At 43.3% G+C, this 72,089-nt stretch overlaps 1 protein-coding gene and 1 pseudogene across 2 annotated transcripts; both read left to right on the top strand.

The window, feature by feature from the left end:
* The first annotated feature begins 42,957 nt into the window (after nt 1-42,957).
* LOC306661558 (cell division cycle-associated protein 7-like) lies at nt 42,958-45,351 on the top strand. Its single transcript, XM_079140581.1, is given in 2 exon segments — nt 42,958-43,471; nt 43,475-45,351. Coding segments are annotated over 2 exon segments (1,122 nt in total). The 5' UTR covers nt 42,958-43,018; the 3' UTR covers nt 44,144-45,351.
* An 8,644-nt stretch (nt 45,352-53,995) lies between these two features.
* On the top strand, nt 53,996-69,525 carry LOC306661045 (annotated as a pseudogene). The gene is made up of 6 exons: nt 53,996-54,098; nt 57,335-57,408; nt 57,955-58,008; nt 58,704-59,002; nt 59,436-59,747; nt 68,594-69,525. The product of its transcript is annotated as an uncharacterized misc_RNA (transcript).
* The last annotated feature ends 2,564 nt before the right edge of the window (nt 69,526-72,089 follow it).

Raw genomic sequence — 72,089 nt, 5'->3', positions numbered from 1 at the left:
TTGTTTCTCTAGGCCTTCCTCAATCCCAATAATTCTTAAATTTGGCCTTTTCATGATATCCCATAGTTCTTGTAGATTCTGTTCATGATTTCTTACCATCTTCTTTGTTTGTTCAACTTTGTTTTCAAGGTTAAATATTTTGTCTTCAATGTCTGAGGTTCTGTCTTCCAGGTGTTCTATCCTACTGGATATGCTTTCTATGGAGTTCTTAATTTGGTTTATTGTTTCCTTCATGTCAAGGATTTCTGTTTGGTTTTTTTTCAATATCTCTAACTCTTTATTGAAATGATCTTTTGCTTCCTGTATTTGCTCTTTTAATTGTCTATTGGTGCGATCATTCAATGCCTGCATTTGCTCTTTCATCTCATCATTCAGTGTGTGCATTTGCTCTTTCATCTCATCGTTTGCTTCTCTGATCATTTTAATTGTGAACATTCTGAACTCCTTTTCTGTCATTTCTTCTGCCATGCTGTCATTGGGTTTTATTGATGTAACATCTAGATTTGTTTGCAGCATTTTCTTTCCTTGTTTTCTCATATTGTTCAGGTATCAGTGGACCGCTGAGATATTGCATATTTCCTCTATTGACTTACAATGTCCCTGAAGATTTCTATATATATCCTCCCTTAGCCTTCAGTAGGCTGAAGTCTTGGAGGAAGTTGATAATGCGGTGCTCCACAAGGAAGCTGCCTCTCTAGGAGTGGTGGCCTTCAGGTGGGGTATAATCCCTGCTAGTGGGCAGAGGTGCCTCCACTTGTTGACCAATGGTCATCCAAAGGGGACCTAGGCTGCGGGCTGAGGCAAGGCCTGTTTGGGCCTGAGTCTCTGGTTTTACCGTCCTTGTGGGGAAACCTCACCTGGCAGGAAAGACTCACCCGGTGGGGAGGTGTCGCTGGTCAATTCCCTCCTAGAGGTTCCCCTCAATTTACAGCTACCGCCTGGGCTGGGCTGCCTTCCTTTGCAAAGTTCCCAGGGGCCTGGCCCTACTTCCTGGGCCTGGGAGCCTCACCCTTTGCAGATGAATCTCCTTAGGCTGCCCCTCCTCAGAGAATCTGCCCGCAGGCCTGGAACCTTCGCTCCGCCCCTAAGCCTGTCTCTGTGGGGCTCTTCCACCCAGAAGCCTCCTAGATCCTGGGACCCTGCTCTGCATCTAATCGCCTGGCTATGCGGCCCCTCCTCTGAGCAGCCACCTGGGGCCCTGTACAATCGCTCTGAGACCCAGAGACCCGCCACACGCCTCTTCCTCCAGACAGCTGCCCAGTATTCTGGTGCGGTCACTAGGAGTCCAAGAAACCCACTGTGTACCTCCTCCACCCACCAACCACCCGTAGCCCTGGGCAATCAATCACTCCGAGTCGAAGTGACCCTCCCCGTTCCTCCTCCTTCTCCAAATAACCCCCCGGGTGTTCAGGAGCGGTTTCTCTGAGTGGCTCTGAATCCACATGACCCACTGCACGGGTCCTCTGGGCAACCGCCCGGAGCTCTGGTGAGGCCACTCGAGACCAAGCGACCCACTGCACTTCCCCTCCAGGCAGCCCCCCTGTGTTCAGGCGCTGTCACTTTAAGTCCAAACAACTCACCACTCGCCTTCTCCTCTGAGCAGCCGCCTGGAGCTCCAATGCAGTCACTGTGAGTCCAAACGACCCGCCACGCTCCTCCTCCTCCTCCTCCTATTCCTCCGGGCAGGCCCCGGTGTTCAGAAGTGGTCTGAGTCCAAACAGCTCGCCACGCAGCCCCTCCTCTGGTAACTGCCTGTAGCTCTGGTGTAGTCACTCTGAATCCAAGCGGCCACGCTCCTCCTCCTCCTCCTCCTTGGGCAGGCCCCGGTGTTCTGAGTCCACACAGCTCTCCTCGCCACTCGTCCCCTGGGCAGCCGCCGGAGCCCCAGTGGTTGCTCCGAGTCCCAGCGCTGTGCCAAGCGGCCTCCTTTACAGCGCTCCCAGTTGTCCGAGTTCACTGCTCCAGCGGGGGGAGGGGTGTCTCGCCGGCAGCTCTACTTCACAAAGTTCCCTGCGTTCTGGGACCACCGTCCCATCCGGACGCCTTCCCAACGGGTGAGAGTCACCCGGCTGCTTTGAGTTGGTCCCAAGTGTCTCAATATCTCCTCTTTTGAATCCTGAGTCCTGGAGCAACATGAAATGCAGCCACCCTCTAGGCCGCCATCTTGAAACCCTCAATTTACTCTTTTACTCTCTGTTTGGGGCTATTTCCTGGAACAGCTTTAGGGGCTTTTTTCCCATTACTAGGAGGGTGACCTTAAGGAGTTAAGAAAATGGGAGGGAGACCTTAGGGAGTTGAGATAAAACAGCTTAAAAAATGTTCATTCTTTAAAACAGCTTAAAAAAATGTTCATTCTTTCAGTTAAACATTGTAAAACATGTTGTATGTTATCAGACAACTCAGACCCCCTTTGGAATTTCCTGGCAGCTTTGTTCCCCCATTTTTTTCTTTTTTTCCCCTTTTTCTCCCTTTCATGTGCGACCCTTCCCGATGTGTGGTTTTCTGCCTTTATAAACTTGTAAGATTTTCTGCTAGGGACTCGACCCTTGGACTCCTGGGTGAGTCACAAGTCGGGTCCCAGCGCGCTGGAATAAACACCTCTTGCGGTTTGCATCAAGTGACGCCTCCTGTGGTTGATTGGGGTGGCCGTCGATCCAAGGGATAGAGTTGGGGTCTCCTTTTTGGAGGTCCTTCAATATGATGACTTAAATTCTTTGGGAGAAATACCAAGGAGTGGTACAGCTGGGTCATATGGTGTTTCCATTCTTAGTCCTTTGAGGAGTCTCCATACTGATTGCCATAGTAGTTGTATTTGTAAGGAAATCCCATGAAACCACGCCAGACACGGGGAATCACATAAGGGAATTTATTAAGCAAACAGTGTCTCCCTGCAGGGTAAGAGAGAAAATGAGAGGAAAAGAGAAAGGAAAAGAAAGGGTGCACACTAGAGAGAGTGGAAAGCCAGGAGGATAGAGAAAAGTGAGTAGTGAAGCCAGAATTGGGAACAGGTAGTTAGTGTAGAAATAGGGGATCGGGTCAAATTGAGGAAATGGAGGCCATAAAATCATCTGCCTCTGGAAGTTGGAGACTGCCCCTGGAAGGATGGAATGTCAAGGATCTCCGGAGGCCATTGATTACCAAATTTACCTGCCTTTATCAAGGACTGAAAGCATGGAGCTGCTAATTAATGCCCCCTAGGCCCTTGCCTGCCTGAATCACCTTGGCCCTCCCCCTGCCCATGGCTTCTCACTTAATGCAAAACCAGGCCAAGTCACGTAGGCAGGAAGGAGAGATAAGGGGGGAGAGAACTGGAGAACAAAAGAGAATTTATTATGCACTGGAGAAAAGATAGCCTATAAAAATGGCATTGGAAAATCTGGTTATCCATGTGTAGAAGAATGAGACTAGACGCTCATCTAGTCCAGCACAAAAACCAACTCAAAATGAATCGAACCCCTTGGAATTAGACCAGAAACTATGCAACTACTAAAAGAAAATAAAAGGTAAACTCTCCAAAATATAACATTGGACAGCTTTGTTTTTTCATTGTGGTTGATGTTCCCAAATTCTACATTTCTGTTTTCCTCACATCTCCATGGAAAACAAGCTTACTCAAGTAAATCCTTGCCCTAAATCCAAATACCCAATCCCTTAAATTCATACTCTATTCACACACAAAAAAAAATTTCACAAAAATCCTAGAGATGAATATAAACTAGTTTAGAAAAATTCAGCGCCCCACACGTTATGATCTGTGGGAATGTTCTGAAGAAAGTGGGATGGATAAGTGCAGGCCATATAGCCCATCTCCTAGAGTGCCTGCCTCTCATGCAGGAGGCCCGGGTTTGAGTCCCCAGCACTCTGAGATTATGGAAATGAAAATGGGATGGATAATAGTAGTATTTATTTGAATACCTAATAGCAAGCCAGAGGAAATTCCTTTCTTAGAAGTAGAAGATAGAATAAGGTAACATGGTACTTGGGCCCTACAAGATTAGGTAAGACCAAGCTGGTCAGCATGAAAAAGGTTGGGTTCAACTGGTCTAAAGGTAACTACACAGTTAGCCCTACCATCATGATCTGGAATATATCAGCAAAGATGGGGAAAATTAAGATATCTTTTATGATAAGCACTGAAAAATGTCCACTGCCTAGAAATGAATCTTATAAAAATTGGCTGAGATCTCTACAAAGAAAACCATAAAATTTTATAGAGAGGCATTGAACATAAACCAGAGAGGTATTTCATGAATTGGAAAACTCAGCACTAGTAAGATGCCATTTCTCCTCACACTGGTCCATAAATTCAACACAAAATCAAACTGAACTAAAATTCTAAATTGACCTTTTACCCAAGGTGAGAAGTGAAAAAAGTTACCTGTTTTATAGATTAGATGGTAGGGAAGGCACTAGTATGAGACCTGGAGATTGAGAAGGCACCAGAAGAAGAGCATTTCAGACAGGGAAGAGCAAATGTCCTAGGGTAGGGACCACCTCTGCTTTGGGAACTGACAGTAATGAGTGAGAAGGGGGAGTGGGCAGAGGCCCTTCAACATCAAAGGAAGGGATGTGGATTGACTCTGACTGCCCTTGGAAGCTGCAGAGAACCAGGAATTAAGTGGGGGAATTATATAATCTGATTTCCATTTTGAACCAACATGTTGGCTGCTCAGTGAAGGATGCTTATGTTGTGGGATAAGAGGACAAGCTGTTAGGAACTTGCTTGAAAAACAGGTGAGCAGTAGAGATGAAGAGAGGTTGGCACTGTGGTGACATTATTTGATGGTGAATCAGATACAAGGATAGAGAAGGGGTATCGAAGACAGCTCAAAGGCTCTAGACTTGTCCCAGGGTAGATGAACTGGTGCTGAAATTTAGGAGACTAAGAAGAAACCAGCATAAAGAGAGAATTTGGGAGATATATTTGGTTATAAACTATCGTCTAGGTTGTTACATTCTGGAGTTCATACTGCATATATATTTTAGGAGTGAGTGCCATATATTTCCCCCGAAGTATAAACTCCAAGAATACTGTCCAAAAGCCTCCTTGTCCTGGGAGAGAAGCTGGAAATGGGCAGAATATGCAGGAAAGTGGAGAAGGGAAGAAAAAGGAAAGGAGTTTGGAGGTTGAGATCCAGGAAAGGTCAAAATGAGAAATGAAGAAGCAAACACTGTTTCTTAGGATGACAGTTTGGGAGTGAGCAAATCCCAGCTGTGGAGAAGAAACAGAGGAAGGACACAGAGAGGTCAAAATGCTACCGTGCCATCCAGGGAGGGAGGAAGGTTCTGAAATGTGTTTGATTTTTCCCTTATTTACATTTCATGAGCAGTACAGAGGATTGCATGGTTTTGTATTTCCTCAGTGACCTGGAAAATCCAACTTTCCAAAAATCCCTCAAGATTGGAAAGCAAGAATATTTTCTTTTAAAAATTATATGTTGGGAGGCTAAAGAAGGAGGATGGCAAGTTCAAGGCCAGCCTCAGTAACATAGTGAGGCCCTAAGCAACTGAGACCCTGTTCAAAATAGCACCTCTGGGTTCAATTCCTAGAATTAAAAACAAAAAATTAAAATTAAAATTACATGAAGGTTTAGACATTTCCCACAAAATTAGAAGATAATGGAAGAACAAAGATAAGAGATCTTATACTAAAAACTAAATGTTATGAGTGAGCTATGCCGTCAAAATAAACTGGACATGTTTGTGTCCTTCCACAATGTCAAAATTTATCAACTAATATTTCATCAGCTTTAATTCACCTGAGTATCCATGGTTCAGTTGGCAGCCATGAGCATGGCAATTACAAGTTCTCTTATTCCATTCCAACTTTAATCCATAATGTCTACATCACTCAAGTCACATCTCACAGTTTACACAATGATATAAGTTATAAAACAGCTCAGAAAAGGTTAACAGTGGCCACAGGGTTTAAAGAGGCAGAACTGAAAGCAAAAGGGGAGAGTTGTTACATATAAGGAAGAGGAAAGTCACAGCAGGTGGTCAGAGAAGATTTTAAGAACCCATAGAACATGTTTGAGGTGTGGAACTTGTTCAGGGCAAGGAGCCATTCCAGGTGAGGGTTCCAACAGCAGGCAGTTTCAAAGTGGGCCAGGTCAACCAGGAAGACCAAGGAGCCCTGAAGCCTGGGAAGTTAGTTAGGTGCCTCTCATTTTATGTGTTTCATGTGAGAGTTTTGCAACATTCATTGGCCTGATTTTCCTGATATGGGTTTGACATACCCATGCATCCATGTGCTTCTGATTTAATTCAATAAGTTCAGAGATGGTAGTTTTTATTAGTACTATTTATTTGTTTTTCCATTTGTACCTCATGATAGTGTTGTGCATGTTCTTTTTGATATGGTCTTTTTTTTTTTTAAATATACTTTTTAATTGTAGGTGGATACAACATCTTTATTTTATTTTTATGTGGTGCTGAGGATCGAACCCAGGGCCTCATACATACTGGGTGAACACTCTACCACTGAGCCACAATCCCAGCCCTTGATATAGTCTTAATGTTCAACATATCGTTGCTATTTGCCCAGACAAGTAGGTAAGTCATTCTCCTTAGCACTTGCACTTAAAATGGAATAGCTCAGAGAAAACTTTATCAAATAGAGCTACTCAGGGCTACCCACAGCCTGAAAGCTGCTATTCTGTACAACAAAGAGTAACTCAAAGCAGGGCACAGCCTGCTCTCCATGCTGAAGTTATAACTGGTGAGCCTTATTTGCCTTATAGCACCCTACATAAATATCTTTCAAAAGTCATATGGGACACACCACACTTCACGGGGCAGAGCTGTCCCACACATTGCAAGACATACAGCATCCTTGTCCCTGCCCACTAAACACTAAATACCAGTTTTTCCCTCCAGGAATCACTGCAGTACTTCTACTGAGTTCCAAGATGCCCCATGGAGGCCAGTGTTATCCCCACACTGGGAACCACTGCCTTAGGCTAAGGTGTAACTTCAGATTCAGCTTCCTACTGAATCTTAGTTAAAACATACTTATCTAAATTATTAGGAAACCACAATGTCTCTCAGAAACCCCTTAGGCCCAGAAACTCACCACACAAGTCACCTAAAAGGAGCAGAAAAGAGAAGGAAGGGAGGTGCTTGGGTGTGGAATGCAGCTCCTCTTTCCACCCCTCAGGGACTCCAACATCAGCACAGAACCAGGAGGCCTGTGCTGTGTGGGTGCAGCTCCTGCCATTTCTTAGGACTTGATCGGAGAGTTAGCATTGTCCTGATGATTATTTGTGGAGGGCCTGCAGGGTACAGGAAGCACATAGTGCAGAGCAGACAGGCACAAATGTGTATGTCAAGGACAGTCCTCCTCACTGCAGCTCCTACACCCAGAGATTTGCACACTGTTACAACATTGTAACAGATTTCTTTCCTGTCTGGTGCTTGAGCACTGTAGAATTACTATGAATGATAAAAGAATAATTATATGACTTGCATAAAGCCTTTGTGTGGGAAGGGTAGTATTAGTTATTACATTTAATTATTTAATATGGAAAGTTAGTCACTCTGTGTAAAAAAGCCTGGTGGAGAGTACACTGTGCTTCCCTGACTCTGTCCCTGCCACTGGGAAAGAAACTGGAACACAAGGGTCCAGTAGGGAAAAGAGGGATTCCCAAGTCTCCAGGATGCTATGACATTAACCCATTCAAACCACCTTTCCACTGCACAGGATCTGACTATTTTAGGGGCAGGAAGGGTCTTCTGTGATGTGAGGGGCTGCTAGGCAATGCAGAAAGACAGCCAGCAAAGCCAGGACCAAGTGTCTTCCTAGGGATGATTCAAACATCCACAGAAACAGCAACAGCAACAATGGCAGCAGACAGAAGGTACTGAGTACTTCCTCAGTGCCAGAACCTGCAGGTGCTTTTCACATACGAACTCACATGATCCTATTCCTGTTTTTCAGGTAAGGAAGCTGAAGCATAGAGAGGTTAAGTAACTTGCCTGTGCTACTAAAGGTTCATTCCTTGAAGTGAGAGCAGTTGATCATTTCATTCACATCTTATTCACAAAAGTAGTGTAAGTCACTGGCCCTAATGACTTCAGTTGGGTCACACTTGCCCCTTAGCAAAGGAGCAATTGGTGAGGTCAGAAAGGACATGGGATGGGGAACAAAGGAATGAAAAGGATGGGTAGTGGGAGCTGTTGAAACTGTCAAACAGGAAGGGACTTGTTTGATCTGGGTTTGGGATGCTCCCTCCAGGGTCTAAGTCGGCTCAACTGGACCATTTATAGGGATGCCACAGGTCTAAGTTCATTCCCATAATGAAGGAGTGAGCCTGTTCCACCCATTCCCAACTCTCCCTGTTCCCTGCTTTCCCTTTATCAAAGATTACATGGTGGGGGCTCAGACTGTGGTTCAGTGGCAGAATACTTGTCTAGCATGTGCGAGGCACTGGGTTCAATCCTTAGCACCACATAAAAATAAACAAAATAAAGGCATTCTCTCTACCTACAACTACAAAAAAAAAAAAAAAAAATTTAAAAAAAAAAAAAGATTACATGGTGATGTACATCTGAACTTGAAGTTGCCTGATAAGTTGCCTGATTCCATAGTAACATGTCTGCCCTGGTCCAGGGTTACAACCATTCAATATACTAGTCTTTTGCAGAAATTAGTTAATTTATTACAGCATGAGTAATGAAAAGCAGCCACTGAGATCCACCAATCTGCCCAGCTACATTGAAGAAGAGAAAGATCTTCCTGAGGCTCCCAAAGAGATCTTGGCCCATATCCCCCGTCCAGGTTTCATCTGCTCCAGTGGGCAGGCCTCCATGCTTCAGAGGCCTGAAGGTAGGGAATCCCAGTGTTGGTGAGATAAATAAATGAATGTGTGAATAAATAAGAGAAGTCTTTAAAAATTGTTCCAGAGCAGGAAAAAGCTTATTTCTGAAGAAAAGGGTGGACCAAATTTATCCAGTTAATTGTACAGGGTGGGGATGTAACTCAAAGGTATGACACTTACCTAGTATAGCCAAGGATCAATCACTTGGATTTCCAGCACCACCAAAAAAAAAAAAAAGTGCATTTGTCAAAGTCATGAGTGCAACCTACACTGCCACCTACCTGGGGCCTCCCCTGCCCAAATCCCCCGAACTGTCCCAAATCCCCCAAACTGACTCTCTTGCAGAATGTACTTCCAGATACGACTGGATTAATACAACACAGAATGGGACAGACTGAAATTAAGGGACCTGGGTTAGGTGGCCAGAAATATTATCTTTGCAAGCTAGTCAGATATTCTTTCTATATTTTAGTTGATGAAATAGCTCAGAAAAGTTAAATAATAAGCTTTGTGGTGATAAAGGACCTAAAGTAAGAAAGATCAAGAACCCAGGCAGGATTAGGAAGACACTAAACATTCCATAAATCTCATGTGACCTCTGCCTTGTGTCTCTGGTCCAGTGTTTGCTCTTCACAAAGGAAAGCCACAGCAGGGACAGTGCCCATCTATTCAAAATCAAGTGGAAGCCAGGCATTATGGCTCATACCTGTAATCCCAGTGACTGGGAAAGCTGGGGCAGGAGGATTCCAAGTTGAAGGCCAACCTGGGCAACATAGACCCTGTCTCAAAATAAAAAATAGAAAGGGCTGGGGTATGTCTCAGCAGTAGAGCACTCCTAAGTTCAATCCCCAGTATCACAAAAAATAATTGATTTTTTAAAAATTCTGGGTGGGTAAGTAAGGGGGTAGGACTTGAAGGCTGGGTCAGGAGGGAAAGTGGTTCTGGTCATTGGGGCCAGAGCTGCCTTGGTAGATGAAAAAGAAGAAGGCAAAGAGGATGTCCCCCTTTTCTCCTCTCTACCCACCTAAGCTAGAGCCCAATGTTCAAGTCCCTCAGGTCCAGTCTCCTTGACTCTACCTAATCGGGAGCTGGATTTTTATACTACAGATTTTATAACTTTTTTTGTATTTCAAGACTGTCAGAGTTTGAAGGGATCCTGGAGGTCACTAGTATTATCCCTCCCCTCCTTTACAGGTCAAATTCTGAAGCTCCCCAAAACTGAAATTATCACACAGTCAGGTAGAAGCAGGACAAGAACTAGAATAAAAATCTCAACCCCCAAATTCAGTGTTCTTTGCATTACAACACATTGCCTCCCAATCTCTGGTAAATTCTTAAATTTTCTTTCATCATTAGATCTATCGAGAGCTGGCATGTTTTGGGTACTGCAGGGCTGTCAAAGTCGCAGGAAACTTGTTCCTGAGCACTGTACTTCCTTGAAATGGGGTGCAGAGCTCTTGGAATGAGGGGCAGTTCTCTCCACTACAGGCCTCAGCCGGGAGGTACACACTACAGCTTCCTCATCAGACCTCAAGGTGGACCCACTGCCTTTAGCCCAAGGACTCCCCAGGACAAGTCTCGGTCTTTGTGTTCCTTGTTGTTGAGACCACTAGGAATTTGGGCATGGAATTTCCAGTGAGTTTGGCCTTCCAGAATTTTTCAGATAGTATAAAAATATTGAGAACAGAGATAATGGATGGCAACAGTCTGGGCACTGCCATTCTTTTATTCTCCTTTATGTATATGTTTTCAAACCTCAAATAAGTATCCTACCACTTTTTCTAAACTGCCTATTCAAAAATAGTCAGCAAATTGAGGCAATTGATTATAATCACTCAAGTCCACTGATAAAATTCAGGTCAGCCAGGGCAGAGAACAGGCTAGGAATGGTTCTCCCATCCCTTCGAAGGCAGGAAGAGGCCTTAGGACAGGAATGGATGTCTTCTCTAAGGCAGTCCCAAGGTCTCAAGGCTCCAAGTCTTCCAAAGTGTGGCTCCCAGATCTGCATCATCTTAGACATTTGCTAGAGATATAAATTTGAGAGCCCATTCTGGACTTGCTGGATATATCAGAAACTGGGGTTGGACCCATTTTGATAAGCCCTCCAGTGATCCTGATGCAGCTGGAGTACTGATGTCATGATCTGGGAAGTGCCAAGACAGCAATTCCTACTAAGACTGGAGAAATGGGTTCACGGAAATTGATACTGAGAAGTGGGGTCCTTGCCATGATTAACCTGACCATGTGGTTCAGAAGCCTTTGGAGATGGTTTGTGGGAGGAATTCAGAAAGGTTTAGAGGTGCAGGCTGGGAAAGCTTTAGCATGTTATAAGAGGAGCTTAGGGGACAATTTCAATGGAGTTCAGAAAACTAGAATGCTGATAGGAATGCAGACGATATTCGTGGTGTTTCCCTCATGGAGGGAATCAAGGACTCTATTGGGAATTGAACTACAGCCATTTGTTACTTTCTGGCAAGAGAAATTCAAGGCTGAACAGCATTTAGGAGGTAGTATAGATGTCGCTATCTTTTAGCAGGTTTACTGTAAGAATCAGGAGCAGAAAGTAGAGCTGAAGGATTGTAAAAACTTTGTCTAGAAAAGTACACGTAAAACTGGGGCCAAGAAAGTTGTGATTATAGCCACTAAAGAGATATTAAGTACTTTGCACAAAGATGAAAGGGAAAAAATGGCTTGAGGGCATCTCAGAAAATTTCAAGTTCACACCATTGAAAGCTCAAGGATGTAGAAGGGAAAATTCCTTTGAGAAAAGATTGTGGGGTATCTTGCTCATACAGGGGGTCTAGGAAGTTGTTTCACCATGCTCAGCTGCACAGGCCCCATGATTTCAGGGAGCTCAACTACTGTGAGTTGACGGCAGATATTAGAGTCATCCACATGGTTCTGGTTCTGCAAGAATGCAGGATGCTGAGGTTAAGGGGACATGAAGGCTTCCCAAGATTTCAGGCCAAGTGTACCAAGGTCAGAATTCCTGCAGGCTGCCCCTGAGGCCAAAGCTAGCAATGGAGACCCCAGGAATTAAGAGATGTCAGTAAGGTGGACTGTCTGCTGAGAGAGTCAGGTTAAAAGAGAGAACATGTGCACCACAACCAGCAAGGCCAAAGGGGTGGAATTGCCCATGCACTTTAGAGAGCATATCTCACCACCATGTGTCCTACATGCTGTATGTGGAGTTATAGCAACTGTTTGTCCATTTGGGTTTCTGTATTGTTTTGGTCCCATTCCTTCTTTTTATCATCTTATTCCTCCCTTTTGGAATGGGAATATTTACTTTATGCCATTGTATACTGGGCTTATGTAACTTGCTTTTGATTTTATAGAAGCTCAGAGCCAAGAATTTGCCTTGAGTCTCAGATGAGACTTTGGACTTGGATTGTGGGGTATTGCTGAAACTGTTAAGACTATGAAACTATTGGAGATGACCTAAGTACATTTTGCACTGTGAGATGGACATGAGTTTTTGGGGACCTGGGGTAGGATGTTATGGTTTGAATATGAGATATCTCTCCAAAAGTTCCTGCTACAATGCAGGAATGTTCAGAGGTGAAATGATTGGATTGTGACAGCTGTAACCCAATCAGTCCATCTTAGTTTGAATGGACTAACTGTAGGCATGTGGAGCATGACTGAAGGAGGTACGCTACTGGGGGCATGCCCTGGAAGGGTTCTGGCTGCCAAGAATGGAGCAGTACTACTCCACCACGTTCTTCCACCTACCATGTGTTGCCTCACATTAGACCCAAAGTCTAAACTGGCAATCTGTGGACTAAGACCTTGGAAGCCATGAGCCCCAGATAAACTTTTCCTCCTCTAAGTTGTTCTTCTCAGGTATTTTGGTTACAGTGATGAAAAGCTGACTAACATACCATGATACCTAGTGACATCATTCAAACATCTGTATGAGTATTTATGAGGTTATATGTCATTTAAAAAGTATTTTGGCCTAAGTTTTTTAAGAAGTATGTTGAATCAAATTTTTTTTTAAATCCAGGTTGAGTCACAGCAGCCTAAGTTTTGGGGAAGAGAAATTCACAGTTGAGAAGTTCTTCAAAGACCTGATTTGGGTATTAACTCAATTTCAGTGCTTTGTGCCTGCATGTGGTTTACAGGCTGCTTCATATTGCAAGTGGGGAAACTTCCAGACTTGTTTGAGGCTTAAACTGGGCCAATATACTCTGCTGCTGGCCCTCTCCATCCTCATCCTCTTTTTTTTTTTTTTTTTCAGTGCAGGTGGCCTCCTGCATGCTAGGCAAGTGGTGCTCTGCCACTAAACCATAGCCCCATGCCTTCATCATCTTTCTCCAAGCTCACCTCTTAAGGTGTTTATTTTCTTTCTTCTGAAAATGCACAGCTGTGCTCTACAGTATGGAAATTCTGCAATCTTGGAAACTCATATAAGTTTTTTGGTAAAACCTCCAAAGTGAAGTGATGATGGGGAGGAGTAGAAGAAAGCTTTGCTCAGTTATTACTAAACATAAACTGTATATAAAGAATAAAAATAACAGAATGACACACACACACACACACACATACACACACACACACAAATTCAAACTGATCACATCACATCTTAACCTCAGTAAGAGTTCTTCTTAATCAGTACAGAGGAAGTAACAGCCTATTGTACTAAGAGAACAATCACAAAACAGGGTCATAAAAAGCATAATTATATGCAAAACTCCAAAAAGCATTTATCCTAGCCATTTCTGTTCATAAATTAGGTATTAAAATATTATTTTTCTCTCTGCAAATCCTGACTAAATGCATCACTCCATTCTAGGAGATATGGTTGCCAGTCCTTCTTCCTTCTCTATGGGTTTTTAAACTAGTTCACACAGAGAGTTAGGCAGTTTGTTTCACCGTGATGTTGTGTTCAAGTGGTGAAAACCAACATGATCCCTATGGAAATCATACTACAGATTTGATATAACAGACATGCCACATCATGTAGTGACATGCTTTTCTCCTGGAATTGGTTTAAGTGCTCCAAAGCAGTGTTCAAAAAAGGAATTTAGAGGTGATTCATGCTGACATCTTGTATCAGAGAACACATCTGCACTGATTAGCAGAAAACAGTATCTTGGTTTTAAATGAAAAAAATGGACAGCTTAGACTTAACAATGTGAAAAACAGATTGAGAATAGCTAAAAACATTTTAAATATTGATGAACTTACTGTTCATTCAGTAGCTCTTTGGTTTTAGCACAAATATTTGAGTTGAATAATAATTACTTTCTAACAAATTTTAATCATAAAATTTAAGGCACTACATCATAATAAAAATATTAAGAAGAAAACACATAACATTCTTCTGAGTTTTTCTTCCTTTTTTGTAAACCACCATATAGGCTAAGTGGCTATTGATTTGAGGAGTCTCCTGGCTCTCACACAAAACAACTATATTGGCAAAGGGAAAATAAAGCACCACAATAGGAAGAAAATAGCTTTGATTTTATGAATAGTATAAAAATATTTTTACTTTCCTCCGAATGCTCAGCATTTCATTCATTTAGCATTTACCAAATACATAACACTAATAAACTCTATATTATCTCATCTATTAACTACCATTTGTTTTTGCTAACTCAAGTCCTTAGATGCATAGTGGCTAAAAAGCAAATATGCATATTTTATGAAAAGCATTCTCACTACAAAATCACTAAGTATTGGATGAATTATGACAAATGGCTTTTTCAAAAACATAGCTTTTCAAAAATTATTTCTAGGGGTTTGCAGGTGTGGTTCAGTGGTGTGGTTCAGGGTAGCATACATAAAGCCCTGGGTTACATCCTTAGCACTCCCCCAAAATCAAAAAGCCAAAACACAAAACATAAAGAAATAAAAAAATAAGAATAAATAAATAAATTAATTAATTTACAGCCTAAAAGAATGAGAAAACTCCACTTGTAGGGTAATTGTAGGGTAAGAATGGCAAAGAAGAGGATACAGCAATAAACAGGGAGATGAAACCAGGAGAGAAGCAAACTTTGCTGACTTGGCATTTCTCAATGAGGCTTCTCCTGATTAATATAAAAATGTCAAGCATGTAGATTTTCCTGTCTTTTTTTCAAAGTACATATAACTATCAAAACATACTACATATCATAATTGTTTGTCACTTCCATTAGAATTTAAATTCCTTTGAGTCAAGGATTTTCTTTATTCATAGCAATCTACTCTAGAATAGAGCATGGGTATAATAAGTACTAAATAAATTTTTGAATGATGAATAATTGCTTGGTACATAACCAGGTGGAATAAAAAGAAAATTTAGAGAAATGCTAGGATGGACAAAAAAAAAAATTTTTTTTTTCAGTACTGGAGAGTGAACTCAGGGCCTCATGCATGCTAGAAAAGCACTCTACTCCTGAGATACACCCCCAGCCCAGGAATCTTTGTTGCTAACAGAATTCAAGTTGTCCACCAATGAAAGCATCTTCAGTATTCACATCTATGAATATTACAAATGTATTTACCCTTTGATTCAGTAGTTCCAGTTCAGGGGACTCAATCCGTACAAAAACCTCTACATTTCACACATGGATAGTGTTATTCACCACGGCCTTCTTTAGAGCAAATATTAAAAACAACCCAATTTCCTCATGTAACTATGTGGTTAAATGAAAGATTCACATGATGAAAAGCAATGCAATTGAGGGAGAAGGATCTGTAGCAGGCTCTGATTGTTCACCAAGCTGAACCACTGCTGGTCTGTGAAGTCACATGACCAGTGCACTGTCAATGCCTGGATCATCATGGCTACTGAGGACTGGACCCAGGACCTCCACCCGGATCAGTCATTGTCCAGAAAGGGGGACTCTAGCTAATCTCTGGGGACACAACCCTGTTGCCTGGGTGAACTCAAACCCTGCTCTACAGGGCTACCTAGAGACAAACCACAGGGAGTTCTTTGTCTATTAGAGTCCACACCAACTTCATTAAGGAAACAAGGGAAAGATTTTCCCACAAGAACATTTCACAGATGGAAAACTGAGGACCAGTGAGGAGACAGTCAAGGGGGATCATGAGTTGCAGGGCCATTCAGAGCATGAATCCCATATCTGGTCCTCCACAGGCCACACCTGGGCTGGTCATAGGCTTCTGGACTTGAACTTCTGCATGACCTTTATCCAAGCACCTGCTCCCAGCTGTCAGACCACATGCCTGTGACCTGCATTCCCTCATTTAATCTTTTCTTAAGTCAACATATTATGAAGGGGGCCTGTGCGTGTTCAGTGCTGCATTTCCAAGCCTCTAGAACAGATCCTGGCACATGGAAAGCACTTATTGTTTATTGAATAAATCAGTGTGATCCTCCCCAAATTTCTACAAGTCAGGTGATCTTACATTACACATAAGAAAATGGAGACACAAGAATTATTGGTTTATCCACCCATGCATTCATTCCTTCCTCAAGCTCCTGTGTTCTCCCTGTTGCATGTTAGAATACAACCATGAACCCCTGACATGTTCCTTATCCTCAGAACTTACAACCCAACAGGTGTGACAGCATCTCACCCACAGGCCATGGTGGGGCTTTAAGATGGAGCCTTCCCTAGCTAAGATCCAGCACTGCCACAGAACCACAAGTACTTCCAGCTCCATAGTCAAAGATACCTCCATCCAGCTGTGTACTTTCTGACAACAAAGTATAGTGAGAATCTGCCCCAGAGAAGGAGTTAATTCTAGAACTTCCCCAACATTACTGGGTGAGATAGAACCAGTTCCAGCACTTTCTCAGACACCATCTTTTGTTCTAATTCCATAGCACCAGTGAACCTTTAGTACCGGCCTGAACTATCACGAGGGCCAGATCCAGCACCAGAGGCTTATGGCCTTCCCTTTGACAGCAGCCTTTTTGTTTTAATTTCCTTTTTCTCATTCATGTTCTTTATGGTTTATTATATTTTATGCTTAAAATTTAAACACAAATTTAGTCTTCAAGTCATTTTAAATCACTTCCAATTATACCATTAATGGGTATCGACTATATTCAAAAGCTTTGTGCTGTCATCAGCTTTATGTCTAGCATCAGTTCTGAAAAAATTTCAAAAGTCAGATCCAGTTGCAGAAGCAGTGACAGAACAAATAGCCATATTTCTGTCTAGAGACATTTCTGTCATTAGATTTGGTGCCAACTGTCAGCAGTCACAGAGCTGTCAGCAGTCACAGACAACAACCATGCCTAGCTGCAAATCAGGAGTGGAGCCAGCTCTGTAGCAGCTTCAGAAGATAGCTAGTGCCAGCACAGGATTATCTCTCTCCTATGGAGCTCAAGTCAGCTCTGCTCCCAGCATTCTCGCTAGAGGCAGCACCACCTATAAAGCTAGAACCAAGTCTAGCACCAGCCATGTCAGCAGCTGTGGAGCCCCAGCCAGCTCTGAACCAACTGCACAGGAGTGCCCCATGCCAGCAGAGTGTGCTTTGGGAAGGAACCCAATATCACGGGGATCCCTGTCTGTCCTTCCATATGGGACCCTTTCCTTTTCCACTTACTAGATCCATTGTGTTTGTGATATCACAAACACAAATACTCATGCACTCACACACACAACAGTGACTTGCTGAAGGAAGAGTTCAGAGGAGAAAAAGACACTGAGAAGGTGACAGGGGAATAAGGAAGATGTATTAGGCAGCTTTGCTATGGGGTAGGGGTGTACACTCTCATAGCAACAAGTCCAACAAGGGCACTGCATGAGAGAAGGGATATGCCAAGCTCATGGTGGGGAACACCAGTTTCCCAGGGTCTGATAGGGTTGGGGACAACCCCAGAGCAGCCTCAAGAGGATGGACTGGGGGGTTTGGTGCTTATCAATCTGGTAGAGAAGTAGGATGAGATACCCTTTGTGTGGAGAGGCCATCACCTCTCAGGAACCTCAATTTCCTGCTCTAAAAATCAGAGTGCTTGGATTGGGTAACCCAATGGCCCCAAAAGTTTCTAGCAGTTTCTGGTGTCCTGTTTTTTATTAATGATCCATGGCCCACCAATATCCTTGGAAGATGCTATGATCTCTGCACATCTTCTGAGCAGAGTGCAGTCTAGGCCTTAGGGCACTGAGAACCTGTGTCTTCAACAGCAGGAAGAATACTGGACCACTCCTCCAGGGTTCAGGTAAAACACTAACCTCTTTGGAACCTTGGGGTCCTCATTTGGAAATGGGCCTGCATCATTGCCCTGGCTGGGGTGAGTGACTTGGACACCCCAAGTCCAGCCAAGTGTGACAGGGGCACAAAGTGACTCTGCTGTCCCTCAATTACCCTGGAACTGGAAGATATGACTCCTTTGCTTCCTGGACACGGGCCCAGAGTATATCTGCACTTAGGTGAGGGTTTTGACGCTGTTTCCTGCCTGGGTTCAGCATTAACATTGGCCATTGGGGGCAGTAGTGCCCACCATGCTCAATGGAGCAAGCGGAACCAGGGAACAGACCCCAAGGTCATGCTGTGTGCCCTGCCTCCCACCCAGTGGAAGCTTATACTGCACACAGTACAAGTTGTTCAGGGATGTACTCAACTCTCAACTCTCCATTCAGCATCGTGCCCTAGCACTCACCTGGGCAGGGACCCTATTCAGACTGGGTATGGCTCTGGAATTGACCACCATAGGCACAAACCTCCAGGAGCTGCCGATCTGCAGGTGGAGATGCCCAAAAACTCAAATCAAATGTACATTAAAGAGTAAAGTACTATAGTGAAAATATAGCTTGTTGGTCAAGGTAGCCCTGGGGTCTCTACGTATGGATCTGAGAATCTCAGTGAGGTGGCACTTCTGTTGAAAGCACAACAACAAGAGGGAGCCAGTCTTGCTCAATTCTTGGAGCAATATTCCTGGAAAGGCTTAGCAGTGCTAAGACCAGCAGGCAAAGTGAGTTTGGCCAGTGAGAAGATAGGTGTGGCTGGAAAAGACCAGTGTGGCTGGAGAAAGCCTGGAAAGAGGGAGGAGGGAAAGGGCAGATGCTAAGGCCTAGACACCTCAGGAGCTATCCATTGCTGCAAGACAGCATTCACCTAACTCAATGCTGATATTCACAGACAGTAATGATGTCATAGTTTCTGTCACCTGATCCAGGCCAGCTCAGCTGATGCCTTTGCCTCCAGGTCTCTCAAAATTCTGCACTGGGACTCAGCTGAGGTGACTGGCCTCTGAGTTCATTCCTCTGCAAATGGTAGTGTTGAGAACAGGGTGATATCTGTGCAGCTAACTGTCTTAATTACCAGGATGCAGGCAGTTGCGACTGCACCCTCAAAAGCCAATACAGCGCAAACAGGACTGCTGGGCCCCCGTGCTTATCGAGGTTGTTAAGAAATATTTGTCTGAGAAATGTGCAGCTGCCTAGAAACCTTATCTATCAAGGACAGGGGGGCCTAACTCCAACTCATCTCCTGCACAGTTCACCCCTTCCCTCCTCCCTTCTTCCTCTAGGACCATTCAGTTCTGGTGGGACCCAATGAGAATCAAATAGATTGGCAGGACCCAACCAGAGGAGGATGAATGTTTAGCTGTTCAAATGTTAACCAATTAAAAAGAACACTGTAAAACTGTTTGCCTTTCATTAGAAAAGCCTGCTGAACAAAGGCTCAGGGCCTCTTAGCGTCACTGGTTACTGAGTGCACGGAGGACCAGGCTCGAGCTTGCTAATAAATGACTCTTTGTTGCTTGCATTGATTGTGGTCTCTGGTGGTCTTTGTGGGGTCTCGAGCCACTGGGCACAACAGTAGGATCCAGTTTGGTTGAGCCCCAGTGCTTTTGTCTGTGATCCAGGATACTATAGAATCTTTACCCCTAGCTTCATCCATAGGGCAGCTCAAAATACCTTAGCTTGATTCCCTACAGGGAGGATGAGAAAAAGAGAGAAAGAGAGAGAGAGAGAGAGAGAGAGAGAGAGAGAGAGAGAGAGAGAGAGAGAGAGAGAGAGAGAGAGGGCAGACTTCCCATGATTCAGTCTTGGAAATGATAGCCCATAACCTTTGCCAGTATCTGTTCCTTAGAAGCCAGACACCAAGTCTAATTCACCTAGTTGGGAGGAAACTAAAAGTTTTGGGTACCAAAAGGCTGTGGTCACTGGGAGCCCTTGTGGGGTGTACAATTTATGAGAGGAGACACATGTCCAGGGAAGCCATTAGAAGATCTATATCAGAAAGGAGCAATTTCTGAATCTCACTTACTTCAAACTTCCCATGGTGCAGAGTAGGAAATGTGGCCAAGAGGGAAAGTGACTTTCTTCAGACCTGTGTGGGAGCCAGATTTAATTGTGTTACAATGTCAATCTTTTCCCCTCCCCTTCTAGTGACTGTCCCTTCTCTAAATCTCTAAGTTTGTGCATTATAGATATGTGACTCCAGCCTTAGGGTTCCATGGGTAATACAGGTACTTATGGGCCACATACACTTGATGACATTCCTCAGAAGCAGATGCTAGAATGACCCCCCAGAGAGTAAGTGGGAAGCCTGAGGAGGACGTGAGAGGCACAATGACTTGTCCAAGGCCACAAAACTGGAAACAGAGGGCAAGGTCCAAACCCAGCTCTGTCTCCCAAAAGCTGGGTAGTAACTGGGTATATTCAGGCCTGGCTGAGGGATGATGGGCCAGGGTGTGTTGGTGTAACTGTGTCCACTTGTGCATGTATCATGGGGAAATGCGGTACAGCCAGCATCACAGGTGAACTTTGGGACAATCTTGTGAGAGGAAGAGAATCTGGGTAAAGGGACCCCATGAAGGAACCTCACTTCCTTGACAATGGACCAAACAGAACTTGGGACCATGGCAGCCAGGCACCCACATTACAGATCTAGCCCCAGGGAGCTCGGTTGTCTGGAGACCTCTGAGAAAGAGTGAAGATCTCCTGTCTTCCAAATTGCCAAGGTTCAGGTCTTAGGAAACTACTGAGTAGGGACTTCACCCATGTCTGGAGATGCTAGGTGGGCCCTCTCCCACAGTGCCTCTAGAGATTTTCCTGGAAGAACCCAGAAGTGACACAGGACAGCCCAGGGCAGGCTAGAATGATCTAGCCCACTACTCTGATCCTCCCATGCCATGGACAGTCACAGAAGGATGCTCTCCACGTGTTTGTGTGTGTGTGTGCATGTGTGTGTGTGAGCGACTATGGAGGAAAATACTTTTGGAGCTTTTTACTTAACTGTATGGACATTGGTCATTTTGCAGCTTGCTACTATTTCCACATTAGAACTGTCCCTTCTTGGTTCCATCCAAGGGCACAAATGAGCCAGTCCAAACACTGAATGGGTGTAGCAGAGTGGGGACCACTTCTTCATCCCTGCCCTCTTTCATACCTACCAGTTTCATTACCACCCAGTAGGTGCTAGACCAGTTATGCAAAAGGTGCACACCACCTCCAAGTCCAGGGGCACTTGCCCCTCCTGTCTGGGTCTTGGGAATGCCCTACAGTGCTCTGAGCCCCAGTCAACTCTGTGGAAACTGGGGGTTTCAGAGGAATACTATCCTAGGGTGTTTTGAGGATCAGGTGGGATGAGCCCTACAAGTGCTTGCCCCAGGCCTAGCTCTGTGCAATGTGTTGCCTTGGGCTGTGAGCTTCTCTGTGTGACTGCCCCTCCTCCATAAAGCAGCTCTCTGCCTTAGGCTTTACTTCCTTGAGGTCCTGGGCAAAGCAGTTTCCCCAGTTGGGAAAGAGGTTGAGGACTACCTCTGGGAGGAGCCCCAATCTAGATATAGCTAGATATAGCCAGAGCAGGGCCCTTCTGGGGTGAACTGAGGGGAGCCTGGGTCACGGTGAGATACCTGGGAAGGAGCTGGTTGGCTTAATACATTGCGTGAACATATGAAACACCTACTATATGCAGGCACATTTCTAGGCATTGAGCATATCATTCAGGGATCTGGGTAGACAAATCTCCCAGCCCTCCTGGGCTTTAATTTCTGTCAGGAAGTCAGCTAGTCCTACTAGGTATCCTGGCAGGTGAGGAGCACAGGACATCAAAGGAAACACCCTCCTGTTCTCCTCTAGGTGTGAGGAGGATGAACAAGAAGTGGGAAGGGTTTGGGTCCTCCAGAGTGAGGACACTTGGGAGTCTGGGGTAGAGGACAGGTGGGCTATTTGGATTCACACTAGAGGGCGGGGATCTGGAACTTCACCTGTAGGAGGAGGAGAGACAGCCGTAGGTGGGATTCTGGGCACCCAGGGAGAAGCAGAGGGGAGGCTGGTGGCTCAGACTGGGGGCCCTGTGAGGATTCATCCCCACCACAGCCCAACCCAGCGAGGCTTGGACAGGATGTGTGGGGAAAAGCCTGCCCACACATGGACCTCACAACTCTGCTCTCTGTGCCCATCTGCACATAGGTAATGTTGCCCTATAGGGGGCCTTGGAAGAGCCTAAGGGAAGGCCAGACCAGGTCCCTGATTGTTGTTTGTCTGTCTGCCCCCAGTGCCTTCTGCTCCATCCTGCAACCCTGGATGAAAAAAACACCCTGAGAATTCCAAGTTCACGGACTCCTGACCAAATAGTAGGACCTATATTTCAGTGAGGTCAAGCCCTATGGTGAAGAGGCTCAGGGTGGTAACTGAAAGCATGTGATGAGGGGGTCAGTGCTGGGCCCCAGAAAGAGTAAGCTCCAGGACCACCCTGGACCCTGCAGGCAGAGGACCCCAGTCTGGGAAGACATCTGTGGGACAGGCGCTAGGGCTTCTCTTGGAGGCAGGGGTCTTCTATGAATGGGAAAGGCTCAGGGAAAGGCAGTCATGTTTGAGATATAGAGTTGTCTCTGTCAGCAGTCTTCCTAATTCGATCCTTAGATTTGAGGTAGCCCAGAGACAGAGCCTCTGATCTTGAAGAAGAGGAACAATCAGTGCTAACATCAACACTGAAGAAAGGGTCAGCTCCAACACCATCACCAAGAGACAACCATGAGTCACAGGTCCAGTTATAAAGCAAGAGGAAGCTCAGTCCCAAGCATCCAGATCAGAGGATATTCTACCTCTGGTAGCACATATTCCAGTTGTAGATATGTGTCAGCTGGGGCCACCTCAGTGAAGCTGATCTTCCATTCATGGGGGATTTAGAGCTTGCAGGTCCAGAAGCAGCCAAACCAGACTTCATTCCAACTCTGGCAGCACATAGTCTGGATGCTCTGGATCCTGTGGTAACTGGGGCAACATTTATTGGGGTAGAGCTCCCTCTTCCTGGGACACAGCTGTCATATGTTCCAGTCAATATGGAACAAGAGCTGGCAGAGTTCCACCTTTGATAGCATGTGGCCCAGCAGCTGAGGATCCCGGGCAGGATGGGACCACCTCTATGGAGACACAGACCTCTTGCCTTATGGCAGTTAATCCTCCAGCCATTGGGAATCTAGAGCTTGCAGATCTAGAAGCAGTTGAGTTACATTCCAAGTCTAGCAGCACATAGTGTGGTTGCCATTTAAAATAAATCCTCCAGTGACATATTATTTTCAATGTTTTGGAGTGGACTTTTTAAAAAGAACAACACATATCACAGTGGAAACAAATTGAATCACACACCTACATCTACACTCACTCAAACATGCATTGATTATTACAATCAGATTCTCATTAGGGGAGAAAGTGTCATGCAAAAAGACTATTTGAATACAATAGTGAAATCTAAGTGAAAAAGACATCTCAAACAGCACATAATTCCAAACTATTTTTTATCATACATGTAATCATTCATGGCATCTTTACCTTCCACTGTTAAATGAATACACTCAGCTGCCGTTTTGATACAGCTCATAACAGCCTGATACACTCTCTTGAGTAAAAAGCAAAGTTATCACTCCCTCTCTCCAAGCTAACCTGAAAATAGTCCACTGTATCAGAAACAAAGTTCCCAATGTTGAACACATCCCAGCCATGGGAACTTGGCATACCCTGGTAGTTGGTGGATTTCACTCAAATAACATAGTCCAAGTGTGGATATAACTGAGGAGTGACTTCAATTCAGAGGATGTTTCCCCATTGTCTTCAAAATATTTGTTGTAAGTGATAGAAACACATCTTTGCTAAAGATGAAATGCTTCCTCCTGTAAAAGACACTTGGCACATCAAGATATCGTGGAATGTTCCAGGCACTCAGCAGGTCTGATCCTCCCTGCCCTCAGCTCTCAGGATCCAGCATCACCTGCTAAGGTGCTTCAGGATGCCTCAGAGGACCTCAGTTCCCACCCCTGGGTTCATGTCCAGCAGTATCATTAGCTGTGCCGACTGAGACCTAGAACACACAGTGTTCTTTCAATGTGATGATCAGGTTTGCAGAACCTGGAGTGAAATCAAATAGTGTGTACTTACAAAGATGATAAGACTGACGATCTGAACTGATCCCCCAAAGTCAAATTCATCAAGTTGCCATGTGAATAGGAAGATGAGTAGATGCTTATCTTTGAGTCTCCCTTTCTTGCCCCCTTCAATATGTTTTCCCCATCACGTGTGTGTTGCTTCTGGAGAAAAGCACAATTCATAGACCTGAATTTTGGTCCTCTCCCCTGATGAAAAGTAGATTGGCTGACAGGTAGACAACAGGAGAGAAAAGAAGCCAGAAAAGTTCACAATGATAAACTGAGCAAACCGCAGCTGTAGAAAGCAGAGCTAAAGGAACTTCATCCAGAAAAACCTGGTGCTTAATAAAATGCTTATGTTAACTTAATTACCATTTAATCCCAGCATTTGAGGGAGATGAAATCATTAGAGTTGATAATAAACTGAGCTTAATCAAGGAATGAGCTATCAATGTGCATTTTTAATTTGAAGAAAAAAGAAATCGAAGGCTACAAATCAGGAAAAATACAGGGCTCAACAAAAGTACGTTAATTCTTTCCCTTGGTGCTAGGAATGGTTAAAGTGCATAACACAATTTTCTTGCTAAAAATCTTCAGATACAAATGCACTTACTGCAGACTCTTCACAAGGAAGATGTACTTCAACTTCCTTTTCCTGGGGAAGAAGGCAGCAAGTCACTAACCTTAAAATGTCAAAACTTTAGTTTAAAATGCACATTCAGTTTCTTCTAGTCATGCAAAGAACATCCACCTAAGTGACCAATATCACTATAAAAGTTCTCCTCAGGAGATGTGGGAACAGGGTAAGACTCATCTGAGCAGCTGCTACTCTGAACCTATGACAAGGCCTTGCAAATATCCCTGAGACCAATCCCACTGGGGCTACAGTGAAGCCACTGTCTGGTTGGGGTCCTGTGGCATAAACATCCCCATGGGGAGGACTCCAATGGAGTGAACCAGGAAACATGGAAGCCATGTGGGGGCCACGTAGTCTCATGTGGAAAAGGGAAGATGGGATGCAGTGATATTTTAGGAATGTGACAATTTCCAACTCTCCATGGAGCCTCTTGAAAAAAGGAGGTAAACTACAACACAGAGACTGAATTTTACCCATTCTTGCTATAGAGTCGGACTCTTAGCAAGGCAAGAATTGATGTGACATTGTGCTGTGGATGGAAAGGGAAGGGTTTACACTGGGAAGTCAGATCAGCTGAGCAAGATGTGCCCGGTCAACCCTGTTTATGACCTCTGAGTGTGGAGAGGCCAAGCAATGCCTACAGGTATTACCCACCTTACTCCATATTCCCAACACAGGCTGATGGTCTCAGCAGGTGAGAAGGAATAAAAACTAGGGGAAAGGGCAGAGAAAAATGTGTTATGGTGTCACATGGCCCTGGCTCCCTTAGCACTGGTGATGACTCCGTTTCAGGTTGTCCAACCTTACTTATGAGCAAAACCACTCAACACATTAACCAAGAAAGTCAATGAGAGGCCACCAGCACTGACAGCTCTTCTGTACCCACAAGGAATCTCATTTGGCATCTAAGGGGAAGACCTCAGCTGAACTAGAGGCCTTGGACATCACCCTCCTTATTTTTCTGTAGTGGAACACGCTGGGCTTTCAGAAGAGCCTGCAAAGTACCTTTTAGGAATCAGAAAAGGACTCTGATGAGCACAGCACAGGCTGCCCTCTGACATTTTCAACCTCCTGCCCCAGTCTGCCCTTGTGCTGTAAGCAATTGGTACAACTGTGTGCAGAGAGCCTGTCAAGACTTCTTTGCAGGATCATAAAACAGAACTTGGGGTAAAAAAAAACACTGAATTTTGAGTCAGAATAATTCAAATTATTGCCTTGCTTCTCACACAGAAGACTTTAGGAGGATTCCAATTTCTTATGAGTTTTCCACAATCAGTAACAGGAAGCTGGGCATATGAGTAGCCATCAGAACCATGACAGGGTTTGAAGGCACCTGAGGGCACTGGAACAAGCTCTGGCATGTTGCAAAAGCTCAACTAATATTTGCAAAAATTATGGCTCTGCAAAGTGTTTTTGTTTTCATTAGGAAGCAGACATTCTAATATGGAAAACACCTCCTATACACACAGATCTCACAGTTAGGAGATTATCAGTAATGCCAGGTCCCAGTTCTGACAGCATTTTGCTGAGACTTCCTGTGAGATAAGGTTGGGTGAAGGTTTGTTTACGGTCTGAAAGTTGATCCTTTTATTGATCAGATGGTCTCTGGCCCTCTTTCTGAGTGTGACTGTCATGGGCCAGGCTATATGGGCAATGACCAAACTCCATTTTACCCTGAGACTCCATATCACATAAGAAATGCTTCTCCCTCCCATGGGAAAACCCACCTCTGTATACACCAGCAGTTGCTTAGCATAGCATATTGGCAACAAAAAACGGCAAAATTTTTCCTTCTATTCTTATACACTGTACTTGTGCAAAGTACCCTAACTGTATAGAATGTTAATGTTTAGGTGTTAATAACCATGCTTTAAATTGTATTGAACTAGGATCATTTTGACCCATTTCCCCTTCTGCTTATGATTTTAGATCTCATGATTTTTGTTTATGATTTGAATCATAGCAACAGCCACTTTTGATTAATGTACTGACATCTTTACTTTTGGTATAAAAGGTGTGCTCTAACCCCTGGAAGGGGTCAAAGGGTGTAGACATGCAGCCTGCCCCTCCGTCCCGCCAGCTGGTCAATCCAGACTGCCAGCTGGTGAATAAAGATGTTCCATCTCCTGCTTTAAGATCAACTTGGTAGTTTATTGCAGTCTCACCATAACATTTTGGAGGCCCCAGAGAGTTGGTCATCTGAGTCAAGGCTGTAGCTCTCGGGTGCATTGGAGTCCTAGATCTTCTGATACAGAGAGAGGCGCCCTCCATCTCTAGTTGTGGAAGCTCTCTGCTTTGCAAGGGTCAGGGTGCCCTGTGGCAACTGATTTGAGCCCACCCATGAAAGAGCATCTGGTGTGGCTCATGCCTGTAATTCTAAAGTCTGGTGTGGTTCACTCTGTAATCCCAGAGGCTTAAGGATGGAACTGCATGTGTTGGGAGGTACCTCATTTTTTCTCTCTGTTTGTCTTGATTGTAATGCCTTAAAGGTTCTGAGTGCTTGATTGTAAATCTTTTGAAGTGCATCAAGTGCTTGATTATAATGCCTAAAGTTGTGTCAAGTGACTGGGAGTCTGATGAGATCCCTGGGTCAAGGCCCAGAAGCTCCAGTAAATGGACTATGATGATGGTCTGGAGGCTGGGAGTAAGTGGAGAAGAGAATGTCTTCTGTTTGTTGTTTGTTATTTTCTTTTCCACTTTGTTTGTTTATGTTAATCTCCATCTCGGTTTGTTTCTAGTGTTTAACTGTTTGCCCTAGCAAGACACTTGCTAAATTCTTGTCATTCACCTTCCTTTTAGTTGGGCCTGTTGTTTTGTTAGCCTTGACATGGGAAACCTAACCCAAACCTGGCCTGATTAACTAACCTGGAAAAAATGGTTAAAAAGGTTTTTAACCATGCTCAATAAAACTTGCATTAAAATGTAAAGAGCTGCCAACAGGATTTAAAAAGATATCAGTTTAACTTCTCCCTGGCTGCAACACAAGAAGAAAAATGATTTCAGGGATCTCTCTCTCTCTCTTTCTTGTCCTTAACTTCAGTTCATATTAGAGTCCTGCTATGGCACAAAGTAGGAACTGATTTCAGTGAGCCCAGGATTAGCACATTAGTACAGATAGAATAAGTTGGTATTCTTTAATTCTGGTGTTTTTCTCAGGAAACTATCCATGATTTTTGGCCAAGTGAACAGAAATCATTAACAGTTAAGAGCTCTACATGGAACATGCACAAGGACCAGGATTGAGAAAAAAAAAAGGAGTTCTACATAGGGCTGAGGACATAGCACCGTGGTAGAACATTAGTCTAACATGCTCAAGGACCTGGGTTTCATCTCCAGCACTGGAGGAACTAGAAAGTTTTTCCTCTATAGTTCACAAAGAATGAGAAATGACAAAAGGGTGATTCTCTTAGTTCTACATTTGCATCCCATGAAGAATTTGGAAGTATTCTAAATCTTTCCTTTAGCTTGGATGTCATGTAAATTGGGAATACAAGAAGGAATGGCCTCCTATAATCAGTCCCCCCAAAATAGGAGGGGAGATTTGAGAAATAATATTGTTTAAACAATAGTAGCAAAAACAAGGGACCATGATAAGAAGCAGCTCTCATTATGGCTACTCCCTCCCACTGGCAGCAGCAGAGAACCAGGAAGTGAGAAAGACAGGAACACTGAAAGACACATCCAATTATTCAGCAAAGAGCAAAGACTCAATCTAGAGAGAGAATGCCAATAGAAACAGTATTTATCATTACGCAGAAAACACTCTTGACCTAACTACCTTAGAGCAATATTCAATAGCTGGGCAAGTAAAGCAGCAAGGAACCAGGTCAGAATCACACTTCTTCCTTATTCTAGCCTTTGTAGAAAACACAGGCCCAAATATCTCAAGCCACAAGTTGCCTCTTAGCAGCTCAGAAACAAACCTGGCTTTTGTCATTTCCCAATGCAAGCAGCCCAGGGATGTGAGGATGCAGAGTTCAAAAGCAATAATACCAGAAGCAAAATGTTTTATTAGGAAAAAAAGAAAAAAAAAAATCAAGGTAACTCATCAGTTTCTCTGCTCTATGCCAACATAAATATAGCAATTAGAGCTGGGCATGGTGGCATAGGTCGGCAACCCCAGTTATTCCAGATGCTGAAGCAGGAGAAATCCAAGTTTTAGATCAGCCTGGGCAGCTAAGAGAGATCCTATCTCAAAATAAAACAAAATAGAAATGGCTAGGTTGTAGCTCAGTAGTGGAACCCTTGCCTGACATGGGCATGGCCCTGGCTCAAATGCCAGTAACTGCCCCCAAATAATATCAATAAAAATAAAATAGAATGTAGAATGATCCCAAGCAACTGTGAGAGTCCATGGAGGAAAATAATCTTCATCAATCTCACTTTCCAGACCTCTGACCTCCAGCAAAATCAGTCAAGGTCCAGCAAAACACACACATACTTCCCAAAATGGGACCCTGAAAATCAGAACATAAAGACACAGTATGTGGACTGGGACTGCAACTCAGTGGTAGAGCACTTGCTAGCATGCTCCAGGCCCTGGATCAACCTCCTCTGCAAAAACAAAACAATGATACAGTCCATGATAAAGCTGAAGACACACATACACACTTGGATCTCTTCTTGACCAACTTCTAAAGGTATTTCTTTCAGAAGATTTTATTTTAAAAAAGAAACTTCAAAAAGAAAGCACATTCAAAACATCAGATCCCAATCTGGCATGGTGGTGCACACTTGTAATCCCAGCTACTTGGGAAACTGAGGCATAAGGGGACTGCAAGTTTAAGGTCAACCATAATAATTTTGGGGGGGTACTAGGGATTGAACTCAGGGGCACTTGACCACTGAACCACATCCCCAGCCCTATTTTGTATTGTATTTAAAGACAGGGTCTTACTGAGTTGCTGAGTGCTTAGCTTTTGCAAAGGCTGGCTTTGAACTCGTGATCCTCCTGTTTCAGCCTCCCAAGCTGCTGGGATTACAGGCATGTACTACAGTGCCCAGCTCAATCTTAATTTTGTCTGAAAATAAAAAATGAAAATGACTGAGACAGCTGATAGGGTTCCTAGGTTCAATGCCCACTACTGCGAAAAGAAAAAAAAAAAAAATAAAAATAAATCAGGCTGCTGATCAGTGCAGGCATTTGTATTATAAATTTCCTTATTTAAAAAGTAATTTGTTTTCTGAGGAATCTCCATACTGCTTTCCAGAGTGCCTGTACCAGTTTGCAATCCCACCAGCAATGTATGAGTGTACCTTTATCCCCACATCCTCACCAACACCTATTGTTTCTTGTATACTTGATAATTACCAGAGTTTAAAATTGTGTTTTAATCCTAGTGAAAGAAAAACAGAGTACTCTTCAAATTTATGCGAAGGCTTCCTGGAAGAAAGAATGCTCTTTTTTCAAGATGGATCTTCCTCCCACCAGGCCCTGCCTCCTAAAAGTGCCACCCTGAGATCAAGCCTTTTAACACATGGGCCTTTGGGGTACATTTAAAATCCAAACTGTAGCAAGCTCTTGGACTGGGATAGAAGATTACAATTGAAATGATCTCATTTTACTAGGGATTTTGTTTCGTGTACAAAATTTCAGTTCCTAGCAGTTTATCCTGAGTCGAGATATTTGTAGGGAGTGAGCATTGCATTACTTTGGTCTTTGCCCGCTACACTAAACTTCCAGCTATCCTTTGACCCATGAATAATAATACCCTTTAGTCTTGCTCTTACCTCTGCCTCTTAGGCCAGCACCCGCAGTTTACCTAACCAGATCCTAATAACCAAATCAGGTGATAGACTAGAAAGCCACTGACTATAGACTGTTTTATTTTGAGACAGACTACTCCTGTATTCAGGCATGGCCAAAGGAGAGAGTTAGGTACTGATTGAGCACAAACTGCAACAAGCTCTGGAAATCTGTTAACCTCCTTAACCCTCAATATGGCTGTACCAATACAGGATTAGTCTCATAAGAAAAATAAACAGGCTCAGAAAGTTGACAGGATATGCCCAAGACAACATTAACTGGTAGAGCCAAGTGTGATTGAAACCCTATGCAGGCCCTTTCCTCTGTATTATACTGCATTCTTAACAAAGGTACATTAATTAAGTACCTACTGTGTGCCAGTCTCAATTTATTAAGTCCTTAAAATGCATTTTCTTCTTTTTAGGTTTAAAAATCCTAGTATTGTCTTGCTAAAGTTTTGCCTGAGTCTCCTTGAATGAGGTGTAACATTTCATAACATCACATTATGGGACTCTCCTGGTAGGTAATAGTGTTAAAATGAGAAATTGGATACTGAGACTGCCAAAGCCATTTACACACACACACACACACACAAGAATGTATACATACACCCTTTTTGCAGTACTGGGGATTGAACCTAGGATCTCAGGTATACTAGGCAAGCACTGAGCTACATCCTCATCCCTTTATATTTTTTATTTTGAGACAGATTCTTGAAAGTTGCCCAGGCTGGCCTTAGGCTTACAGTCCTCCTGCCTCAGCATCCTGAGTAGGTGGGATTATAGGTGCGTGCCACCATGTTCAGTTGGAATTTCATAATTTAATATTTTAAATAATTTTTTATTCCTGAGTGGTTCTGGTAAGCAAGGATGAGAAATAGAAATATCTAGATGAATAAGAAATATGGGAACATAATTTGGCCAAAATCAAATGGAAGAAGTAAAGTAGTCTTGTTGGGATAAGAATTTTGGATTCTAGATATTCTACCTATAGCATATCTTCAGTTTTTTAAAACTTCCTGACTGAGTACCTGGGATTACAGGTGTGCACCACTATTCCTGAATTAAAGCTACTTATAAATCTTTTTCCCTTTCTTGTTAAAAAAATTAAGATAATTTGCATAAAGTTCAGGAGTGAATCAACACCACAATTGAGATTCAGAATATTTGTTATCACCCCCAAAACTCCTCAGGACCTTTGTTGTCTACTCTTAGCCCTTATCTTCAGTTACTGGCAACCACTGATCTGTTATAGTTTTGCTTTAGCATGAATGCCATATAAATAGAATCATACAGTATATAGGTTTATTTTATGCCATCAAGTTTTAAACTTGTATTCTTAAAATTTACATTAGAACCAGGCATGGTGGCATTCACCTGTAATCCCAGTTATTCTGGAGGCAGAAGCAGGACAATAATAAATTTGAGGCCAGCCTGGGAAATTTAGCAGGACTGTTTTAAAATAAAAAATAAAAAGTTCTGGGGATGTAGCTTATTGATAGAGTGCCCTAAGTTCAATCCCTATTACTGCAAAAAAATAAAATTTACTCTGGGTTACAGTTCTATAAGCTTTGATAAATTATGCATTGAGGTATGTAACCACCAATACAATTAAGGTATGGAATGGTCCTATTAGCCTACTGCCACCAAATTCACTCCCGCTACTTTATAGTTTAAACCAGTCCCCTGTAGCTAACCCCTGGTAATCATTGATTTGTCCTTCTGGTTCATGTTTTGCAGAATGTTATATAAGTGGAATTATACAGATGTAACTTTTTGAGAATCAATTTGCTAATAATAAATTTGAGATTTACTGATGTCATTGCGTGTATCATTAGTTCTTGTTCCTGAGTCATATTCCATTGTGTGAATGTACTACCATTTGTTTTATCTGTACCCCATTTGTGGGACATTTAGATTCTTTGCAGTTTTGGGCAATTATGAATAAAGCTGCTATAAAAAAAAAAAAAAAGAATGGATCTTCAAGAATAAGTAAAACCCAACAAATTCAGAGAGAGATGCTCCCGTCAGCAGGAAAACCATCAACCAAAAACAAGGCACTGACATAAATAGAGTATGCAGCTTTTAGATCCTCAGTATTCCAAAGTGTAAAATGGGAAGGAAGAAAGATGAGATTAGATGCTGATGCATGGAGGATCAAATGTCAGTGTCTACCTGGATAGAAAACATTGCCTCATCTCATAAAATATGCTTTACCTCACTTTTTCTGAGTCTCACAAAGATGTAAGTTCTATTGAAAAATGAACTTGACCTCCTGCCCCCAGTAAATCCCTCTTATACCCCATCAATATCTCAGAGCACAAAAGATGACTCTGAGGTACTATCTGGCCATTAGAAAAAGGCTCATTTGAATTTTATAAAATAGAGTAGCCCTCCACTTAAAATGTATTTCTAATTATCTCACTACTCTAGTTAAAAAGCAAGAGGGCAAAGTCATACAACATTTAGAATACATTACCCCTTTTTGAAACACATTAATGTTTTCTCAGGAAAGCAAATATTAAAATTTAAAAGGCCACAGCGTAGTAGTCTTAGAGAAGCATGAGCGGGAATAATGTCAATCTTTCCTTTATTCCTAGATCCATTATCTAGCTCAAATTTGTCTTCATCATACTCTAAGCTCTACATAAAAGGGAAGCCTTATCTTGGTGGATGTATTCATTGTTCCCTACAAGCTCTGTGATAAATTCCTAAGCCCTGTCACCTTATTTTTGTAGACAATGGGGTTTTTACCATATGGAAAATGTTTTACAAATATAAAAAAGGTAAAAGATATCTCTGTTAAGTCTTCATTCATACAAAGCAGAATACTATTTTAGGAGAAATTTCAGACTCTCTGAAGCCTATCAAGAAACTCTCCTTTAGGATCTGTGATCTGGCTCCAACAGGTTCTAGCTTAAATGCCATCACCCCTGGAGCACTGTATCCCCTCTCTTATTTTTCCTCGACACCTAGGTAGCTCTGAGTCTAGGCCACACAGAGTACCATAGTGATACATTTTGTACCATACTTTCAGATCTCCCCAACTGCAGATGCTCCTCAACAGGGTTACATCCTGATAAACCCCATAAGCTGGAAATACCTTAAGTTGAAGATGCATTTAGCACATCTAACCTACTGAACAACTTAGCTTAGCCTCATCTACTTTAAACATGTTCAGAACGCATGCATTAGCTTACAGCTGGCAAAACTATCTAACACAAAGCCTATTTTATAATAAAATGTTGAATATCGAATACTGCTCTGAAAGTATGGGTACACTTTGCATTCACACACACACATATCATACAGTTACAGAATCACAAGTCAAACATCATAATGATGTAGGACAGATGAGGCTGGACACCAAGGAATTTTCAGGAAGCAGGTTTATTTAAGTTGGAGTGGTCCAGAGGGTCTAATACCTAAAAATCTCTGGACCACAGGTCTGGAAATACTTTGAGATTTATACCCAGTGTTGTGGAGGGTTACATAACAGTAGTAGTTACATGGCACTCTTGTAGTAGTTACATGGCACTCTTTGTCCCATATTCTTAGGTCAGACAGAGGTTTCACAAATTGGTGTCTGCAAACTTGGCATTTACAGTTCTCTGTAGAACTCCTGTGAAATCCTGTTGACACTCTGTAAAATCTTGCTGACAAGAAGCTTAATTATGTTTTAATGTATCTTTTTTTTTTTTTTTTTTTTTTTTGGTGGGTCTAGGGATTGAACCCAGGACCTTGTGCATGCAAGGCAAACACTTTATCAACTGAGCTATCTCCCCAGCCCAAGAAGCTTAATTATGGAGGGGGGGGGGGGTCCCTGGATAAGCTTAATTATGGTAAGGGTCTTTGGGGGCTACTTCAATAATTCAGGAGCCATCTATAGATCATAAATACTTAAGGGAAAAAAATATTCTTCCCTCAATTTTCCCTATCTGAATCCTTCCCATTACCTCTGAACTCCCAGGATTTACCTGTTACTCTTAGCTTCAAAACATACAGTAAATAGGATGCATCTACCCCACTTTTCTCATGTGTATTATAGGATTCCATATGTTTTTACTGTATATATTATAATTACATATTGTGTAAAGTTAGTACTACATTAATATAATAATTAACATTAAAGTCTTTGGAACTTGGACAAGTTGGTTCAGTTCTTGGCTCTGGGGTCTATTTCACTGACATAGCTGGCACCCTTTTCTGCATGACTGCTGCCTTGCAAGCACCATCCCCTAATGGATGTTCTCAGGATGTGCAAGATAACATGCCATCACCAGCTCTTCTAGACCTGCTCCTCTCTCTGAAGAGGAAATACATCTGTTTTCAACTGCTACTGTAAACAGAAAAGAAAGATTTTCAGTGGAGATCTGAACAGAACTGAACTCATAACCAAAGCTCACTTTAGGATATCTCAAAACTGGCTCCAACACAGAAGAGTCAGAACATAACAAACACTTTCCATGTCCTAGCAGAGGTCTCTTGATGCTGAGTCATGGCCCCTTCCAGCTACCTAAACTGGATCCCCAACTCATCTTCCTAATTCCTGCTGCTTAGCAACAAAGATCCTTTGCTTCTTTAAAGAAGCCCTTCCTGAGGATGCCTACTATACTGCACAACTGTTTCTTTTCTTTGTATTCTCAACAACGACTTAGGAGTATCTGTACTTTGCTACAGCTTTCCCGATATTTGTTTAGTCTGAACTGATTACTGACCCCTTTATGTTTAGGGTGTTTTTAACCATTAAGTGTTATATAATGAGTATTCTCATAAATTTTATGTTGAAGACAGAAGTTTAAGATTTTTGTGTAATCTCCTTCAAGGATTTTGTGATCTAGTTGGTGACATTATATGGCTGCAGGGTTCTCAAACTTTGCTGCCTAATTAGATTCACCTCTGGAACTTTTAAGACTTTCTATGCTAAAGCTACAACCCCAAACAGCTAAATGGTAATCTTTAATAAAGGTAGAACCTGGATATCACATCTTGCTACATGTTAGAAGGGCACAATCTGTTGTAATCAATCGACTTTTTTAAGGCACCCCAAGCTCAGACTCTAGAACACTGGCCAGGGAGAGGGAGGGTGGTTGAGATTGCATAGGTAATCACTTCATTCCCTGAATACTTACAGTCACATCAGTGATATCGTAAGCTTTGCTAATTCTTGATAAATCACTAATAATGAAGAATGGCAGTAAGCAAGGTGAATGAAAACAGCTACTGTTTAATCAGGAAACCAGTTCAGGTAAAAACATTAAGCTTTTGGTCCATTCTGCCATTGTACAAGCTACAAATGCTTTTTGGGTAGCTAAGGAGGCATTCTTTAGTAGCTTGTTTGAAAAGTGAATAAAAATCCATATAAAACAAATATTCAAATAGTTTCCATAGGAGCACAGATAAGTGTGACCCCCATCTTCTAGTCTTCCATATTGATCATTTTTAATAGTTTACATTTCAGACTTGTGTTAACAACTGTTTTAGTAAAAGAATATCAGTTACCTCACTACAAATGACTTAAGGCAGTGTATTACAATTAGTCTTTCAAGCACATTTAAAATTTTTTACAAAAAAATTTCATTAATCACTCCTACCTCCCAAGTGAGTTATTTGGAGCCAAGAAGTGTAATTTTGTATATTCTTTATTCTTAGTCTTGTTATTTTAGATTATGTTTTAGTGTAGTCTTAGTCTTGCTCTCATGTTCTGCTCACGCTCTACAAGTTTTGTCATCTGCCTTCATACCATTTCAGAAGATGTAGTCTTAGCTCTTCATATAGACAGTCATCCAAGGGTCAAAGATGTCTTAAGTGCTCACTAATAGGAACTCTAATCTTACCTACACTTTTAAAAATGGAAACTCTCATAGCAAAAATTAATATAAAAAGCAAAAACAAAAACAAAAAATTTAAGACTTTCAATTCTCAGAAACAAGGGCTTTAAGACTCTGAGCCAAAATAAGAGAAATAGAAATTTCACAAGTTTCATCATGAAGAAATAAGGGAAAAGTGAACAAAACAACATCAAATTTATTGTAAAATGTCCTTTGCCCTTATTATTATTACTGAAGTATTTTTGTGGTGTAGGGAATCAAATCCACATCTTTGTGCATGCTAAGCACACATTCAATGCACATACACCCTTATTTTTTTTTTAACAACTCAAACCTAACAAAGTATTTGAACTCCACATCTAAAGGACCTTTTCATTTCATCCAAGACACCAATAAAACAAGTTTGGCCAATTACAACGTTAGAATAACACAGTACTTAAAAAGCCAATTCAGATACAGCTTCTTCTTCTTCTTCTTCTTTTTTTTTTTTTTTTTTTTTTTTTTTGCTATCATGGCTTGAAACTTATTTCTAAATTTAATGCGAGTGACCTTTTTAATAAAAAGTCATCAAACATTCTGTGCTTTCATTTAAAATGTCTTAAAGAACAGATGACCACTGAAACTTACTTCTGGGACCAATTCATATAAAGCAAAAACATCGAAATAACCATCCCTCTCTTAATAATTACTGTCAATACTGAAGAGGAGGCTTTTACTAATAGATAAAGAATTGTTTGGGACAATAAATTACCTAAAACTTAGTTTGTTAAACTAACCTCTACAAGTAGGATTAGAGCCATTCCAACAACCTAAATTGTTTCTAATGCAAAATATTTGTATTTGGGGAGTATGCATCCCTTCGGCCCCACTTATGTAAAAAACACAAAGGAGAAATTTTAACAGTTCAAAAATATAAGACTTGCTGGGCACAGTGACATATGCCTGTAATCCCTGCAGCTCTAGAGGTTGAGGCAGGAGGATCACGAGTTCAAAGCCAGTCTCAGCAAAAGCAAGATGCTAAGCAACTCAGTGAGACCCTGTCTCTACATAAAATACAAAATAGGGCTGGGGATATGGCTCAGTAATCAAGTGCCCCTGAGTTCAATCCCTGGTAGCCACCCAACCCCAAAAAGAAAGAAAATATATAGAGAGAGATATATGAATATATAGCTATGATCTATGATGAAAGTTTAAATGTGCATAATCAGAGAACTATATTTTTTAAATAAATGTAGCCCAGAGAGATTAAGTAACTTGTCCAGAGTTCCTTGGCATAAAAGTCAGCAGACAGGAGGCAAGGTTGGGTGGAGTGGTGGTGCCCCCCATGTAGCCCATCAGGACCTGGCCAAAGACTGCCAGGGAAAGGCTGAGCCGTGGACATCCTACCCCACTTTGCAGGAACAGAACTTGGATCTGCCTTCTTATTGCACTGTCATTCCATTTACTACAGGAAATTGTCCTGTCCTGATGGCAATGTGTTTATCCTTCTACAGCAGCATTGGGAAGCTGCAGCTCAGGGGGCGGGCTCTGTTAGCCTCAGTGAATTCAAATGGCAAGCTTGGGTTTTGGGGTCCCATTGATTTTGTTTTAACACATCAGATCCAGCTGTCCTGGTGGCCCCAGCTTCTCAAACTCTTGACCCCCACAGCTGAAGTTTCCCACTTAAGCTTGTTCTTTCTTCTTTTTCTCCTTTCCCAAACACAGTGGAACTGACAGCTGGGTTATAAAACCCTAGCCTCCTCTGTGTGCTCCTCTGGGACAACAAATCCTTCTAAGGAGAGAAATAGAATTTCAAGCAGATACACAGGTGATAGAAATAGAGGTGGAAGACCATCAAAGACCTCAAAATACACAGGCAGGGGCCGGCCTAGGAATAGGACAAGGACTGATGCCTGCAGGTCCCTCTCCAGGCCCTCTGAGAGCCCATGTAGCAAGCCCCCAACACCCACTGTCTGCCCCATGCCTTGAAGGAGGTAGGAGTATGAGCAGGAACCAACACAGCTCTGATTTTGAAACCTAAGAAATATTTTGACTCTTCTCCTATTTGGAGGGGCCAAGAGCCAGGACAGACCCTCTGGCTTGGTTTCTGTACAGCACCCCCAGGGTGGAAATGGGCGTGCTATAAAATCTGCCTCTGAATTTCCCTGTTCCTTGGATCTCCAGATCTGAGTAGGAGATGGGTGGCTCCTGAAGCTATCCTGCTAGGTCAGGCTAGACTGAAAGGACCCGTGGAGCCCTCAAGGGCTTTGGGCTAGTGGGATGTTCAGGGAGTGCAATCAGGCTTGGACGATGTCGGGGGAACAATGTAAAATAAAGGAAGAGGAAAAGGGAGGTGGAGTGTGAAAGAAGTGCACGGAGCCACAGTCCAAAGCAAATCACCGGAGAAGTTCCATTTTATTTTAAAAATGCACACACTGCACACACTTATATAGGGGCCGGGAAGAGACTGATTGGTTGGGGCATGAAACGGGGTGAGAGTTGATTGGGAAAGGCTTGTTGCTGGGGCGGGGTGTCAAGCACCCATTGAGTGCGAGTTTGCGCCGGCGGGAAGAAGTTATGAAGAGTAAAATCAGGAAGAGAAGCTTGGCCAGCGCATGTTGGCACCTAAGGGGGGTGAGGGGTCCTTATAGAGTGGGCTGCCAGAGATGCCCCCTTCCTTGAGGGGAACCTGGAATGGGAACAGTAACAGGAAACTCGAGGGCCGGTTCTCTCCTGGTGCTGGCAGGGCTGGGTGAACTGCACTAGCTCTGGGAAGTGGGAAGTGGCTCGCTTGAGGGTTGCCCAGCACCAGCTCTTCAGGCTCTGCAGCACAGCCTGCTGCTCCTGTGGGCAGGGAAGTTCGGGAAGTGGGAGGTCAATTTCTGTTTTTCTTGGGTCTGGAGGCAGAAGGAGCCAGAGCAGCCTGTCCTGTCTTTGGAGCCCTGGCCATGCATGTACCCACACCCTCAGGTTCCTCCAGGTCCCACAGTTGAAGGTGAGCCTTCAGCCAGTCAAGCCCCCAGCAACCCAATGTTGTTGGCCCACCCCAGCTTGCCTTGACCTCGATGCCACCCTTTTTTCTTCCCCTTCTCTCCAGGATTCCATGGAGGGAGATGATCCATCCTAAACAAATCCCTTGGTCCTCATAGAGCAAGGCCCAGACTTTTTCAGGGTTCACTGCAAGTGACACCTTCCTACCTCCCCTGTCCTGTGTCCCCACCCCTTCCAGGGTCTTCCACAGCCTGGACAGGATTGGCATCTCCTAGAAGCCCCAGAGAAGATGGGAGTAGAAGGTTTCCAACTTCCTTCCTGTGAGGAAGCAGGCATTGCAAGCCAGCCCCTTCCCCTGTAGCCACTCGGGGGCAAGGGCCGTGGGAAGCAGGGGGAGGTGATGTAAGAGAACAACTGGAGTCCAGAGCAGCCAGGGCTTGAGACCCCTTTAGTGGGTAGCCCATCCCACCCATCAGGACCCCCAAATGCAATGGTAGGGACAGTTACCACCCAGACTCCTTGCAGAGAGCCTGGTCCCACTCAGGATATAGGACCCTTAGCAGAGCCAGACAAAAGACAGCCAGGAACTCCAAGAGCAGCCAGCTCTGGGCTTCGATTCCAAGATATATGGTAACTCCTTCTGGAATTTTCTGTTGCTCCATGCTGGGCATCACAAGCTAGGAATGAAGGGGAAGATAGAGGGATTGGATATCAGGACCACAGGCTCAGGGCCTAGGCACAGCCTGACTCTGCAGAGACCACATGACTGGTTATTGACCCAGAAAGTCAGACACTGACCTCTCACCTATGACCAGGGAGTGGGGACCTGATGGACAAGTCCAGTGCAGCTGATCCACCCTGGCCTGCCTCCCTTCAGTCAGAGACTGTTTCTCAGAGTGCCCCCTCCTGTCCCACACTTCTCTTGCTGTGATAACTGCACCTCCTGTTGCCAATGGCTTCCAGAATGCAGAAGAGAACTCCCACATCTCCATCACCTTCTTCCACCTCTTGTGGGTCATGCGCCTGGTCAAGCTGCTGAGCTGTGGGGAGGGAATCCGGACCCTGCTGTGGACCTTCATCAAGTCCTTCCAGGTAACCAGGCCACCTTTCCAATGCAGTAGGAGACAACCTTCTGGGATCCTGAGCTGAGCTGGGGTCCCCTGTCCCCTCCTCTGTGGTTCCCTGGACCAGAACTGGCACAGAAAGCAAGGAGCCTGGGGCTGGTCCTTCCTCTGCTGCTCAGCAGCTATGTGAGCACAACTTCCCATGGGGCTCCTTGCTCTCCTCATTTCTAAGATGAGAGAATGAAACTAGATCTGTGGTTTTCAAAAACTGACTCCTGGAGCCCCACATTTCCCTGAAGGCAGCGTATGGAGGGTAGGAGGAGAGGGGAGGTTGAAGTGGTTCTGCTCTCTCCTCTCATTTATGTATTTCTGCTCAAAAAATTAGAGGAAAAAGGGGTTATGTGGGAAGAAACAAATCAGAAAAACACAGGCCTAGATCATCTGCTAACCTCTCTGGCCCCCTCCAATTCCTAGAGTTTGGGAATCTCCCAGCCATGTCTGCTGTCCCTACCTGGTTATGTCAGTAGCCAAAGTCTAAGGGACCCTGGTGTCACTCCACTCCAGGAAAGCAGCCCCATTGAAGGGCCCCAGAATTGCCTAACGACTGCATGGTTAATTTCTTTTTCTCAGTCATCGTTTTCCACCTGTAAAAACAGGCTCAGGATCACCCCTGGCAGCTCTGAGAAGGGTTATGTAAGTGTGAAGTTAAAGAGAAGCACAGCTGTTAGGCCCCTGGGATTCCTTGGAGGTGACTGCAGAAGCCCTAACTGTGCTCCCCTGGCACAGAAGGCAGGTCTCTCTCCTCCTGTGCAAGTGTCCACTCTCAGAGTCCCCAGGACATGCAGAATCATCATCTCTAAAGAACGATCTCCATGTCTCCTGCCCCGGCCAGTCCAGGCCTCAGACAGGACATGAAGTTGGTCTCTGGTCCATGTGTGTCTCTAGCTGTGATTGCAGCCAGAGGACAGGTGCTCTGGGGCCCAGTGCTTCCCAGCTTTGGAGTCCCCTCCCAAAGTCACTCCCTGCTCGGCAGGGCCACAGAGACCATCTGCTGGACCAGCAGGCAAGACCCCGCCTTGCACTCTGGGAACCACTGCTCCTCCAGCCAAGCCCAGGCTGAGGGGCAGCTTTCTGGGGACTTGAATCATCAGTCCTAATGGGAGCAGGACTAGGGGCTGACCTGCTCACTGATCCTTAGGGTCCAAAGCTGGGACTGCCCATATAGTACAACCCCCCTCAAGTCCCCCCTCCCCCATTTCCCTGGGCTGGAAAGAGGCAACAGGCTGGGGCGACTGTGAGGAATGGCAGTTGAATGAGGAACCCAGTGTGGCTTGGTTGGAAAAGCATTGCATGAACTCGCAGTGCCATCTGGTGGTCTGTGGCCACTGGCGATGCATTTCCTTAGGATCCCACATGATGGGCTTCAGAATCCCAGAAAAAGAATTGGTGTGGAGGCCCATGATGCCTCCCTGGGAGAGGTGGCTGTGGCTCTGGAAAATTAAGTTGTCAAATAATATGTTGAGTGAATAAAATAGGACTGGGGATGTTGCTCAGTGCCCTTGAGTTCAATCCGTGGTTAAGACCCCCTCCCACCCAAAAAACAAAAAACACAGCTGGAGGCATCACACTACCTGACTTCGGATCCATTATAAACCTATAGTAATCAAAACATCATGGTCATCACATAAAAACAGACACATTGACTAATAAAAGAGGGCAGAGATTCCAGAAACAAACCCAACATTTATGTTCAATTGATTTTCAACAAAGGTGCTAAGATCACACAATGGAGAAAGAACAGTCTCTCCAGTGAATGGTGTTGTCAAAGAGGAAAATGATTGTTTTGTAAAGCATCAACTGGCCTTGGACTCAAATCTAATGGAATAATGTATTTGAAATTATGAGGAAAATGTACATTTTTTATTTTTAAAATTTTTTGTTCTAATTTATTATACATGACAATAGAATGCATTTATACATTTTGATAGATCATATATAAATGGAGTATAATTTCTCATTTTTCTGATTATACATATTGTAGGATCACATCAATCATGCAGTCATATATGTACATGAGATAATAATGTCTGTTTCACTCTACTATCATTCCTACCCCCATCCCCCCTCCCCTCCCTTCACTCCCCTCTACCTAATATAAAGTAACTATTCTTCCCTATCCCTGCCCCCTTACTGTGAATTAACAACTGCATATCAGAGAAAACATTCAACCTCTGGTTTTGGGGGTTTGGCTTATTTCACGCAGCATGATATTCTCTAATTCCATCCATTTACCAGCAAATGCTATAACTCCATTTTTCTTTAAAACTGAGTAATAGTTCATTGCATATATGTGCTTTTGAATTTGGACTCCTATTTGCAGTCTAATCAGTCTTCAAGTAGCAATACAAAATAAACATCTTCAGAAATAAAAGAACCTCAAAAGTTTACTCTCTCACATAATCCTGTCTCATCGCAGTTATACAATTATGTACTTCCACAGAATGAAGAATGAATCTAAAAAGAGAATAAATCTAGAAAGAGAATCAAGATATGAATAAAGAAACTGTAACATTAATAGTTATGAGTGGCAGCTCCTCTGTGGTACCACCGCGCGCGGCTGCTCCGCTCATCCCGCTCCGAGCACAGCCCCGGCGCCGGTCGCCAGCATGGAGCCTCGTCGCGTTCCGCAAAAGGATCTCAGAGTAAAGAACTTAAAGAAATTCAGATATATGAAGTTGATTTCCATGGAAACCGCGTCATCCTCTGATGACAGTTGTGACAGCTTTGCTTCTGATAATTTTGCAAACACGAGACTGCAGGCAAATCGCGAAGGCTGTAGGACCCGAAGCCAGTACAGACATTCTGGACCTCTCAGGGTGGCGATGAAGTTCCCAGCACGAAATACCAGGGGGGCAGCCAACAAAAAAGCAGCACCCCCCAAGCTCTCAGAGAATTTTGTGATCGATTCCAATTCTGATTCAGAAGATGAAAGCGGCATGAACTTTCTTGAGAAAAGGGCTTTAAATATAAAGCAAAACAAAGCAATGCTTGCAAAACTCATGTCAGAATTAGAAAGCTTCCCTGGTTCTCTCCCTGGAAGACGTTCCTTCCCAGGTCCATGATCAGTAAATCAATCAAAGACGCCCCGAAGGCGTACATTTCCAGGTGTGGCTTCCAGGAGGAACCCCGACTGGAGAGCTCGACCTCTGACTAGGTCAAGGTCCCGGATCCTGGGGTCCCTTAGTGCTCTTCCCACAGAAGAGGAGGAGGAAGAAGAGGAAGTGGATAAGTTCATGCTTGTGAGGAAGAGGAAGACTGTGGACAGCTACATGAATGATGATGATATGCCCAGAAGTCGGCGCCCAGGATCCATGACCCTTCCGCATATCATTCGCCCAGTGGAAGAAATCACAGGGGAAGATTTGGAGAATATCTGCAGCAACTCTCGAGAGAAGATATATAACCGTTCCCTGGGATCTACTTGTCATCAGTGCCGACAGAAAACAATAGATACTAAAACGAACTGCAGAAACCCATACTACTGGGGCATTCGAGGCCAGTTCTGTGGTCCCTGCCTTCGAAACCGTTATGGTGAAGAGGTCAAGGATGCTCTGCTAAATCCAAACTGGCATTGTCCACCTTGTCGAGGAATCTGCAACTGCAGTTTCTGCCGCCAGCGAGATGGGCCGTGTGCAACTGGGGTCCTTGTGTATTTAGCCAAGTATCATGGCTTTGGGAATGTGCATGATTACTTGAAAAGCCTGAAACAGGAATTTGAAATGCAAGCATAATACCCACAAACCTTCTGCTTCTCACACTACCCTTGAAGTTCTCAGTTTTGTCATTGATTGGAACCTGAGTTAAGAGTCTTGATGATCAGTCTGTTTTATAGGAAACTCGAATCAAGTTCATCTTGTTCTGGAACATCACAGGAGGCATTTGGCGGGTTACACTTCACCCTCCTGTAGTTTGTCCTCTGCTTCCCCTGTCCCCCATTTCAGAGCCTCCCTGTCTTTTTCCAGTGGTCCGCTCTGGTCACTTAAGTTTCAGAATTCTTTTTAAATGACAATTGTATAAAAGCATATTTGATTTAATTGGTATTGAAATAGCCCTGAAATCCACCCATAAAACCTGAGCACTTAGAAACACAGTACAAAAGTGTTAGCTGTTCCATCGAATTCCAGAGAATAGCCCTCTAACTTGTTTACACAAAAACAAAAAACATTATGATTTTAATGTTCACACTAGTTAACATTTTAACAGAATCAAGGCATGAAAATCTTAGAACCATGTGGAAAAATTAGGTAATTGTGTGAAATGGAGTATATTACTTTGGATGCCTCTCATGAGAATACCCCATGTATTGTGGTAACTACATAACTTGTCACAGTCAAGACTTTGTTGTTGCTGATTTCTTCTACCCTAAAGTTAAGTGGTGCATCCTGTTTACAGTCATTCAAAGGTTTGTGGACAACATTATACTGCACTACTTAAAACTATCGTCTAAGAGACATTTTGGGAAGTTAGGATGGAGAGACCTCAGAGTAATCTGATTTAAATTCTTGCTATAAAAGTTTTTAGAAACTTGATAATACCTGGTCTATCATTCTTTGCCATTTCTTATGTTATCCCTGGGTGTTGCTATGTACAGAGATTTTGTTGAGGTTTTAAGCACTTTTACAACAATGAGAAGTGCCTGTTTAGAGATGACTAACTTTTAGTGGTTTTTTAACTTGGTGTCTCTGCTATTTTAGTTTCTAGGCAGATTTCATGTGTCATCCCTTCCCTTTCTTTTTCAGTAAATCATTATTTGGTAGAAGTGGAATTTTAAGTGTTTGTGTGTCCAGTTTATTTGTATGTATAGCTTGTTGCTGTACCCATTCAGAGTTTGATGCTTAAATTGGACTTTGAATCAATAAGTGTAAATACTGCTTTTGATCTATAATGCTTTTATACAAAGGTTTTTATTTTAATAATAAAACATTTTGTTGTAAAAAAATAGTTATGAGTTATGAACATAGAAGTTACTAAATGTTTATTAAAACTAAATAGGATTTTTGTAGTCCTAGAGATAAAGCTGAAGTAATTGTTATGGGGAAATGCCCCAAATCTTAACAATATGGAAGTAAAATCTCATTATCTCAGCAAGTTAGGAAGCAAGATGGTAGAAGAATGAGAAACATGGAACTGTGATAAGATTCTTCTCTTGTTTCAGGAAAAGAAATGTACTGTGTGACTCTTAATGTAGTTAAGGGAAAAGTATGTATAAATCATATATTAGATATTAAAAAGTAAAAAACTAGAAAAATAGAAATGGTATGCGTACATTCCAAGCTACAAAAGGAACTATGGACAATGAAAACCTTGGCAATTTATCGAAAGGAAGGAAGAGCAAAAGTAACAAAAAATAGGATAAAATGTGGAAATTGGGACAATAAAATAAGGCAGAACAAAGATACTAATGATTACAAAAAAATGAATTAAAGTTTTCCATTAAAAGATCAATATTTTAATGTTGACTTCAAGACTTCTAACTGGCGGCACACAGTGTCAAATGCCTGTGATTTCAGTGGCTCAGGAGGCTGAGGCATGAGGATCACAAGTTCAGGGCCAGCCTCAGCAGCTTATGAGGCCCTAAGCAGCTTACTGAGACCCTGTCTCTAGATTAAAAAATAAAAAGGTCTGAAGAGGTAACTGAGTGATAAAACACCCCTGGGTTTAATCCTCAGTATCAAAAAACAAACAAACAAATAAAAGTGGCTTGTTGGGGCTGGGGTTGTGGCTTAGTGGTGGAGTGCTTGCTTAGCATGTGTGAGGAACTGGGTTCTATTCTCAGAACCACATATAAATAAATGAATGAAAATAAAAGTCCATCAACAACTGAAAAACAAAAACAACAAAAAAAAATTTTAAAAATGGCTTATCATTGCTGATTACATGAGCTTCATTCACAAATATGACATTCCAGGTAAGGCCCTGGTTACACTATCAGTTCATACAATTATGTTCAATTATACACTAGGTTTTTCTTTTTTAATGGGCACAGATAGCAAGCAGTTCCTTAAGAAAATCAGCTAGGCACAGTGGCACAAGCCTGTAATCCCAGCAGTTTAGGAGGCTGTGGCAGGAGGATCACAAGTTCAAAGTCATCCTCAGCTATTTACCAAGGCCCTAAGCTTTGGGTTAAGTGCCCATGGGATCCAAAAACAAAAACAAAACAAAAAAAGAATTCTAGCTGCAACCTGTTTATTAGAAACAGTAAAACAAAATGAAAATAAAGGGCTGTAGGAAGCAGGCAAAGCAGTGCTCAAGGTGTCAATTTGACAACAGCAGTACCAGAAGGAATAGAATCCCAGGGGAAAGGCATCATACAAGACAAAGGGGGATATTTGGTATTGATAAAAGGAATAATCCATGAAGGACCTCTGACAGTCAAAAACTACGTGAACCTAACTGACATGGCTCCCCATCTGCCAAGCTGTGCAGCTGGCCAACTGGTCTCTGCCAGCACCAAGGTGAGCCGGGGCAAGACAATCTTCACCCCGCAGCAGCCCAGCTCGCTTATAGTGGGGATGCCCACAGTAGAAGTGCACCCCAAGCAGTGTTCTGGCTCCAGACACTCCTCTGAGCATGAGCATTTCAGTGACTTCAAACCTGAATGGGACCAATAGCATAAGTACATTTCCAAAGCCTAATTAGCATAAATTTGGAACGATACCATTGGTACTTCTTTCAAACCCTAATTAGCAGAAGTTTGGACCAATAGCAGTTAAACACATGCTATATAAGCCCCTAGACTAGCAAGCTCTTGGGTCTCTTCTAGTACTATAGGAGTTCTGTTCCTCAATAAATTCTACCCATGACACTCACTCATTCTGGTCTGTGAATTTTATTCTTGGAGTTCATGAGGCAAGAATCCAGAAAGAAGAGGAAGCTGAAAATAAACTGCTGGGGTCTACTGCAAAACTGGAAGGCAAGGTCTACCATTAAGAGCTGTAACACTTCTCAGCTACAGAAGCCTACAGCTTGTGCAGACCCCACCTGCCAGCAGAAGCAGTGAGTGGAGTTTTGGCTCATCTCCAGTTTCATAACCATACAGTTTGGAAATATTATCTTATAGCTGGGGATAGAACTCTAAGGAGAAAATACACACACACACACACACACACACACACACACACAGTGGGACTTGAATACAGGTCACAGAAGGCGGCAGATCAAAACAGAAGAAAGGGTAAAGAACAGCCAAATAATACAATTAACAAACTAATAAATTTCTACTGCATAAATGGCAAAAGACACATGCTTTATAAGCACTCAATCATAAAAATCAGTCATAACTTAAGTCACAAAGCAGAATTTAACAAATCCTGAAACTTTTCTGACTTCAAAATAGCAAAGTTATATAGTAACCATAAAAACAATAGCCCCTCAGAAACCTATCCACTTAAAATATTTAATTCATTCTTCTAAATAACTCAAAGTTGAAATTACAGTTACATAGAAATGAGTGAGGGCACTGTATATTACATATATGAGATGATCAATCAATACCAAAGAAAAATTCAGAGCTTAAAGTTCATATTTTAAAATTGGGCTAAATAAACTAATAGATGGACAAAAGAATAAAAAGATGGCAGATAAAGCCATCATCTGTTTTTGACATTCCTCCCTGGCACCTTGGTACAAGGCAATTGTCCAGCCCTTACATAAAGCTCAGGGTAAAGGAGTCATGCTTATATCTAAACAACCCAAGTTCTAGGGCCAGTGTTTTAAATGCTGATGTATTTCTGGTATTTAGAAATGTTAGCTTCTGCCATGCCTGGGCTAGCAAGGTGGCTTCAAGTGGCAAGTGTGTAAGAAAATCCTTGTGGAGTTCCTCATGGTACCAACTCTTCCCTGTAGATCAACAACCTCTTGTAACTGTTATCATGGACAGCTCTGATGACCTGACAAAGGACTGGTCAATTTTTGGTCCCTACCACCTGAATGAATTTAAGAGAATCTGAGCAGAGTAGGACCCTGAGACCAAATAAGTTCCCAGAGAGAAATCTTGATTTCCCAAGCTGAAATGGGCTTAGGTAAGAGGTTCATGATGGGTCAGCATGGGGTGTATCAATGGGAAACACTGAGCTATACATGTGAGACTCAGGGAGGAGGCCAAGAACCTTTGAATAAGTTGAGAATATGTCAGTTGAATGGAAGGACAAGAAAGTCCAACACCAGGAATAACTAGTAGGTACTCACATCTGAGTATTTAGGTCCAGGAAGATCTTAACTCTATTCCTGACCTCAGGCCTAAGGATACTCTCATCTACTGATTGTCTTTGATTGACATCCATAAATTCCTTTTGTTCAAATGGTTAGTTAATTGAAGCAGCAAGTTTATATTGAGAATTCAATTACACTATTAAAATCTCTTCCATCTGGAACATAACACTGTCAGAAAATTGTCCATTAAAATCTTAAAATGTGCATATTGTTTTTGGAGTTTTAGCATGAATTTCTGCAGTCTGCACTATTCAAGCAGGAGGTCACACTATGGAGAGTACCCCTCTGAAGGTGGACCCCCACCTCCTTGATGCATGAATCCTGGGCTCCAGGTAGAAACTGTGGCCCTGAACATTCTTGCCCTCTTCTCCGTCCTCCTGCAGGGGTCACATCAAACTCCTAGATGTGGTGACCCTCCCACAGCAGATTCAGTCCTTGCTGGATTTTGGGAAGCCTATGTCCTTACCGGGTGGCCTGCAAAGTAAGAGACAACCTGAGTTCATGGAAGAAAGTGAAAATATGGGAGGTGAGAAGCTTGTTTACCTTGTGGCCTTAGTCATTCCAGAGATCCTTAAGGGAATAAAGATCATAATGTATGTACATAAAGAAATGAGCCTGAACAGATCATATTGTAAGGATCCTTCTAGATCTAATTTCTCAAATGCAGTAAAAGAAAACAACAGGATGAAACCTCATGTCCTACTGAGTCCTGTCTAAATAAAGGACTTGCTAAGGAGATTTTTCCCAGGAGCCAGGGGGCCACTAGAGAGGCCATGCCTTGGCTTCAGGGATCTGCAAAGCCCTAACTCAAATTCTCACAAGGAGAGGCTCTGTCACTTTTATCATATTTCTAAGTGACTATATGAAATAAGTTAAGACAAAAATGCTAAGTTCTGTCAGACACACCTCCTTAGAGTGAGCATCCTCCGACCCTGAGAGGGAGCATCCCCTAAGTTTGTGAGCCCCTGAACCCTCTCTTGCCTCATTGTAGCTCCAACAATGCCACCCAGCAATTGCTGAGGAATGTCACTCCCACTCTTGTCCCTCTTCTTTTGACTCCCTTGACACCTCCATTCTCATCACTCTGTACTCCCTGTTGGAATAATAATGAACTGAGAAAGAGCTGAGGAGAGATGAGGCCAAAGAGTTGCATAGGGGAAAAACACAAATGGCAGAAAGATTCAGTTCTGTGGATAATCCACTCATAGAAAATGGAGAAGTGAGGGATAATAGAACCTTCTGCTTTGCTATGTTTTATTCAGCTCACAGAAAATATGAGAGAAAAAGAGCACTCTGTTAGTCAGGTTTTCATCTATGACAAAATAACAGAGAAAAGGTTTATTATAAGGAGGAAAGTTTTATTTTGGCTCACAGTTTTAGTTCATGGTTGCTTGGCCTTGATGATTTGGGTCTGTGGTGGCACAGTACATCATGGCAGGAGTCCATGGTGGAGGAAAACTATTCACCCTGTGATGATCAGGAAGCAAAGAGAGAGATAGGAAGGTGCTAGGATCCCAATATCCCCTCCAAGAGCATGCCCCCAATGACCTAACTTTCTTCCACAAGGTCCCACATCCTAAAAGTTCTACCACTTCCCAATAGCGCCACAGACTGGGAAACGATCCTTCAGCACATGGGCCTTTGGGAGCATTTGAGATCCAAACCATAACAAGCACAAATCAAATGTAAAGTAGAAGCACAATGGGAAAAGAACATGCCCAGAGGGGGCTGAAATGTACCCATCGAAACCTCCAGACAGGACTGGGAGAGATGAGTACCAGTTTTGAAGCTTTCCAATTCACACTGCCCAGGAGATTAAAAAAGAGTCAGTATCTCAGGAAAGGACAACACTTCCTGACACAAGATTACTAGGAGGACCCCATGTGATCTGAGAAGTAGCCTCCCTGATGTGGTCGCCATGATGAGCATCACGTTGCTCTTTCTCATGAAGACCTGGTGTGGGCTGACAGCTCTGCACCCAAGCAAAAGCCATGGAAGCACATTTGGGGTTGGGGGAGGGAAGAAGGGAAGAAGGTAGTACCATCCTATCTGGAGTCAGCAAGCTTCTGATCTGGCTAGATGTGGAGATAAAACTTTCAACACACAGAAAGAGGGTGCTCTGCATCTCCCCCAAGCAAACCTCCCTCATCATTCTCTTTCCTGGGATTCAGATGGATGCTGCTATCTAGCAGGTGGCCACCTGGCAGTGCCTGATGCACACCTGTTCTTCATGGCCAGCAGAAGCACATGCATAGGCCTGAGCTACACTGGGTGGGCCAGCAGGTAGGGTGGGCTTAACATCATTTTGTGGAAGTGAGGGTCCAAGAAGGACAAATTCCATCTGTCCTCCACTCTATGGACAAGGGCAAGAGTTCTCACAGCAAAGCCCAGATTCTCCCCAGAAAAGATTCTGAGTACATTGCGGTGACCCACACTTCACACCCACTGACTCCTAGCAACACCCACACAAGTCACCACGTACCCAGCACTCCTGCCCTGATGGTTATGTAGGGCCTTTGAGAACCATCCTCTAATCTCTGGCTTTGCCTTCCCTCCCGTCCAGCATCTGGTCTCCATGAACATGCCTCTGAACAGCAATGGGACAGTCATGTTCAATGCCACCTTGTTTTCCCTGGTCAGGACAGCCCCTGAGGATCAAAACAGAAGGTAAGGACCATCCATGGACTACTGGAAAAGCCACTTGGAAGATCCAGTCAAGAGAGGAGCTCAGCAGCTTGCAAAGTGCTCACAGGGTTTTCCCACCCAGTACAGCACAGAGCAGCGAGACATGATAACCTACTTTCTGAGCTTCAAGGAGGCCCAGCCCGCTCATGTTTTCTTTGCTTCTTGAATGACCTCTTGGCCTCTAGTTTATTTTGAACTCTCCCTCTTCATCAAAGCCTGGAAATTATTCTAGGTGTTGACTTGAAGGGGATGATTGTTACTTGAAGCAGGACTGAACTCTGACAGGATTTGCACTGACTACAGGTAGGTGTCTCAAATGCTCAACTCTCTTTTGAAATTAAAAGGACCCATGTTGGGAATGGGACAAAATGACAGGAGTGTCTGTAGTGGATGTCATCACATAATATTGTGCAGGCTGTACCTGGCACAAGGTGTTTAGCCCCCTCAGAGGTAAGAGTTAAGACTAAGGTCTTAACTGTGCTACACTATTCAGACCACACCCTCTAAGCTGCTTCCAGTGGGTCCCTTCTAGTTTACAGAGGCACCCTGTGGGTTAGCAGTGACCCCATCTTAGGTCATCTGCTGTCTTTATCACTGAGGATCTCTGTACCACTCTGCAAAAGTCTGTATAAAACATGCCTAAGAAGATGTTCTTGCTCTCCAAGAGCTTCTAGCTATTCGCAGTGTTTCTTAGAGTGTGATCAAAAGACCATGAGCTACAGGATTAGCTCTTGGGACTTGTTCAAAAGGCTGAATGCTGGTACCAGGTCAGATTTACCAAAACTGAGTATCTGAGACTAGGGCCAGTAATCTACATTTTGAACCAACTGCATGGATAATTCATGTGTAAACTGGAGTTTGACACTATTATGGCTTAGATTAGGTGTTCCCCAAAAGCTCATGTGTGAGATAATGCAAGACGGTTTATAGGTGAAATGAACAGGTTATGAGAGCCTTAACCCAGCCAGTGAATTAATCACCTGATAAGATTAGCTGAGTGGTAACTATAGGCATGTAGGGTGTGGCTAAAGGAGGTGCGTTCCTGGGGGTGTGCCTTTGGAGTATATATTCTATCCTTGTTGAGCAGAGCTCTCACTCTCTGCTTCTTCATCATGTCCTGAGACCCTTCACTCCACTATGCTCTTCTACCATGTGTCCTGCCTCACCTTGAGCCCCAAGAAATGGAGCTGGCTATCTATGAACTGAGACCTCTGAAACTATGAGCCCCAAAATGAACTCTTTCTCCTCTAAAATTGTTCTTGTCAGGTCTTTTGGTCATAGCAGCAAAAAAGCTGACAAAAACAGACACCCACTGGTACAGTAATAGGGGAAAATACACACGAGATGAGCAGTGTGTCTTTGTCCCCTTGTTACATCTCACCCTGGAGCCCAGGTTTCCAGCCAGTGTTTTTTCCTTTGGTGCCACAGAAGAAGCCCTAGAGAGGGAGATGGGAGGTTCATGTCTGTTCCAGCTTTCTCACCAGCATGCGTGTAAGTCTTTATTCTGTCTCACTTGAGTATCTTCATTTGTAAAATAAAAGTAATGACATCTGGGAATTTAGTTCAGTGAATAACCAAGATAGGTGCCTCCTTTCAGTTAAATTCTTCCAGAGATTAGCAGAAACCTCTGATATTAATGAAGTATAACACACACACAGTGCCTAGCACATAGTAAGTGCTCATGCCTCTCTTCCCATCATAGTTGCTAAAAACTGCATGTGCTAAGCCTTAACCAGAAGAAGAGGTAAACACAGTCAGAATTCCAGTTCTGGGCCTTGTCCTTTAGGTCTCTGCTGAAGGCTAAGAGTAGCTACAGTCTGGCATTGTTTTGCTAAGAGTAGGCCCCCATGTGTGGCACACAAGGTCCCCAAGGAGTGGTGTTCCCTGCCTGCCACCAATCTCCTCCCCAGTCCATTCCACTGAGTTCCAAAGCACACTCCATATCCCTCTTTCCCTACACTATGGAAATCTTCCAGCATCATCATTCTCTCTAACTGGGGCATTGGTGGCAATTTGTAGCTATTCCCCAGACAAATCTGCCCCAATCCTGCCTGATTTGCTCACAGGCCCAGGGTCAAAGTAAGGGACTCCTAGTTTTAACCATATAAGTGGGATGCTTTTCATGTGACCTGATGGGTCTGAGGATAAAGCTGGTCTGAGGACAGAGAAGCATCCATAGGAAGAGAACTGGCAGGAAGTACTAAGCTATACATAGACAGGAGAGAAAGAGCACTTAGCTAAAGACAGTGTGACCAAAGAGCAGAAAACCTTGTTCCAGAAGGGGGAAGCATTTTAGTCCAAGGCACATCCAAGTGTGAGAGAGTGTGGAGCACCCCTGGGTGATGAACCCAGGCTCAGCAGGGACTGAGACTCAGCAGGAGTCAGACTCAGACTTATTTCTGTCTGCTCAGGAAAACGAAACTTTCTATGTGAGTTTTCTTCTCTGTATCTTTACTCCAGGGAGCCAGTGTCAGAATCAGAGACATGCCATCTACACTTGGCCCTCCCTGCCCTGTATAGTACAGCACAGGGCCTTCTTTAAAAGCCTTCATCAGCAGTTGTGTCTGCGTATATGCACATGCATGGGTGACCCCTTGCTTGTTGAGGGCAGAGAAGGAGAATGGCAGTTCCTTATATTTTTCTCCATCCTGACACTTAGATGCCCCTCCCTGGAGAGCCAGATAGCTATGGTGTGTCAGGAGGAGGTGTCCCAGGACAAGACCTACAACGTGAAGATGAGCAAAGACACCAAGTACTGCAGTGAGCCCAGCCTCTTCTCCATCTGTGGATGTGAGCCCTGCATCTCCTGCCCAGCCACCCTGGGTGGAGGGAAAGATCTGGGAATACAGGGCAAATCGCCAAAAATCTCTCGTCTGGGCATTATTGGAGGAGGGGAGGAGATTGCACATCAGTAAAACATCTGCACAGCATGAGATTGCACAGCAGTAAAACATCTGCACAGCATCTATCATCTCAGCAGGGACAGAAAGCCCCACATCTCCCACACACACAATCCCTTTTAGCTTGGCATTTCCTCACCATAAAATAGTCCCAAGAGAACTCTAAAAATACTGTTACTTAAAACTTTTTGTTTCAAATAACAGTCATAAATGTATTTTCTAGTGAGACTCAATACACACATCATAAACTAAAACTTAAAACAATTTTTCACAAAACTACTTATGATAAAGCTGCCCAGAAGAGGGCACTTTTGACAAGTCTAAGGGGGCTGGATTTGCCTCTGCTGGGATGTTTGAAGCAAGTTTTTAAAAATATTATAATTACTTTTGGGTATTTTTGTTGTTGTTGCTTTGTTTTGTTTTGTTTTGTGGTGCTGAGATTGAACCCAGAGCCTTGTGCATGCAAGGCAAGTAAAAAAAATATTATAATTACTTTTATATGCAAATTAATTTGTTTGAAATGAAAGTTAATTATAACATTGGAACTTTAATCATAAATAATTAGTTTTGTGATGAATAGAAACAATAAGTGTTATTTGTTGATTCTATATGTTATTTAATTTGAAGAGTCACACACTGTTTCCAAATTTTGTTCAGATTACTTTTTGCTTTATAAATAAAACTGTAATACTAAATTTTTTAAAAATATAGACTTAAAAGGTTGTAATGTCCGTCTCTTTTAGAAGAATAGCCTAATTATACACTTATGAATAACTAGAAGAGAGGAACTTGAAGTTTCTAGAGTAATGCTAAGGAGATGGAAAAGTTAATGATCCTGATTTGATCAGTACATCTGTACACATGTACTGAAATATAACACTGGGCCCCACAAATATGTATGATTATTACATGTCAATTAAGAAAAAAGTTTAAATGTTTAAGGAAATTGAAGTGTTAACAACCTGATTTGTTCATTACACATTTTATACATGTGTCAAATTATCACATAAATATTTGCCCCATAAATATGTGCAATTATAATAATAATAATTGACATAAATAAAAGAATATCCTAGCATAGGATAATAGAAAATACATATATCATGTCACAAGGGTAAGTATAATTTTATAAAACATATCCTTAACTAGATATGTGTGCATCCACCAAGTCTCCTTGTAAAGTGTTTTGGGGACTGTAGTTTGGATTCAGAACAGTTTCAGATCCCTTGTCTTAGAAGCTTTTGAAAGCACTTTACTGTGAAGAACCAGCCTCATAGGTTTTTGAAGAAAAGCAAGGTGTGGCTAGGGAGGCCAGTGGCAGAGGGGGACACAGCCCATGGGGAGCACTAGGAGTAGCACAGCCATAAGCCAGTTCTCCATGCAGCTTCCTGAGCTCCAGAAGTTTCTGCCCAGGGAACTGCGTTAAATAGCAGCAGAGGTCTCTCCTTTCTCCCTGGTTGATAGAAAGATCAAAGGAGTGAAGAAAACGTAGAATTAGCAGTAAAGACCCACATTTTTGGACAGGTCACTGGCCACCACTTTTCAGGATAGATAGTCCCCAGAAGGATGGGCAAATCCTCAAAATACACGTCAGTCTTCCCTGCCTCGGACCATGGTACATCCTACCCTGGCCCCAACAGCCTCCAGGTAGGGCAACAAGGAAGTCTCAGTAAGATCTTCAGTGTTTCAGCTAAGAGACCTAGGAAACTGCGGTAGTAAGGAACTCTTTATATGATCTGAGAGCCAAGGAGCTGCAAGATCCCTCCTGAGCTTTTTCCTTAAGGTGCCACCAATGTTCCCACCCTCTGACACTGGCTTATGCTACATGCACTCAGGCAGATGTTATCATACCTACAGTTTGAATTCACCTGCAAGGTGGACTGCCCAAAAATCCATCCACTGAAGTATAAACATGACCAAATCACCTTCCAGCAGTATGGTCAAAAGTAGGAATAGAGCTGGACACAGTGGCTGATATAGGAGGATCACAAGTTTAAGGCCAGCCTCAGCAACTTAATAAAGCCCTAAGCAAATCAATAAAATAAAATAAAACAAGGAAATGGGGACATAGTTCAGTGGTAAGCACCCCTGGGTTAAAATCCCCATAACAACAACAAAGTAGGAATGGTATTCAAGGAGAATAAGACCAGGGAGATTCACTAGATAAAATAAATTTTGGTGTGACTGGCTCCAACTAAGATGGCAAAATCCAAGGTGCCAATATCAAGAATAGTCCCAGTATCTTAGAACAAATGGAAGCTTCAAAGAGTTATCAAGGCCAGTCCATCATCGCCAGGCAAAGTGGAATCTAAACCAGAGTTACCCCAACCTCTTTATCGTTTTAATTCTAGACTCCCTTACTTGGAACCTATGTTTTTTTTGTACCTAAAGGCATCTAATTACCAATCAGAGCTTATAAATCAGCATCAGATGACCAGTGTGGCTAAGTTATTACTTTAACTCAAAGCAATAGTTTTGCTTAGCCTGTGGCATTGCCTTAAAAAGATCATTTCCTCTGGGCTTTCTGCAATATCGAGCATAGCCTTATACTTCCCTCAGTTCTGCAGTGACCCAGAAACCCCAGATTGGGGACCATGTGAGCTGGGTAGGGGAGGATGGCAGGATGTGGGGACCCCATGAGTGCTATTTTAAATGATTTCTAGAAGTTGGTTTCACTCATCTGTTATCATGCTAGTAGGTGAGAAGCTCTTCTTTATTTGTAGACTCCTCTTTGTGCCTTTCTGCTACCTCCACCCTATGTGGTGATATTCTTGTCTTCTCTGCCTCTCAGAGGTGGGCTTTCCCACCACAGTGTCATGCTCTCCCATGAATACTTCACATCCAAGCAGCTGACACTGCTGAGCAAGTCACAGTGGCAATAACAATGCAGGCCGTGGTCCCTGCCCTCTGGATGCTTGTGAGAGGATGCAAGCATTTAGTTATAATACAGTATAAGATTTAAACAATAATTCAAAGACAGCCTGAGCTAGACAGTGGCAGGGCATTGTTAATGACCTAAGTCATGATAAAAATTAATAAAGCAACTACTGGTTTTATCCAGCTTTTTAAGATGGACATTGTACTTCTCAGCCCTTAATGCACTTGACCTTCACACTGATTCCACAGGTAGATGGATAGAGATGATACAAGATGATACAATCATCATTATTCTCTATATTCTACTGAAGAAAAAACCAAGAGTAAGAGAATTCAAAGCTAAGAGGTGACAGGGACAGACTAGATGATCTTGATTCAACACAATTGCAGCTTTCCAAAGTTAGAAGAACAAGCCATCAGTTCAAACTGAGGTGCTCTTAAAACATATCTTGAAACTTGTGCAGGATCTTAGAGAGAGAGAATTCAAATGGGTAAAGATGGAGGTAGGGTGATTTCCAAGCAGATGGAACTCACTGGAAAACAATTGTCACAAAGCTGCTTAGAAGGCAGAGGCCTGCCTTGCTCAGGCAATGGCAGTGGTGGGCCTGAGCCCCCTCCTCCAGAGAAACCATTCCCCTACCACTCCCCAGGCCATGTGCCACCCCTCTTGCCACACCTGGTAGCTGAACCTGGCCCCCACAGCCCATCCCCCCCCACACACAGCTGGAAGGGGCTGAGTCCAGCAAGAAACACAACAGCTGCTTCCTGTCCATCCACTGTAGGTCCTGGTCTGAGGAGACCACCTCATGGGGCCGGGGCAGCAACACCATCAGGAGAGCCTGGCTGGTCTCCTTCATGTGCCCACTCAGACTGGGGCCCCTGGGAGGCAGTTCTATGGCAGTGACAGCAGCCTGGTAGAAGTGGTAAGGTGACTCCAAGAGGCACCGCCAACAGGGGAGGGAGAGGCCAAGGACAGCAAAGGGTCTTGGCATGGAGAATTGAGAAGAAAACACCTGGTTCTTTTCCAGATTAGTTGGATGTCAAGTTTCTGAGTAGAAAGACCTTCATGGTCAGGGGTTGTAAAAGGGTCCAGAGTGCAGAACATTATGAGCCCACAAGATGCTGCTGGTTTCGCTGAGGCTGGGTGATGCAGAGGGAGAAAGAAACCACAGGCAGTGAATCCTGTGAAAACCAGCAGCATGCTGTGACTACTCACAACATACACATGAGCTCCCGCTGCTTTTGTGCAAGGAAGGTCAAGAGTCAAGGTTCTCAGACCTGACTGCTCAGGATGACTGGCAGAGCTCTGGAAACCCATGACAAATTAAACAGATTTTTCCAAAGCTCTTAAATGATTCCAATGTACAACCAGGATTCTGGTTTAGAACCAGAATCTCAATTCCACTCTCCTCTGTCTGGCACCACATCTTAGGGGACCTTTAACATACTGGAACAAAATCAAAGGAGAGTGACCAGAATGATAAGCTTCCTAGAAACCTTTTCAAAGGAAAAGTGCTGGAGGGAATTAGAGAAGTCCCGGGGAAGTAGAGCAAGAGGCTGAGACACTGTCTCCACCCTCTAATGGCAGCTCTGCTTCTCTCCATCCCCTCCCCTGCAGGTCTTGATTTCCGAAGGACTGGGGCAGTCTGCTCAAGATCCCAAGTTCATCGAGGTCACGACCCAAGAGCTGGCGGACGCCTGCGACTTGACAATAGAGGAGATGGAGAACGCGGCGGACAGCATCCTCAGTGGGGGCGCCCAGCAGAGCCCCAATGGCACCCTACTACCTTTTGTGAACTGCAGGGACCCGGGGCAGGACCGGGCGGGCGCCAAGGAGGACGAGAGCTGTGCGCGCGCCCTGGGGCGAGGCCGGAGCAAGGAGGAGCTCCAGGACAGCAGGGTCTACGTCAGCAGCCTGTAGTCGCAGGGCTGGGAGACGCCGGGTTTTTAAAATTTGTTTGTGTTCCTAATGGGTTCCTTTCAGAAGTGCCTCACTGTTCTCGTGACCTGGGGTTAACCGGAACAGCGTCTTCATTCATTTCTGTCGGGACAAGACGCAGAGTTGGGTGGTGTGAGAGGCCGCTTTTCAGGGGCAAGAGAAGCTGCGAGGCAGTGTGTCCACCGAGCGACTGGCGAGAAGCGGGCGGAAGATCTCAGCGAAGAGCGGGGCCCGGATGCACGCCCTGCGCTGTCAGCCCTGCGCCGGGTCGGCGTCGCCTCCGACCCGAGAGGACCTAGGGTCCCTGTGGCAGCTCGCTCAGAAAGGACCCTAGAGCAAACGGGTGTCTTTCAACTTCGCTTGTGAAAAATCATTTGCACACATTCTGAATGAGCCTCACTGTCCCCATAGAGCCAGGTCCCGTGCATTTGGAGAAGGAAGAGGGGCCAGCCCACCGGAGAAGGACGAGGAACGACGGCGGTGGAGGAAGCAGCGCTGGGGGCAGGCGCGCGGGGATCCCGGCAGGGCAGAGTGGCGGCTTCACCCCGAGTCCAGCGGCTGCAGCCCCGGCCACCTCCGCTCGCCACAACAGGATCCTTTTGCCTGCGCAAGCCACGCGAGCTGCAGACCCGAGTTGCAGAGCCCGACCAGCGTCAGCGCGAACCAGGACAGGACCAAGCTGGCGCTGCCGGAGGAAGGGGCCACCAACTCTCACCGAACGAGGTGGTACTGAGCTTCCCTTGAGCGCTCTTTTGTTTTATGGTTTGACATTTTTCTTGGCAGCATGTTGCAGGGTTTTCTTTTTTCTTTTTCTTTTTTTTTTTTTTTTTTTTTTTTTTTTTTTTGGAGGCCGGGGTTTTTTATTTTTGTTTTCCCGGGAAAGGAAAGGAAGAAGAGCATTTACAAATTTTGTAGCCACCCACCTTACTGTTTTCACTTTTGCTTTTGCGTATATAAACCACGTTTAATTTTACCGTATTATTTAGACAGTTGCGGCTTCCTTTTTCCAAGGAGGTTCAGTAGCTGCTGTAGGAGTTTTACCAGCCATCGTGTATGCCCTATAATTTGTTATAATTTAAAGGTAATTGAACATGCACTTGATAGGTCTTGCACATGAGGGGGATTGGATTGGTTTCTTTTTTACGCTGGGTGTGTGGGTGGGTGTGTAGTGGATTGTCTGTGTGCATGTCTATGTTGTGCGTGTGTATATGCACCCATGCAGTGTGCCCATGCACACAGATGAGTGCAGAGTTTCCCCTTTCTGGCTTAACTAAGGGGAGATCATTTTGTATTTGAAAATAAAAATAAACCTCTGTCCCTGCTTCTGAAATCAGGAACTTCCATTTTCTCTTCCTCAAGATATGCAAAAACAGTGCAATAATATTCATTTTAAAAATACGATTGTGAGTCGTGTTGGCTTTAGAACTGTGTGTTAACACACAGAAATTTAAGGGAAAAAATCAAGAAGGCATTTTTCTTCGATATATTCGTGCATTGTTTTATTGCGTTGATGATGTTTCTGTTGAAACCGTTGTACTTGAATTCAGTATTGAATTCAGTTTCAGTATTTTCAAGTATTTTTTAAAAACTGAATTGCAATTGTGCCAAGCGAATGTAATGAATTAAGTTTATTTCTGAGTTCACTTCTTGTATATTTTGCTGCATATAAAGTAAACCATTTTGTATTTGTAGTATGACAAGCTTTACCTTTGAACTCAAGTGCTTTTCTATATGTGGTTGGAGGAAAGGGAAGTGTTTTTCTTTTCAGTTGTGCCATGCACCAAGTTATCCCCAGGGACAGTCATTACTCTTCTATCCACAAACAGGTTCAGACATGACTGTTTTGCATATCTTGTGTTCACTTCCTTTTCCCTCAATTCTTCCAAACCCCTGTGATAGGGTATATGTGTACCACGTCTTGCTTTGAGAGACCAGGACATGTTTCATTCAGGTCTTCACTCTCTCCTCTCTGCTGTGGTTCTCTGACTCAGTTCTTGTCCAAGAGCAGCCTCTCCATGAGGTGCAGTGAGGCATGAACATCCCCCTAGGAAATGGTGGCTGGCTTTTCTGCTCACCCCCAAAGCACAAAGGTTTGGGTTCCTCAGTAACTCCCACATTGACAGAGGATGAAATTAAGGTCCAGCTGGTAGGAGGGGTGGGGTAGCATTCCTTCAGACACCTGGTCTACCCAAATGCAGCTAGCCCTGCTAGAGTGAGGAAACTGGGTGAATCCTTGAACCTTACAGAAGGCACTCCCTGTCAGACTCATGTCATCCTTTCCTCATGCTACAGCAGGATTCCTTCCAGACCCACACTAATGTATGTGGCAGTGAAGTGGGACCCCAACAAGAGAGAGAGTATCAGGAATTCACATTGGAGGAGGAAAAAGATTTTGTGGGGACATCTCTTATGCTCATTGGCACCTACATGGACCATCACCTTGTTAGTGCTGTGTCCTTCAATTACACCAATGACATTTGAAAAAGAACTGTTTGGGAGAAATTAGGACCCAACAGTTCACCCAGAATTTACCCACTGGATCTCTTCCAGTACCAGCTGGTTAGAAATTGCAGTAGGGGACAGTCCATTCCTTGGTGAAGATGAGTTGCACTTTTATTAACTGATTCATGGAAACATGGAAAAATGTACCTGATACTCCCAAGTTAACCAGAGTCTAGAAACAGTGTTTTTCATGGTTTTCCATGCTCAACCCACCAAGACACTCATGGTTCCTTTCAGTATTGACAAAGTCTTCTGGAAATTAAGATTAAGTCTCATTCTTTATCCTGTTTCCCAAAATTTCTACCACAGTACTGCTGAGATTTTGGTTATGATGGGGAGGGGAGCCCTTTTGAATTGATATCTGGTTCTTGCTTATATTTGGCCCCTAGATAGAAATTTGGAGTTTTGATTGATCCTACACAAGCATGCGCTTGCGCGCGCACACACACACATGCACACTCAACCTTTTCATTCTGCTTCTCTTTTCCTTTTGAACTTCCAGTCTGCTTCACCAAGTGCCATTGTGCAATGGCATGGGCTGCAGGCTGGGCTCCTGACAGCTCCTTGGTGTCCTGCCAATATGGTTCCGCAGCCTCACCCTCACCTCCATGGACTGCCTTCTCCATAGCCAACACAGGGAAGAAGACCAGAATGGTCTTCCCGCTGCACCCAATAAGAATAGCATCAGCAGAGCTAGGCATAGTGGCACAGGTCTATAATCCCAGCAACTTGGGAGGCTGAGGCAGGAAGATCACAGGTTCAAGACCAGCCTCTATAACTTATAAAGACTGGTCTCAAAATAAAAAATTTAAATGGCTGGGACTGGGGGTTGTAGCTCAGTGATAGAGCATCCCTGGGTTCAATCCCCTGTACTACCAAAAAACAAAAAGAAAGTGGCATCATCAGGGACATGGTGCCCCCTGCCATTTGGTACCAGGAAGGAAAGGGATGCAAATGAGCACTCCCTCTCCAGGACAGTGGGCCTTTCTTAGCTTGACTTAGTGTAAGATTGGCATGTGGTGCTTGTCACCATGATGGATGGGTGAAACAAGTAGTGAAACCAGCGACCCATATCCACATTGGACTAAGTATGTCTACTCTCCACCATGACCATGTCAAGTCTTCTGCAGCCCTTCTGACAGCCCCTGAATGCCAGGAGAAAAGCATCCAGTGACTGAGGACCAAAGGGACTTGAAGGAGTGCAGTTACATTCTGCAGTTTGGCAAACTTCATTTTTCTTCTGATTAACCCTGTGTCCTCTATTTCCACAAGTTTTGCCTTGGGCACCTTGAGCAGAAAGAATGCCAGCTGTCTCCTTGCTGCCTGATTCTAGACAGTTTCTGTAGAAGAGAGAGAATTTTTCCTGGGTTTCTGCTTGATTCGTGAACTTTCCCCTGCTTTGGTTCAGCAGCTATTAGGCATAGCTCCCTTCTCTTTGACTAGAATAATCAAGGTCAGGTGCAAGACTGTGTCATTCTCCCTCCTGTTTCCCTGGTTCTAAATTCCAGGTGCCTGTCACTTTCTCATAGCCCTTCTCCATCCAGGACTGACCAGTTGAAGACAGGAGGGCACCTGCTGGAGTGTGCCTTCCTATGGCAAAGTCCTTGTGAGGATTAGAACACCCTGAGAAGGAGGGGATTGGAATCAGCAGAGGATGGTGGCTGCTCTACAGGGGACAGTTGATCCACCCCACAGAGCCCACAGGCAGAGAAATAGAGGATTTAGGCTAGGTGTGAGTGGAACTCTCATGGTCAGGGAGATAGCCTCATGAACCCATATTGAAAATGTTGCTAAGGAGGACAATGGCACCCTGTCCGTAGGGACATATAATTGAAATTTCATGGTCTAGGAGTTAGAAACCCTTTAGCAAAGAGGCTAAAAAAAGGTCATCTGACTTCCAGAAGAGCTGCTCAAAACCCAGGGAGTCAAAAACTTGCTCTTAGAGTCCAGGCAAATTCTGCCTTTTAAAGACCTGCCTCTGAGAGAAATGTCACCACAAAAAACCAGAGGGGAAGTTGAGGCAAGAGAAGGGCAGGTGTTGACTCCCTGGGTGTCTGTTCCCATTTGATGGAAAGAAGTGCTGAGTTCAGCCACCCATAATGGCCAGGCTCTCAAGGAGCTGCTTCTTGGGGTGATATAAGGGAAGGCTGTGAAGTGGAAAGTAACCTAGGATTTCAGGGATGAGGGATGGTGCACCTTTGCCCCTTCCTAGGAAGTCCTCTGTCCTCTCCTCTTCCCCAACTCCCCACTATCCTCCTCCCCTCAGCTTAGTGAGAGGGACAGAGTTGAAAGGAGTCCCTGTGCAGATTTTTATACCATTTCTGGTTTTACCTTTATATATATTTTTTTTTTCAAAGTAAGAAAACATTGTTTTGTGGCAACAGATAGCAACACACCAGGCAAACGTTTCTACCAGATTCTCAGTGTTGTGGAGACACTTGAATCTCACTTTCTCAATCTCTTTCTCTCTCTCATGCACACACACACACACACACACACACACACACACACACACACACACACCATAAGGCACCAGCATGACGTTGAGTTCCTTATCAGTGACTTTTCCATAGAAGGCTGAGAACCTTGCAGAGGGGACACAGAGAGAACTAGAGCAACTTCCTTGGGTGGAAACGGTGCCATCTGAACCTATTAATATCATGGAACAAATACCATTTATCTGCACTGAGAAATTACTACCACTCTTAGAATCGACACTTTGTCCTGCAGTGACCTGAAGAAGTTTGGCCCACAGCCCATGAGCTGGTAAGGACCTGGGACTCTGGTATATCACAAAAACCTTTTAATCTGTCTCTGAAACAGGAGTGGAGATTGCAGCTGGATGTGCCCAGCATGAGAAAGCAGTGCAACCTCAAGAGGAGTCACAGTTGGGATTTCCCAGAAAAATTCTCTAAAGTCTCTGCTAACAAAAAGGAACACAGGACAAAGGTCCAGTAATTAGAGAGAAGTTTCATATGTCATGTCACCACATTCAAATTCTCTCCCTTCAGATCAGGTTCCTTCAGGGGTGTGCCCCCTGTGTGGGGCATCCTGTGCATCCCAGTTTTCAGAATCTAAATAATTTGACTTGTGTGAATCTTCCAGAGTAGCTAACATGCCATTTACATCAACTTTCCATCTAAAATATCACTCATGGACTTCCTCAAGGTCATTATCTGGTGGAAGCTCTGGTAGAAGAGGGCATAGGTTTTAAGAGAGGTAATTTCTATGTGAAGATATGCAGAAATGGACTGAATAGTTCTTGGTCACTCCATGGGCCTGGAGAATTCCTGCCTGGTATTCTTAGAGCCCTCAAGATTACATGCAGGAGGGTAAGGAAGAGGAGGGTGAGCAGGCACCAGGTAAGCAGGGTTCACTTGCAACAGAACCTGAGGGTGCAGGTTTAAGACCCCCTTGAAGAAGACTCTCCTGAATTGTTGAGAGGAGAAGAGAGAAGTCTCCTTTCTGTAGAGCGTAAAAGTGACATCACCAGATGCTCCCCCAAGACTTCCCAACATGGAGAATCTACACAAAGTTGGGCAGAGACTTGAGAATCAAGGACAGATGGTTAGTAAATTAACAATGTTGTAAAAAGAGCTCCTTCAGAAGGCATCTCAGAGGTCTATATGCTGTGGACACTTCCCTGCTTCCACACACCATCCCGACCCTGCGTCAGCTGCATCCCACCACCCGAGCTCGGAATCCATCCCTCAGCTTCCCTACCTATGGTCTATGCACCACTCTGTAGCTGAGTCCTGCCCTCCCAGAACACATGCTGTTCTCCCATGCCATAGTGGGACAGAGGTTCTGCACTGAAATAGGCCAGGGGTGACAAAGGAATAACCAGGTTTGGAAATATCTATAATCGTCTGGAACAACTAGAGAAAAAACACACAAGTTCATTAAGATCTGGGGTGACACATCCCAGTGGTTGAAGCACTGAAATGACTATTACCTTCGTAACATTGCTGTTTTATTCCAATATGCCAGAGCTATTGAGTAAAGCTTCCCTCCATGTAAGAAGGTCCAGAAGAAGCCTGTCCATCCTGTCCTCACATCCTCCTGCTCGGACCACCTTCATGCCCCCAACCCAACCTGTATCATACCTGTTCTCAGAGGGAGGGGTGCCGAGAGGTGGACAGTGCCTCTGTGTCACCATCCCACACACACCTGCACACCCCCACTCCTGCCCCTCCACTCTCAAGGACTTCACAGTCTGCCTGGGGTAAATATTGCTGTACAGTCTGTAATGAGACCATCCTGTTGCTAAAGGTCCCACCTGCCACGCCTTCTCACCCTTGAACAAGGCCAGGATCTAGAAGGGGAAACCTTTCCAGAAGAGCTTCAGGGTCATCTCTGTGTGAGAAGCTATTGTATATTCCTATAAGATTGCATTTTTATCTATAGAATGTTATTTTTTAAAAAAAGAATTACAAATACATTTCTTAACAATGTCTATCTTGGTTTAATTGTTTCCTTCCCTGTCCCGTATACTTTCTTTATTCCTGTTTCCTAGAGCTCACAAAAATAAATTAATTCTCAACTATCTCAATTGTCTCAGATCCTCCAAAGGGAAGGAAGGCTGGAGCAAACACAGGAAATCAACATCCAATGAACACCTCACTTTTTGTCAGCAATTAATCTCACTATCCACTTCCTCCCTGCAGTGAAAGGGTTAACAGAAAGAATGGCCAAAGGCTGAAAAGGGGCAGACCAGGAGGAATAAAATGGATAATCCATAGAATGGAAGGGTGGGGAAAAACTAAATTGGTTTGAATGAAGGAAGGAAAGAAGGAGGAGACCAGGAATACAGAGGGAAGAAAGGAGAAGGGGATAAGATAATGAATAAAGTGCTTTGAAGGTTACAAAATGCAACATTTTTTTGTTGTTGTTCTTATAACTTAAACTGACTCAGACAAAGTTTCCAGAATAGTTGTCTATGTGATAATAATCTGTTCCAGGGGATTCTGGTAAGATGACAGTGTAGGCAGTACCAGGAATCTGTCTCCCCATGTGTCATCCTTGAAAGAAAGGAGGACAGCAAAATACCATGTTCAAAGCCAAGTTCAACAAGTTAGTAAGACTCAAAGCAACTTAGCGAGACCAAGGGCAAGAGCTGTGTCTCAGTGTTTAAACACCCTTGGGTTCAATCCCCGACACACACACACACAAAAAGAAGAGGGAGAAGAAACTGTCTCTGAAAAAGGCCTGATGGTAGATCTACTTAAGAAAATCTTTATAACAACTCTTTTTTAAATTATTTTGTGCTAGCAATCAAACCAAACTCCGGGCCTTGCGTGTGTTATGCAAGCACTCTATTACTGAGCTACATCCCAGTCATAAACAATTCTCTTGATGATCTAAAAAACTAAAGGAAGATGTGGGTTAAGCTAAGAAAATGATGCATGAGCAAATTAGAAATTTCAGTAAATACACAAAACGCCTAAGAAAATAGTAATTGTGTAGCTGATAAATACAATCACTAGAGAGTTCAAAGGCAGATTTGAATAGGCAAAAGAAAAATAGGTGAACTTGAACATGGGGCAATGGAAATGATTAACAGAGTCTGAAGAATAGAAAGAAAAAGAATTGGTGAGAAGAAAACAGGGCCAAAGGGACCTGTGGGACACCATCAAGCCAACCAACATACACATTATGGGAGTCCAAGAATGAGAAGAAAAAAGAAAGGGGCAAAGAGACTATTTGAAAGAACAATAACTTAAAAATTCCAAAATTTGATCAGAAACATTAATATAAGCATCCAAGAATTTCAGCAAAGTCCAAGATGAACTCAAAAAGACCGACAATGAGACACATTACAATCAAACTTTTGAAAGCTAAAAAGAGAATCTTAAAAGCAAAGAGAAAGATCAACCTATCACATACAAGGGATTCTCAATCAGATCAACAGCATATTTCTCATCAGAAACTTTGGAGCCCAGAAAGAAGTGGATGATATGTTTGAAATGCTAAAAGAAAAAAAAAAATCAACCAAGAATTCAATGTCTGGCAAAACTGTCCTTCTAAAGTGAGGATAAAATTAAAATATTCCCAGATAAACAAAAACAGAGGGACTTCATACCCACCAGGCCTGCTGGGTAAGAAATGCTCAAGGGAGGGTGAAATGGAACACTAGACAGTAACTCAAGGCTGCATGAAATAATAAAGGTCTCAATATAGGGAAAAGGTAGCATCGTTGTCCCAGTGATTTGAAACTCCACTTTTTACTTTCTGTACAATTTCTACATGCCTCTAAATGCTAGCATCATTGTGACTTTGGTTTATAACTCCACACAAGGTAAGAAATTAATTTCAAAGAACTCCTACTCCTGTAGCTCAGTGGGAGAGTGCATGCTTAGCCCACAGGAGGTCCTGGGTTCAATCCCCAGTACTGAAGAAGAAGGAAAAGAATAGAAATAATAGAGGGGAAGATGTCATTTTGTTACTTTATCAACCGTAAGAGGAAGAGACAGAAGTGCGAGGAGAAGGGTTTTTGTATGTTATTGAAATTAAAATTATAAATTCAAATTAGAGTGTATGAATGTTAAATTTAATCTCTATGGTATCTGCAAAGAAAATAGCTATAAAATATACACAAAAGAAATTTAAATGTTTACTATTTTTAAAAAATGAACTAAACACAAGACAGTTATGCAAGAAAAGAGGGACAAAATAAAAATCCATATGCCATATAGAAAACAAATAACAGAAGTAAGCTCCTCCTTAACAATAATTACTTTAAATTTAAATGGATTAAGCTCTCAAATCAAAAGACAGAGATTTGCAGAATGAATTAAAAAAAAAAAAACATGAACCAACTAGATGCTATCTATAAGAAACTCACTTAAGCTACTAAGACACAAATGGACAGAAAATAAGTGATAGTAAAAGATATTCCATGCAAATAGTCACCAAGGGAGCAGAAATGGCTATACGAATACCATGTAGAAAAATAGGCTTTAAGTGAAGAAAATAAAAAAGAGACAAAGAAAGATATCATATGTCAGTAAAAATTCAATACATCAAGAATCCATAACAATTGTAAATAGTTACATTGGTAATAGTAGACCATCAAGCCTGGGACAGGATGCGTGGCCCTGCCTCGGCATCTGGAACCCCACCTGGGACAGGCGAAAGCCACTCTTTCTGGTCAACCTGTGGAAGAGGAACGTGGAATCTGGAGAAGAGGAGCTGGCATCCAGGCTAGACCACTAGAAGGCCAAGGCCACCAGGCACATCTTCCCACATGGGCGGCTGCCTGGAAAAGGACCGCACTCTGACCACACTAGGTCAGGAACAGGCTGAACTCACAGGGCTCCGATTTACCAGCTTGGGATTGAAGTTTAATAAAATTGTCCATTCCTCCATGACCCGTGCTGTGGAGACCACAGACATCATCAGTAAGCACCTGCCAGACGTCTCCACAGTCAGCACAGACCTGCTGCGGGAAGGCGCACCCATCAAGCCCGACCTCCCATGTCTCACTGGAAGCCAGAGACTATGCAGTATTACGAAGATGTTGCTGGGATCGAGGCCGCCGTCCCAAACTACATCCACAGGGCAGATGCCAAGCAGGAGGAGGACAGCTATGAAATCTTCATATGCCACGCCAACATCATCCACTATTTTGTCTGCACAGCACTGCAGTTCCCTCCAGAAGGCTGGCTCTGTCTCTCCCTCAACAATAGCAGCATGACACCCCTGGTGATCCGACCAGATGGCCGAGTAGCACTCAGGACACTTGAGGATACAGGGTTCATGCCCCCAACAAGATCACCCGGGCTTGAAGGCCCTGGTGGGTCTCTGCCCTTCTCTACGTGCAGCCTGATTCAGCCTTCCCTCCGGTCCCCTGTCCAGGCTGCGGGTGTGGAAATATCTCAGATGTTGGGGTTAAGCATTTGTGTCTGGCCCACTGAAAAGGGAGAACTTCGGGCCAGACAACCTGACTTCCTTCCTTTGGCCTGCCAGGACAGCCCCATAGGTGTGGGGTGAGGACCTTCTCAGGAGAGAGGACAGCCTGTGCTGGGCTTTGACCACTATGGCAGGTCTACAAGGGTGGTCACAGAAGCAAGTGACTCTGGGCTCTGCCAGAGCCGGTGAGGCAGGACAAAGTTTAACAGCTCACTTCACTTCATTTGTTCTTATTCTGAAAAACATTTGTCACGTCATTGTTTGTCCAAATATGTTCCTCATCTGGGATCTTGCTTTGAAAACCACTTTCTCACCCCAGAGTTAGAGATCCTGATACTGTAGTATCTGAAGGCACAGATGGACTTGGGTGAGAGGAAGTGAGTCTCAGTGCCATGGTCCTTGTGCTGGCCTCACTAGACAGGGTGGGTGGGTGACAGGGTGACAGCTGAGTAGGGTTATTTGGAACAAGTAAGATATTCCGAGCTGACAGCTCCATCTTAGTCTGCTCCTGGCTTCTGTTCATCTTTTGGGCTTGTGCGTTAAAATACTTGGACTTGATATATCTTCCCCAAATATTCTGTTAATTTAACAAAAACAGTACAGTTTCTACAAAGTGAGTATGAACATTTTAAGTAATCAGTACAATGAATTGGGATATTTGATCCATTTCTCTGTCCTCTTTGGAAATAACTAGATAATAAAATTTTAAAGGTACAAAAAAAAAAAAAAAAAAAAAAAAGACCCAAATTACTAAAAACAGAAATCAAAGTAGGGACATTACTACCATTTCTACAGAAATAAAAAAGGCTCAAAGGAGAGTACTATGAAAAACTATATACAAAGAAATGTGTAACCTAGATGAAATGAACAAATTCCAAAAAACCCTCAAAAACTACCAAGGCTAAATTATGAAGTAATAGAAAATCTGAATTGACCTATAACTAAGAAGAACTTTGAATCAGTAACTAAAAATCTCTGACAAAGAAAAACTCTGGATCTGATGGCTATGAATTATAGCAAACATGTAAAGAACATCTTTTTCAAACTTTTCCAAATTGAAGAGGAGGGAACACTTTGAAATTCATTCTGTAAGACCAACATTATCTTGATACCAAAGCCAGATGAAGACACTACAAGAAAGGAAAACTACAGACTAATATCCCTTATGAACATCGATGCAAAGAACCTAAACAAAATACTAGCCAAGAAAATTCAGAAGCATTATCAAAGGAATTATAAACCCAAAGACAATTGGAGTTATTCTTGGAATGGAAGGATGGTTCATCACATGAAAACTGATGAATGTAGTACATATACCACATTAACAGAATGCGAGGGGAGCCTGAAGCAGGAGGATTGTGAGTTCAAAGCCAGCCTCAGCCACTTAGTGAGGCCCTAAGAAACTCAACAAGACCCTGTCTCTAAATAAAATACAAAAAGGCCTGGGAATGTGCCTCAGTGGTTGAGTGCCCCTCAGCCCAATTCTCAGTACCAAAAAAGAAAAAAAAAAAAAGACACAGTATAGGAGGAATTATTTATAAATCATACATCTGATAAGGGATTACTATTCAGAATATAACACTCAACAACAAAAGAGCAAAAAAATGATTAAAAAGTGGGCAAAAGACTTAAATAAACATTTCTCCAGAGTTCAGAATGTACATAATTAAAATGATCAGAGAAGCAAACGAGGAGATGAAAGAGCAAATGCAAGCATTGAATGATGAGATGAAAGAGCAAATGCAAGCATTGATTGATCGCACCAATCGACAGTTAAAAGAGCAAATACAGGAAGCAAAAGATCATTTCAATAAAGAGTTAGAGATATTGAAAAAAAACCAAACAGAAATCCTTGACATGAAGGAAACAATAAACCAAATTAAGAACTCCATAGAAAGCATATCCAATAGGATAGAACACCTGGAAGACAGAACCTCAGACATTGAAGACAAAATATTTAACCTTGAAAACAAAGCTGAACAAACAGAGATGGTAAGAAATCATGAACAGAATCTACAAGAACTATGGAATATCATGAAAAGGCCAAATTTAAGAATTATTGGGATTGAGGAAGGCCTAGAGAAACAAGCCAAAGGAATGAACAACCTATTCAATGAAATAATATCAGAAAATTTCCCAAATCTGAAGAATGAAATGGAAAATCAAGTTCAAGAGGCTTACAGGACTCCAAATACACAAAATTACAACAGACCCACACCAAGGCACATTATAATGAAAATATCTAACATACAAAATAAAGACAGAATTTTAAAGGCTGTGAGAGAAAAGAACCAAATTACATTCAGGGGGAAACCAATACGCATATCAGCAGATTTTTCAATCCAGACCCTAAAAGCTAGAAGGGCCTGGAACAACATTTTTCAAGCCCTGAAAGAAAATGGATGCCAACCAAGAATCTTATACCCAGCAAAACTTACCTTCAAATTTGACGATGAAATAAAATCCTTCCATGATAAACAAAAGCTAAAAGAATTTACAAAAAGAAAGCCAGCATTACAGAACATTCTCAACAAAATATTCCATGAGGAAGAGATGAAAAACAAAGAAGCAAATCAGCAAAGGGAGGAATTATCCTAAAGGAATTGTCAAATAAAGGAGGAAACAAGTTGTGTCAAACAAATAAATAAACAA

The sequence above is a fragment of the Sciurus vulgaris genome (assembly GCF_902686455.1).
Source record: "Sciurus vulgaris genome assembly, chromosome: 5".
Taxonomy (NCBI): Eukaryota; Metazoa; Chordata; class Mammalia; order Rodentia; family Sciuridae; genus Sciurus; species Sciurus vulgaris.
The sequence above is the reverse complement of the archived record's forward strand: the minus strand, read 5'-3'. Positions and strand labels throughout refer to the sequence as shown.